The following is a 58,061-nucleotide window of genomic DNA, read 5'->3' on the forward strand; positions in this document are numbered from 1 at the left end:
AATTGTTGACTTCTTTTATTCTCAGATGCCGTGGTTCGTGATGACACAAAGCGTTATTCATGACAAAAGTCGTGAATTTTGTTCTTTTTTTGCTATTTTGTAGTTTCATAAAGAGACGAACAGGCTGGCAGAGTGCTCAACGGAATTTCGTCCTGTCAATTTTAAGCGAAAAACCTTGTTTAAACGTGTATTGAAAACTTTTATTCTGACCGTTATGTAGTTTAAACCGACAGCAAGGTAGTTTTCTATTTGTCGAAAACAAACAAACAAACAACAAATATCTTTCTGAAGGGTCACAAATCACTTTATTTCTGTTTACTGGGCACAGGAAACGAACTTGAAACTTTCTTGAAATTTTCCTCAATCTCTTTGAGTGCATTATTCAGACTCTTTCAGTTCCTCTCTCAGATCATTACTATGTCCTGAAGACATTTATTTTGCACTTTTCCTGTGACCACCTTAATTCAAATAAAGACATCTTTGAAAACAGGTTGTGTAATGTTCAAAAGAAATACGTGTATATGACAAATGTTCGTTGTTTACAACAGTGCTCTGTGTGAAAATCAAAAAGCGTCCTAGACAGGACATCTGTTTCCCCGAAAAAGCTTACAGGAATATTATATTCTCAGGAAAATTAAACGTTCCTGAAAACTATCAAAAGGCCCTTTGGGCAATCTCACACAACTACTATCTCTTCCCGTCATGCATTGGAGGTTACTGGTCCCTCTTTGTTAACCGTTAGGCTACTGTTCCTCACTCATCCCTGCAAAAACCCGGGAACGTCTGATCGTGGGTGAAGGAAGAACAGGCGCTGTAACCAAATGATTAGCGCGCTGGCCGGACTCTGAATCGAGCGGTCCAGTTTCGAACACTAACCGGTATCATTGTGTTGTGTTCTTAAGCAAGACACAGGACAGGAGTATAAATGGGCACCGGCCACTTGTTGGGATAACCTAACAAAATACTGACCGGTAGCCAGCGATGGATTTGCATCCCATCTGGGGGGAGTAGCAATATTCCTAGCCGCTTCATGCTACAGAAAACGGAGTTTGAGCCGGTTGGGCTTAACACGGTGGCCCCAAGTCGCGACAACCTCGTCGTGGTTGTATTCGTTTTCACCTTGCTTAAAAGCCTTGACTTCAAAACAATGAATCGGAGCCATAATACGCGGAGTTTGAAGAGCTGTCGGTAATCGTAATTCGGATCTATATTTCGGTTTCTTTTCTCCTCTTCACCTTCACCTTCACCAAAAAGTTAAAGAAGTGTTTCGTGATCGACCTCGCAAAAACTTCAGAATCTGACTCGAATGACTGAAAGCACACCCCGGAGGATCGTACATCAACTCGCTTCCCGGTGGTTAGCGGGAGAAGCGGTGACCAGATGATTAATGCGCTGGACTCCAAATGAAGCAGTCCAGGTTTGAGCCCTGGACGGGATCGTAGACCGATTCGGCTAAAGTGTTTACATCCACCCAACTCAGACCATGTGACCATTCATTACGGAGATTACAAATGTGCAATTTGACTCATAAAACTGATTGCTTGGAAGTATTTACAAACCGAACAATTGTAACCTCCCAAGTCAATCAACTGATTCAATCAACTGATTCCGTCTATTGTGTTGTGTTCTTGAACATGACACGTTTTGCTCTATTTGTGCTAAACTCCACCCATGCAGGCGTACAAATGGATATCGGCGAATTTAATTGGGATCTGAAACCTTCGATGAACTAACACCCCATGAAAGGAAGATCAGGAATACTCCAGTCGCGTAATGCTACAGAAACTAGTATCAGCTCGGGTAATACTTGTCGCTTCTTTTTTTTAGGTCGCCTTTTATTGGCGTCAGAAAAAGTGGTAAGGCTTTTTAAAACCATGAATGCTGACCATGAATGTTGAGCAAGAAGAAGAATTTAAAAATTCTTCTTCTTGCTCAACATTCATGATACCGGATGCAGGACAAACACAAGTATTACTTTCCTTGGGTGTTTCAACCAGCTGTGCCTGACGTGTTTGAGAACGCGTAATACTCTTTTTAGAGGCCTTAGGTTTAGGTGGCATAAATTGCAGCAACCACTATTCCTATCAATCCCAATCAAATGTCGGGGCAAGCTTTTAACTTGAAGAAAACAAAATTATATCATCACAACGAGCATTGGCACAACTGCGTAGGTGCAAAAATATCATTTAGAATTAACATAGGTTGCGAGAAAGTTACAAAAAAGGAATAACGAGTACGCAGCCTCAATAAGTCTTAGACTCCCTCTTGCGGTTTGATTTGCTGGCTTGTCTTGGCTTTTCTTAGCTTGCCGTGTTTCTTCTAGTTCTGGAAGTAACTCCGAGTCCGTAAAAGAAAGACACGCACGCGTCGGCTTCCACTTCTTGGGACTTAACCCTGAATGTTCGAATTCAGTTCTGTTTATTTTTTTTTAGTTCCGTTTTCGACAGCGACTGCAAACGCTGCTCTCGGCGTCTAATCCACCGTCTGTATATGACAATGGTGTCGGCTACAACATCCACAGCCGAGCATTTGATAACCGGAGTGGTCCGGTTAAAACATAGCCACGTCTAGTCATCCACTGATTGGATTTTCAAAACAAAATCCGGTCCGTCGGGCACCGAAACCGGAACTCCACCAACTTGTTAAAGCGATCTTTTGGGAAACCAGCAGATCACTCCAACACTCTCTTGTTTGGTTACTTCACTTTTAATTTCCAATGATCTCTCTAGTACAGTTGTCACAATGTTCTTCTACAAACGTTTTGGATTGCTACAATAACTACTTCAACAATTAGGAGTTCACTGGTCACGTTCCTTTAAAGGGGCAACCATATGATCCATCAAATCGCAGTCAAACTTTCAATCAGACTAACGTAATGTCATGCGCAGTTCGCATAAGGTTTTACTGCGACTGCGCTCAAAGCTACTTAGCATATTTTCCTTCGAGGTTATCGAGGTAGACTAAAACATTTTCTACCTTGATTTTAACCGCCTATTCCTAGGTGGCTGACCAAAATAAGGTAATATGAGTAATATAAAACTTACAATCTTGGTTTTTATTGATTAAAAGTTGAGGATAATACTAAGTTTAGATGTAAAGGTTGTTGTCGTAAATCTCCCGCGACATAAGTTTTTCAAACAAAACAATTGCTCAATCCCAAGTTCGTGGGTTGGCCTTTCTCAAATTCTGAACCCGCCTAGTCCATATCATTCTCTGTACGTACTCTTGAGTTTAAACATTTTCAAATGAATCACCACCATGTTATCAGCTGCAAGGACACGTTACTTTTCATCTTGTGGGAAGCGTGTTAAGTGTTAGTAAATCTTAATTAAACGACTGTATTTCAATGTCCAAAAAGGACGATTAAACGAAAAACGTTTGGCTGAAAAAATCACACAACAAAAATCCTGATAAGTTATAGAATCCCAGATGTCTGTTTCCTGGAAGAGCGCTTAAAAAAAATAGAGATCAATTTATTTCATTATCTCGATTGATGCCAAAAAGAAACTAACCATAGCAACGGTAAACACTGCTGGAAAATACCTAAAAGACGATGTCAAATGGAATATGAATAAAGTCAAGTTTTCGTTCTAAAGCGAAAACTACAAAATAACATAGCATAAGGGGAAAATATAATTTGATCAGTAATGAAATGGAAAATCAAGTAACCTTTTTTAATGCTCCGAAAAATCCCACGATTATATTACCCTGCACCAAAAACAAGTTTTCCCTTAACAATTTAATAACGAATAAGTAACTTTATAGAATACATTCTGGCTTGCATTTTTATTCTCTAACAAGTATTTACAAACAGAACAACTGTAACCTCCCAAGTCAATCACCACACGACCTGAACTGGGTGGCTATAACGATGCACACACGTTAACTGATTCCGTCTATTGTGTCGTGTCCTTGAGCATGAGTCGTTTTACTCTAATAGTGCTAACCTCCACCCATACAGGTGTAAAAATGAGAATCGGCGAATTTAAATGAGATCTGAAACCTTCGATGAACTAGCACCCCAAGAAAGGATGACCAGGAATACTCTAGTCGCTTAATGCCACAGAAACTAGTATCAGCTTGCTCGAATAATATTGGCTACCTGACCTGTTGTAGAATTTACTTTTCCTCTATGGCTTGGGATGTGGTGATACTCTGTCTCTTGTTAGGTCAGTCGTTTATAATGCAAAAGAAACTTGTATTGTAAATGTAAAGGGTATTTATTCTTCCCAGAAAGATTCTGAGTACGAGACATTTATAGTTGCTTAAAAGCCCCTAAAGTGGAGTGCAGTTGTTTTGGTTTACGCAATCGACAGTCTAACTAAATAATGTCATGTCAATCGCTAGCTAAGAATTATGGAGCTATAAGCCTTACTTGCGTTATGTTTATTTCCTAATCATAATGTAACGAAAAACGCAAAGATTTAAAAACAACTACTAAAAAGAAATGAAAATAACAATAAACTCGTACATAAGCAGCATGCTGTGAAAATGCTGTTTTGGTTCATCCCGCGAAAGCAAACAGGTACACGAGTATGGTCAGCAAGATCACATAGCCTGGGCAGACCCTATTACCCATAGCAACGACTACTTCGCAGACATCTTCGGGCTTGTAGGGCGTGGTAATTACTGGTTTGGGAGTTAGTTCACCGTCGACACCCTGAAAAACGATAACAATAAGAATCATTTATGATTTATAAGCTAAGTTCGCGTTTGAAGGGGAGTTTGTGGGTGGCACCATGGCCCCATAGTTAGTGCGCTCGCCTCCGGATCGAGCTGTCGGGGATATTGTATTGTGTTCATAGTCAAGACACTTTACTCTCACAGTGCCTCTCTCCACCCATGTGTGTAAACTGGCACCAGCGAGTTTAATTCTGGGAGTAGCCCTGCTTTGGACAGTCATCCGGTCCAGGGGGGAGGGGAAATAATCCTAGTCAGTAACTCTTGCTTATTACCTCTATTGGTTTACGCGCACGCCCAGAGCAAATTGCCACCACTTGGTCGGCGTCTTGGTAAGCGTCCTTCAGCCCTGTGTTCACTGCATCAGTCCACCAGCTGGGTTTCAATGGATCGTTACCGATTCTATATCACGTACAGAGAAATCACAGACCAGCATGGGTTTTTTTAAGGATAAATTTCTCGCTTCGCTCTAGTGACATAAAGAGAAGTTAAATGCTATGAAGCACTGAACTGCTGAGATATTGCAACTCACCTTAGGCCCAGGGTAAACGTCGAATCTTAGTCGAATTCAATTCTTCGAACCTATTAATTTTGATATAGGCGCAAGAATGATGCGACGTTTGCTGCAATTAAATTCGACTCAAATTAATTGGTTCGATTCTAACATAGGTTCGACTTGCCAAGTCGAATAATGCGACATTGGTTCGGTGTTTCAGCAAACGGCGCTCTAAACACGCGCTGAACTCAATTCCTAAATCATGCAAATTACAAAATAATTGATTCAAATGTGATGGACTGGGCAAACGTCACAAAAATACAAACTCCTCCATCTGCCAAACGCTATTCCACCCTTCACCCCCCCCCCCCCCCCCCCTGATGAGCATGCGTTGTACAAAGACAATTTCGCGACCGGTAATGCATTCTCGCCCCTAGAGGCCGCGCTCCTTTTGGTGCTGACCAAAAGGAGCACGGCCTCTGAGGACGAGAATGCCGGAGGAGAATGCCGAAAGTCATTAGCGACAAAGCACAGCGTGATGGAAATGTGTTATTCCCGTGTTTTAATGAAGTGCAACTTGTGAAGTAGGATCGACGCAGGTTTGACGTTTGCTACCACGCTGGAATTAAGTCGATTCTTTGTCGCACCTATTATTAATTTACTCGACACGACCTGGATTCGACGTTTGCCCTAGGCCAGATCTCAATGCCTTTAACTTCTCTAAACAACTAAAATTTTATTTACTGTTTGAACAACATTTTGAAAACTTGTATTGATTTTCTCCATTCTATTGTACCAAGTACATATCGGCTTACCTTAAGCATCCCGTATATGTATTCTCTCAATATCTACAGAAACCCTACAATAACTGGACACTGGCTACAACATTTTCAGGTTACTTCAGTCTCCAGACTCAAATGTACATTATTTTTCTGTCCTTTTATTTATATATTTACTTTTTTTGGTAAACCTGTAAATGTATGAGTGAGTAAGGTTTGCTGTGTTGTTGCAAACCATTGATGGAAGAAGTATTTGGACGAAGGGGCGGCCGGGATAAACATGCGTTGTAGCCATTACTTGCATTTTCACTGAAGCAACACTGTAAAGAAACTTACTTGTAATATTTTTTAAACCAGGCATTATAGGCTGGTTTTTCTCTCGACATACAGTCTGTTACGTTGACTTTGGGATAATACAGGATGAATGACAGGCACATCTCATCAGTCGTTGCAAGAGCTCCCTTAATTGAAAACCAAGAAAAAAAAAGATAGTCTGCGATAGGCAGTTTATGGGTTTCTTCAAAACACAAAATACCAACCGGTTCTTCAAAGGTCTGTTAAAACATTTGTCCCTAGATGTGAGTGAAGCATGTGTGCTAAGCTGACCGCTAAAATTAAGTGAACGAAAATTGTTGCTTTACCTTATTTCGTCTCTCTCGCTGTTCTAGGAACATTTTTTGAGTTTCATTTTAACAATTTTTTTACTACCACAATTCCGTAAAACTGCCCAATCGTTTCAGTAAAAGATAGTAAGGAGGGAGTATAGGCTGCTAGTGGAAACGAAAGAGTTCGATTTCGGTGTCGTTGATTTTGTTGGACGATTATCTGCAACTGTTTGTTTAAATCGCGCTCAACTTTAGCTTGTGATTCTGTTGTGACTTACCACTCTCGTGGGGGGGGGGGGGGGGGAGAGGGAGGGGTACAGGGGGTAGTCCCCAAAGTTTTTTTGAGGGGAGGTTTGAGGCCCGAACCTTGAAAACTGTACCCTATTTCACACCAAAATCTGGAATTTTTCATGCCCTGTTTCAGACCTTAGAGACAAATCGATACCCCATTTCAGACCTTTAAAATTAGTAGTACAGAAACAGCTTGCATTTGCGATTTCATTTGAGAAGGGTTACAAGCTTTCCAATATTGATCAGAAAAACAAATAGTTCCTTTCAAACAAAATACCCAGTGTCAAGACAGAGTGAAAACCATATCCTATCCCAGACCAAAATTGTCAAAATCTATACTGTTTTCAGAAAACCCATACCCTTTGGGGCCGCGCATACTTATACAGCCCTTACAGAAGGGATTATCCCCCTCCGGGTGGGGAAGGGGATGCTTACCACTGTCGCTGTTTCTCGATCCTCCGTATTATAGATACAGACATTTATTATTGTATCACCCTGTGATCGAAAAAATAATATAATTAATACCCACGAAACAGAACAAATCCATTAGAGGGCAAATGTTTAATAAGTTAAGCGTTAAGATAACTCATCAAGAAAAATAAAACAAACGAAATAACAAGAGTAGTCAAGTTCGCTTTGCCTGAATTGTCTGCAGCTTGTCCCATTAGCTGCAGCGAAATAGTGTTGACAGGCTTAACCTTAAAGGAGTTACCCCACGGTTTGCGTATCTTGAAAATTTTAGTCATTTTTTTCCTTAAATTCGTTGTTTGTAATCTGTGTGAATCTTCCCAACCCTTAACAATCCTTTTCCCATTACGTTGTATTACTATCTCTTAGGTATTTTTCAATCTCAATAAACTACTATTTTCAGGGTTTTTTTTTTTTTTTTTTCAATTTTAATCGAAGGCCAAAATACCGTGACTGAGTTATTTTTAATCAGTGCTTTATTCAAAGTGGCTGAATGTACAAATACGTAGCAGTACTGGCAGAAATTTTGTAGAAGGGAAACTTAATTCTTACCGGCTTTACGTGAACCTCGTTCCTCAGTGAGTGATGTTGCTGAAAGTTGAAGTCATAATGGTCATCTCTGACTATTTCAGGAAGTTCCACACCATCTCTAACATGACGAAGCCAGGTTTTTCGGCCTTGGAAATGAGAAAAAGCAAATCAGATAGTTAGCTAAGTATAATGAGTGCAGTCGTATGCAGCAGGCAGGCTTGTGGGTAGCTATTGAATTTAACTGTTCAATTTTTTTTTCCAGTTTCGATGCAGTCCCGAAGTGTTTGTTGTGATCTTGGTCCTGGTAGTTCTCTGTACTTTACTCATCATATCCAGGAGTCCATATTTTTATTTTAAGTTTATTGTTTTAATTACCTGCCAGATGTGTATGCAAACCCGCAGCGAAGATATTGATCCCTCCGTTAGGAAGCTTCGTGTCTTTAAATCCCTTTGGAACAGAAAAAAAAAGTTAGTAAATGTTTCTGTAATTTTTACGTGCAAGAAAAACAAACGGAGATTTTCTCTTTAGCCTTACATGCAAATATTTTAAGCTTACTACAGAAAATATACTTCATGGCTGTACTTTTTTGGGTTCAATAATTTCCAGGATACATTTTGTTTTTTTCACTGCGCATTATTTCATTGCAGGCTTTTAGTTTTCAATACCATTTATTGTAATGTACACCACAGAATCAGTACACTCTTACTTCTTATATATATAAGCTACAATGCACTGCAAGAATTCCCTCCATTGAGATACCGTCTTTCTATACACCTCAAGTAAGATGACATCAGTTGCAGGATTAAATGGGGATCTAGGAAGTTGGCATGCAACAATTGATTTAGGTTTTATTATTGTCTGTTAATAAGCATCGTTGTTATACCTCCCAACTTAAACACGTTTTCCGATTGGAGGAGAACTTTTCACGTGTCGTGGGTCAAAACTCACTAACTCGCTGGGGCGAATAAAACTTGCAAGCTCCCTAGGGAAACAAGAACTTGTACGTCTTTCGACGCGCACGTGATCAGTTCGTACACCTCAAATCCGCGGCAAATTTGTTGTGCCTGCCGGCTCCAAGCAAATAATTTTTTCGCAATTTTTCCTATATTTGAGTTAGGAGGTATAACAAAAGACATAATGACTGGTCCCACTGCAAACAGTGAGTTTTGTTTCCCCTCTACCTCAATATTGACATTCAACAATGAGGGTCTCAGGGAAACAAAACTCACTCTCTCCCGTGGGGCCAGTCATTAAGTGCTTATTATTGTCGCGTAATTTGCGCTGTTGGGTAAGTATCGCACGAGGGAAGAAAAAGAAAGAAACTGTGGCCTTCCACAAGTTTATCTTCAAAACAAGTAGTCCAGGTCACCACGAACCTTTCTGACATTAGTTGGAAAGAAAACAAAATCCAATAAAGGATTTTTTGGGGCGCGAAATTCCATGAATAAGACGTTTTGGTATCAATTGTGAAGAACTGTCAATCTTCTTTGGCACGTTTGGGCAGTCGTTGCAAATCATCGACGACCTTTAGAAGTGCCCCAAAACAGAAAGAGGCATTTCACAGCACCTATTCTCATTAATCGAAATCCAGGCCCCTTACCTTCATTGAACAGTCCTTAGTACAGAAGCCATTGGTTTGCCAGTTTCTCTGTCTTGGCGGGATAAGCATGGTATAGTCAACACCTGCCCCGACTTGAAGAATTCCTGCGTCGTATTTCCTCAATTGTTTGGTGTAGTAAATTCTCATACCAGAACTGTCAATCAGTCCTAAATGACAAAGGTACACATGAATTCAAAGGTTTACATACATACAACTTTATTTGACAATGCAGGTTTACAGAAATTGGCAAGACCTAAGGCCTGATGTAGACCTGCCTAACTACAACTTGAACCTAGGAGTATCAGTAGTTCAGGTATTGTGATCGTCAGCAACAACAGTTCTTTTCAGCACCACCCTCACCTAGACGATCACAACAGAGAGGAGCTAAGGTACCCATTTTAGGCTGTAACGTGTAAAAGAAACTTGTCTTCAGAACCTTAGTCAGGGTAGTCTATCACTATCAGAACAACAAAATTATCTCATAAGTGAGAGGAACAAAGACATTCGGGAACCAAACAAAGTGTCCACGTAGCGAATGACAGAAATTCATTAAGGTCCAAATTTTAACAGAATCATTCCAAAAACAGGACCCTAGGCAGAAAATAAGATCATGACTGAGGCAGTTTCCATGTCCATAGTTAAAGAACGAAACGAAAAGAAATGACTGGGACAATTGCCCCAGTTTGTCTCTTTCTATGTACGGCCCTGTAAAGAAAAAAAAAATAACAACTAGCGCAATCTGTAACAGGGTACCTTCCTTCTCCTCAGGATTGTCGTAATGTATCTCCAATATCACAACCTTTGGACTGTCAGCCCTTCCGAGTGGAAATCCAGCTTTCTCGGGGAAATAGAATTCCTTGTAAAAGAAGAGAAACAATTTGCTACATTAGCAAGTGATATGCCGAAATAATACGAACTTAATTAAGATTCAAAGCAACAAATGTTCAGATGTTGTTCATAGTGGTCAGTGCACTTAGCTACAACTAGCTAGTTTACAGGCATGTCACTTAAACCGGAAGAAAGAAATATAAAAAGGCTTAGTGTTACTAGTTCGAAGTCCCTCACAGCTCTTGAGTTTTGTCAGTAAGTCTCATCCTGGGTGGGATACTTATGCATATTTTGTTACAATTACCACAGGGCAAGTGGTACCGTTCCCTTCTAGTTACTCATTGATGGTCAGGCCTCCCACCAATGCACCAGGGTTCGAATGCTGGGCCTGGAGTCACGTTTAATTGTCAACTGTTGGTTTTTCGTCCTTGCTCCGAGTTTCCTCCTTGCTTAAAACCGAATACTCCAAATGCAAATTCAATCTGGCACTTGTCGCCGATTAGTACGGCCTTGTTGTCTAGCCAGAAGCCTGACACATTGATTAATTTATCCTTATTTTATTTTATTTCTTTTGCTATTTCCACTTAATAAAAGAACCAAGCTTTGCTTACTTTTCCACCAATGGCCCAAGCGGCCATAGCTGATCCTCCTGTACACTCTGCGATCGCTGGAGGCATATTACGAGTATAACAGTGACCGGTATAGTTCAGGTGGTGATCTGGGAAAGTATCGCTACACTCGTACAGCAACATGTGATGGACCACGCCTTCATGACCTACTTGAATGACCGGCTCAACCTAAGTTCGAATCAGAAGCACAAGTTGGGTTTATTGCAACCTTTTATCGTCCACGAGGTGAATTATGCCCTGGTGGCTGAATTTTGAGAAATCGCTACTTCACAAATGTTGCTACAAAATCCAGAATGGTCTTGATACCCTCTAATGATTAACTCTCAGACGTACAAAGGTTTTTACCAAGCTTTTGAAAAGAAGACTTACTCTAACATGCTGAAACTTTCAGTGGCTGTTCATTAATCCTTTGCAAATATTTTGATATGTCAATTGTGTATCCACGGTTTGTGACGACGCCATGGCAACCGCAAACTTTAGGTAGGTTTGGTCAAAAAGCATTTTTTTGATATTATTCTCTATTATTTTTCCAGTTATCTCCATGAAATTGTAGACATTCTTGAATGTTTACATTTTATAAGCATTTTGGCTTGGTTTTCTATTAATTTCCGTTATTTCTTGACTTTTCAACAACATGGTAAAATTTAAGATGGCTGATCCAAGATGGCGGGTCAAATGACGTCATTTTACGTCATATGACGTCAGGGCTATCTACTCAATGTAAATTTATCCTACTGTACCTTAACTAGCTATACTCCTTAAAATGTCCTCTGAAATTGTTCAGGAGAGTTTCCACGTTTTCCTTAGACACACGTGATCCACTTCCGGCCTACTTACTTTGGACGAAAAAAATCACGTACCCCACCCTAATAACCTATCAACCGACCGACCTACCTACCTACCTATCTACCGTCGCCAACCGACCGACCGACCTACGTATCTATCTATCTACCTACGTACCTACATGTACCTACCGACCGACTGACCGACCGACCGACCGGCCGACAGACTGATCGACCGACCGACCCACCGACTGACTGACCTACCTAGCTACTCTCCTACCGACCGACCTACCGACCAACAATTACTTAACCTCATTTGTCACCAACCAATTGTTGGTGTTCTATTTTAAATATTCTGTGTTTTTTTAAGTAGTTTAAACGAAATATTCCTACCTTAATCATATGGTGGGTTTCATTAAATCTTGGCATCTCAAATACGGCACACATGTAGTTGGTTCGTCCCTTTGGAAGGGCCATCTGGAAAATAAACATAAAAAGAAGGGCTCTTTAAGTAGAGCTAACTAGTTATATACATAAGAATATTCAAATGGAGTAGTTTTATTATTATCTGCACTTTTGGAAGTGTTAAGGGCCTAACTTTAATCCTACTCAGACCGGGCGGAGTGAAGTTTGAAGCCCTCACAAACTATGGAGGCCTTTTATTTCAAAAGTCCCCAGGGTAAAGAATGAATCTGGAAATAACTTGAGTAATAAGTTAATCATTAATCAGGGATCTTAATGTATTTGTTTTCCAATTTCCAATTTTCTTGGGTTTTTTTAACAGAGAATATTTTAACTTTCGCATTTTTATTTCTTAGTTGGATGTTAGCTTTATCGGTTTTGACAGAAGGTGATATGCTTCTGGTTTTGACAATTTTGATTTTTTTTTAAAAGTTCTTTAAAGATCATATGATCCAAATTGGTCGAGCCAAGATAGTGGCTGTTCAGAAATGATGGCGTCGTTTCAACATCATACGATGTCATCATTCCATGTTATTAGTAAATATTCCAAGTTTTATTGTGAAAACTTAAATGATGTAAGAGATAGAGGTCGAGGGCCTCAAAAGCTCACAACCCCGTTCCCCTCCCCACAACGCTCCCCTCTCACACCTTCAAAAACTGTGCGGTCTGAATGGGTGATATGTCAATCTAGTAAACTTTAAGGAAGTTTCTCTATTGTCCGTAGCGTTAGTCGTGCCTTCCTTAAAATTGGCCCTGCTTGTATCAAGTATGCGAGTCTCGACGTGCCATTGGTAGACGAGTCAAAACAAACAAAACGCCAAAGCTTTTTTTTCTCTTGAAAAAAAGTAGACATAGTATTTGGTTGCTTAGCTTTGAAATTCTTCTATCTTACCTGTCATGAACGTTTATGGGAAGTTTTCCAAGATATTGAAAGATAATGATGCTGCAAGCTGTTTCTACTTAGATTTCAAATTCACTGCAATAAGTGGGAGGTGCCAAAAGTCTTGAACCACCTCTCCTTCGAGGGAATTAAAACGAAAAGCAAAAGGTATGCACGATAACACGAATTATTTTACCATTCTTACCTTGTCGTGCAGTATGTCGAATGTTTTAGTGTCAGATGGCAAGGTTGGTATTTTTTCAAGACTGTTCAGTAGTAAGAGACTTCTCGATCCCATGTTTTTGAGATTGTGGCCTGGAATGCTATTTTCTGAGGAAGGATCGTCTGGATGATAAGCATAAATAACTTTGGTCGTTCCTGCCTGGAAAAATAAAGGAAGTGTAAACATAATGTGAAGACAATGAATGATCATCGCAGTTATGTACGTCACGCTTTGCTCATCTTGAAAAGCTTAGCCTATTTATTTTTTTCAAGTTTTTCGTTTGTAATCCGTGTCAATCTTCTTCATCCTTAAGTATCCTTGTTACTTTATGGTTAACTATTATCCCTTGGGTGTATTTCCATGTTGATCAGTGTACTGCTATTTTAGGGGTTTGTTCAACTCAAGGTAATTCTACATGCGCACGCGACAAAAATAACCTGAAATGCCGTGACTGGGCTCCTTTAAGCAGCTGTGAAAATGAGGCGATCTGCCTTTTCTTCACACCAAAGCGTGGTCACAGTTACGCATGAGCTCAATATTATTTACAGCAAAAACACAGTTAGACGACATTACCCATGATAAGACCGCTATAGGGGAATCCTTGTTTACAATATTTGTCTCACTAGCATAAGCAATTCAGTTTCTGGTGGAGCTAGAAATTTATCACTTCTAAATATTGAAAGGCCTTAGTATGATTAACTCTTCCTTATGTATTGAATACTTTTTGTGCAAAAGGGTTTAAAAACTCAAAATTTTACAAAGAATACATGTATGAGCTCATTAGCGCTTTTGCCACTCAGAAATTTTGCAGTTTTTGAAAGACAATATCTCCTTGAATATTACATCCAAAGAGCTAAAAATTTCACCATGTATTGAGCTTTACTAGCCGCCTGGAGTCAATTCACAAATAACATACTTCCTTCTGTACGCAGAGCCCTATGCAAATGAGCAAAAACGTAAACAATGACGTCAGCATGAATCTCCCCTATTGTATTTGTAGGCAGTTCAGTAAGTTTGCAGGTCACGTGGTGGGTTCTCGGGCGATAAAAAGGCAGAAAAAGAATACATCGAAGAATAATTTGAATTGTCGCACGTAAAATATAATTCACAGTTGTATATAAAAACATACCGGCCAAGAAAACATGCTCTGGATAAAACATAAAAAAATAAAGATAAAAAATAATAATAAGAAGAATTATAACACTAAATAAGAAAAAACGCTACCGGAAATAAGTTTAGGGATAAGGAGTCACTTGGACTGGAAAACAGTTGTCTTGTAAGGAGCAATAAAGCTAGAATCGTGCACAAAACTCCTTAAGACACTCATGTAATTTAACGAATTATCTTTCTTTTACCTCTGAAGTTTGAAAAAAGCACTGCTTTCCTTTTAAAAACGCGTTACTGTTCCCTCTCCCCAAACAATATCGGGTAGTAGTTTTCAACATTGCATGGTTGGAGGGCGAGGTTAGGCAGGTGAAGTTGTATTGGCGTCTGGCTTGTACCCAAAAGCGCCAAAAGTCCCGCGAGTTTGTCCCACAGTTTCGTCCATGATTGTAGTTAGAATTAACATGCAACGTGGCGGCGATGACGTCATTTGCAAACGATCTAATAGCAGGTGACTTATTTACCTCAATTTTGTTGTCTTCTGAATCGCAAGTGTCAAACTTTCTTGAAAACTTCATTGTGGTTTTCCCGCTCTTCTCCGTCAGGGAAATCAACTGATAGTTTTGCTGGGAATCAACCGCTGGCATCACGTAACCATCGGCATGTCGATCCTACAGTACAGAAAGGTAAATTAGAAATATGTATTTAACAAAAGAGCCAACATTTTTTTGAAAATAATTTTACAAAGCTAAAAGGATATATTTAAAAGAATAAAAAATGTAAGAAATCAAGCGTTTTCGACGTTATGTGACTTCATGCCCTGAAGATGACATAAAAAACATTGTGGGTTGAGTGGGTCTTTTTGGCTTGCAAAAGTTACTTGTGATGCTATGAATATTACATCACTTCTTAAACTATTATCTATATTGATAACGTCTGCGGTTAAGTGCTCTAAAGCCTGATTGACAGTTGGATACAAGCCTGGAGAGGGAGAGGGGGGCTGGGGGCGGAGGCGGGGGAGGGGACGGAAGTACACTCTACACGAAGTTATTCGCGTCGGGAACCTCAAAAACCTCGGCACATACATATATAGCCAGTGTATCAGAGTACCTCCTCGGGGCTAAAAAATCGTAAATTATTCTCTCGAATACCCTACCGACAGCGATGAATAATCGAGATTAATGGTCTTTGTCTTTTAGCGGACGTAATTGTAAGGGAGAGAGGGAATGGAACGCATGTTATGTGTAATATCCGTGAAATAATTGTGATATGTCCATCCAGCCTTATTGCACTGACAAATTCTCACAGTTACGGACAATGAAGTACTCTCGGGGAAGACTTGAGTCACTGGAGCAGCCCATCAAGATATATCAGCAAGTGCTACCTAGGGGCTAGCCCACTTCTCCTTGGTTAGTATTAAAAAAAATGTATACATGTATTGGTCGTTTTTCAAGCGAATATCGGCCTCTTACATCCGTCGCTATAGTAAAATTGATCGAGTATCGGTTAGGGGATCATGATGTTGATCAATTCTCGTTATTTCACACATTTAGTGAGCTTCTTAATTAATTTAATTAGCAAAAAACATTTTATGCGTGACTGCGCTGGTGTTATGACGATTATAGCCGATAGTGGACCTAGAATTTTGCGTCTTTTCCACGTAAACAAAATGGTTAACTTAGTTCGTAGATCAAATTACATCTGCGCAACTCAAGTTTCATAGGGATCCCTTGCATACTCATGAAAATACGAAAACCTAAATTTACCAAATTTTTGCAACGAAATGTTTTAGCCAGCATGCACTCTCTGAGGGGTTATCGGTGGAAATTTGCATTCAGTTGTTCAGTTTTTTAAGGTCAGCCATTACTGTGGACATTTTAAGCATATAGCACGCCATCGGACTTATTATGGAGAGATAATTATAGACATAAGCTTACCTGGTTAAACAATGGGTCTTCTTACCGCTTGATTTATCATGCCGAGTGAGTAAATATGAATAGAGTTTCATAAAACTCCCTTAAACTTGCAATATTCTTATAGCCCTTGGCCTGGCATACTTTGCTTTTCAAGTGTTCTTGTTTTGATGTCGATTACGCAATTTAGTGTAAAACGCAAACTGTGGACTGCTCACTGGAAAATGCAGACTGAGAGTAAAATGAAGACTGCAAACTTCAAATTTTAACCATATACGTGTTACCATTTTCATCCTGGAGATCTAAGCCGGTAAACAGGCTAAACGGGTAAACAGGCTAACCGCAGCGCTGTTCATTCTAACTGAAGTGCATATTTTTACTGCAATTACCCTGAATAACCTATACTGACCGTTAGCACTTAATAATAACACGATTCGTACTTGAAAAGTTTATAGTCTGCAGTCCACATTTTACCCTCAGTCTGCACTTTACTCCGGTCTGCAGTTTGCATTTTACCCTCAGTCTGCATTTTACTCCGGTTTGCAGTCTACATTTCGGTCTGCATCTTCAGCATCTTACCCTCAGTCTGCAGTCTACAGTTGACTGCTTACGTAATAGTTTCCCATGATAATGTCAGCTGTAAGATGTTGTTCGAAGCCGGTCCAAGTTTAATACCGGAGACTATGCAACATTGGAGTGTGAAAAGCATTTTCACAAAATTAACATATTGAATTGAACGGGTAATGTTTCCAATCGATCGAGCGGTCGAACTTTCGTTTGTCGCCAGGCTCGGCGGCATGAAGAGGTATCCTTAGGGGGCCGGTGACAATCATAATGCTTGTGGGCGACAAACGTTATCGTCAGATAGTCCACAAAGAGGTACTCTACGTGCCGATATCTACTCAGCACCTCGCGATGGTTAGCAAATTAAGTCCGCAACAAAAAGGAAATATTTGCTACTTTTGCCTGGGGGTAGTCCCTTAATGGGCTATATAGGTATGTCTGAGCCTAAAGAGTATGGTTAGCTGTACATGTGGTCGCAAATTAGAGCCGTATACTAATTTTAGACACCCGAAACCAAAATGGGTGCTCGATTTTTCGTTCAGATTTGAAAAAGGGTGTGAAAAATCACAGATTTTAGTCCGAAATAGGATACAGAGTTCAAGGTTCGGGCCATACGCTCCCAACAAAAACCTTGGAGGAGTACCTCCCCGGAAAGTTTTGACACTGCGTGATGCCTGAAATCTGACAATGTAGAATGCGTCAATTAATCATTACGAAACAAATTTGGAGCAAGGCGGACTTATCCTATGCTTTTAATGTGCTCTAACAGACATTCTATAGGCTGATAAGAACCTTAACCTTTAATACCTTTGTCCAACAACTTGAAGCTTTCCAAATGAAACGGCTTGGCGTTGTTGTTCGTGAGAATCATTTACTAACCTTGAAGTAAGCTTTTCCATCTTTCACCCAGCCGATCACAATATCAGCTCCTTTCATCTTGCCTTGCCCGCTGGAGATTCCAAACCCGATCCATCCAGTCGTTTTGGCTTCCACAGTGAAGTTAATTTCTTTGCTTTCAGTGCTAACATTCCAATACAGCTTCACATTTTGATCTTCATCCAGAGCAGCGAAAAAGGAATGCTCTATAGCGAGGTCAGCTGAGGCTTGCAGCGCAGCGGAATGCAGCAGGAAGAGGCACAGAGGAACAATCATAGTGTTCTGTCAACAAATTGTAGCGAAATTATAGCTTGCCTGTTATGAGCGGAATCTATGATGACACTGCACAAAGAGGAAATTATCATATCGTTATATTACATTTTAATTATCATGATAATTATAGTATGACGCACGTTCAGCTACATAACTACAAGGGGTTGGGGCTCCCGAATGCTTTTGGTTGGGCTGTGCGGCAAGAACCTTGGAATCTGTACGTACCCTACTTTAGACCAAAATCAGTGATTTTCCATACCTTATTCTAGACTTGAGCTAAAAGTCGATACCCCATTTCAAACCTTTCCAGCGATGGATTTGCATCCCATCTGGGGGGAGTAGCAATATTCCTAGCCGCTTCATGCTACAGAAAACGGAGTTTGAGCCGGTTGGGCTTAACACGGTGGCCCCAAGTCGCGACAACCTCGTCGTGGTTGTATTCGTTTTCACCTTGCTTAAAAGCCTTGACTTCAAAACAATGAATCGGAGCCATAATACGCGGAGTTTGAAGAGCTGTCAGTAATCGTAATTCGGATCTATATTTCGGTTTCTTTTCCCCTCTTCACCTTCACCTTCACCAAAAAGTTAAAGAAGTGTTTCGTGATCGACCTCGCAAAAAACTTCAGAATCTGACTCGAATGACTGAAAGCACACCCCGGAGGATCGTACATCAACTCGCTTCCCGGTGGTTAGCGGGAGAAGCGGTGACCAGATGATTAATGCGCTGGATTCGGCTAAAGTGTTTACACCACCCAACTCAGACCACGTGAACATTCATTACGGAGATTACAAATGTGCAATTTGACTCATAAAACTGATTGCTTGGAAGTATTTACAAACCGAACAATTGTAACCTCCCAAGTCAATCAACTGATTCCGTCTATTGTGTTGTGTTCTTGAATGTGACACGTTTTGCTCTATTTGTGCTAAACTCCACCCATGCAGGCGTACAAATGGATATTGGCGAATTTAATTGGGATCTGAAACCTTCGATGAACTAACACCCCATGAAAGGAAGATCAGGAATACTCCAGTCGCGTAATGCTACAGAAACTAGTATCAGCTCGGGTAATACTTGTCGCTTCTTTTTTTTTAGATCGCCTTTTATTGGCGTCAGAAAAAGTGGTAAGGCTTTTTAAAACCATGAATGCTGACCATGAATGTTGAGCAAGAAGAAGAATTTAAAAATTCTTCTTCTTGCTCAACATTCATGATACCGGATGCAGGACAAACACAAGTATTACTTTCCTTGGGTGTTTCAACCAGCTGTGCCTGACGTGTTTGAGAACGCGTAATACTCTTTTCAGAGGCCTTAGGTTTAGGTGGCATAAATTGCAGCAACCACTATTCCTATCAATCTCAATCAAATGTCGGGGCAAGCTTTTAACTTGAAGAAAACAAAATTATATCATCACAACGAGCATTGGCACGACTGCGTAGGTGCAAAAATATTATTTAGAATTAACATAGGTTGCGAGAAAGTTACAAAAAAGGAATAACGAGTACGCAGCCTCAATAAGTCTTAGACTCCCTCTTGCGGTTTGATTTGCTGGCTTGTCTTGGCTTTTCTTAGCTTGCCGTGTTTCTTCTAGTTCTGGAAGTAACTCCGAGTCCGTAAAAGAAAGACACGCACGCGTCGGCTTCCACTTCTTGGGACTTAACCCTGAATGTTCGAATTCAGTTCTGTTTATTTTTTTTAGTTCCGTTTTCGACAGCGACTGCAAACGCTGCTCTCGGCGTCTAATCCACCGTCTGTATATGACAATGATGTCGGCTACAACATCCACAGCCGAGCATTTGATAACCGGAGTGGTCCGGTTAAAACATAGCCACGTCTAGTCATCCACTGATTGGATTTTCAAAACAAAATCCGGTCCGTCGGGCACCGAAACCGGAACTCCACCAGCTTGTTAAAGCGATCTTTTGGGAAACTAGCAGATCACTCCAACACTCTCTTGTTTGGTTACTTCACTCTTAATTTCCAATGATCTCTCTAGTACAGTTGTCACAATGTTCTTCTACAAACGTTTTGGATTGCTACAATAACTACTTCAACAACTAGGAGTTCACTGGTCACGTTCCTTTAAAGGGGCAACCATATGATCCATCAAATCGCAGTCAAACTTTCAATCAAGCTAACGTAATGTCATGCGCAGTTCGCATAAGGTTTTACTGCGACTGCGCACAAAGCTACTTAGCATATTTTCCTTCGAGGTTATCGAGGTAGACTAAAACATTTTCTACCTTGATTTTAACCGACTATTCCTAGGTGGCTGACCAAAATAAGGTAATATGAGTAATATAAAACTTACAATCTTGGTTTTTATTGATTAAAAGTTGAGGATAATACTAAGTTTAGATGTAAAGGTTGTTGTCGTAAATCTCCCGCGACATAAGTTTTACAAACAAAACAATTGCTCAATCCCAAGTTCGTGGGTTGGCCTTTCTCAAATTCTGAACCCGCCTAGTCCATATCATTCTCTGTACGTACTCTTGAGTTTAAACATTTTCAAATGAATCACCACCATGTTATCAGCTGCAAGGACACGTTACTTTTCATCTTGTGGGAAGCGTGTTAAGTGTTAGTAAATCTTAATTAAACGACTGTATTTCAATGTCCAAAAAGGACGATTAAACGAAAAACGTTTGGCTGAAAAAATCACACAACAAAATCCTGATAAGTTATAGAATCCCAGATATCTGTTTCCTGGAAGAGCGCTTAAAAAAATAGAGATCAATTTATTTCATTATCTCGATTGACGCCAAAAAGAAACTAGCCATAGCAACGGTAAACACTGCTGGAAAATACCTAAACGACGGTGTCAAATGGAATATGAATAAAGTCAAGTTTTCGTTCTAAAGCGAAAACTACAAAATAACATAGCATAAGGGGAAAATATAATTTGATCAGTAATGAAATGGAAAATCAAGTAACCTTTTTTAATGCTCCGAAAAATCCCACGATTATATTACCCTGCACCAAAAACAAGTTTTCCCTTAACAATTTAATAACGAATAAGTAACTTTATAGAATACATTCTGGCTTGCATTTTTATTCTCTAACAAGTATTTACAAACAGAACAACTGTAACCTCCCAAGTCAATCACCACACGACCTGAACTGGGTGGCTATAACGATGTACACACGTTAACTGATTCCGTCTATTGTGTCGTGTCCTTGAGCATGAGTCGTTTTACTCTAATAGTGCTAACCTCCACCCATACAGGTGTCAAAATGAGAATCGACGAATTTAAATGAGATCTGAAACCTTCGATGAACTAGCACCCCAAGAAAGGATGACCAGGAATACTCTAGTCGCTTAATGCCACAGAAACTAGTATCAGCTTGCTCGAATAATATTGGCTACCTGACCTGTTGTAGAATTTACTTTTCCTCTATGGCTTGGGATGTGATGATACTCTGTCTCTTGTTAGGTCAGTCGTTTATAATGCAAAAGAAACTTGTATTGTAAATGTAAAGGGTATTTATTCTTCCCAAAAAAGATTCTGAGGACGAGACATTTATAGTTGCTTAAAAGCCCCTAAAGTGGAGTGCAGTTGTTTTGGTTTACGCAATCGACAGTCTAACTAGATAATGTCATGTCAATCGCTAGCTAAGAATTATGGAGCTATAAGCCTTACTTGCGTTATGTTTATTTCCTAATCATAATGTAACGAAAAACGCAAAGATTTAAAAACAACTACTAAAAAGAAATGAAAATAACAATAAACTCGTACATAAGCAGCATGCTGTGAAAATGCTGTTTTGGTTCATCCCGCGAAAGCAAACAGGTACACGAGTATGGTCAGCAAGATCACATAGCCTGGGCAGACCCTATTACCCATAGCAACGACTACTTCGCAGACATCTTCGGGCTTGTAGGGCGTGGTAATTACTGGTTTGGGAGTTAGTTCACCGTCGACACCCTGAAAAACGATAACAATAAGAATCATTTATGATTTATAAGCTAAGTTCGCGTTTGAAGGGGAGTTTGTGGGTGGCACGATGGCCCCATGGTTAGTGCGCTCGCCTCCGGATCGAGCTGTCGGGGATATTGTATTGTGTTCATAGTCAAGACACTTTACTCTCACAGTGCCTCTCTCCACCCATGTGTGTAAACTGGCACCAGCGAGTTTAATTCTGGGGGTAGCCCTGCTTTGGACAGTCATCCGGTCCAGGGGGGAGGGGAAATAATCCTAGTCAGTAACTCTTGCTTATTACCTCTATTGGTTTATGCGCACGCCCAGAGCAAATTGCCACCACTTGGTCGGCGTCTTGGTAAGCGTCCTTCAGCCCTGTGTTCACTGCATCAGTCCACCAGCTGGGTTTCAATGGATCGTTACCGATTCTATATCACGTACAGAGAAATCACAGACCAGCATGGGTTTTTTTAAGGATAAATTTCTCGCTTCGCACTAGTGACATAAAGAGAAGTTAAATGATATGAAGCACTGAACTGCTGAGATATTGCAACTCACCTTAGGCCCAGGGTAAACGTCGAATCTTAGTCGAATTCAATTCTTCGAACCTATTAATTTTGAAATAGGCGCAAGAATGATGCGACGTTTGCTGCAATTAAATTCGACTCAAATTAATTGGTTCGATTCTAACATAGGTTCGACTTGCCAAGTCGAATAATGCGACAGTGGTTCGGTGTTTCAGCAAACGGCGCTCTAAACACGCGCTGAACTCAATTCCTAAATCATGCAAATTACAAAATAATTGATTCAAATGTGATGGACTGGGCAAACGTCACAAAAATACAAACTCCTCCATCTGCCAAACGCTATTCCACCCTTCACCTCCGCCGCCCCCTGATGAGCATGCGTTGTACAAAGACAATTTCGCGACCGGTAATGCATTCTCGCCCCTAGAGGCCGCGCTCCTTTTGGTGCTGACCAAAAGGAGCACGGCCTCTGAGGACGAGAATGCCGGAGGAGAATGCCGAAAGTCATTAGCGACAAAGCACAGCGTGATGGAAATGTGTTGTTCCTGTTTCATTAACACTAAATATAAATGCTTGAGATGCGAATTGCCTACTTGCAATAAATGCTCATTGTTTGAAGAAAACAAGGACGTTGAGGGGTAGACAGCCGGTAAAGGCGTTGCATACTAGGAGGCTTGTGACAGAGACCTAAAGAGAGCCGCGCCGGGTCTACCGTTGTCTGAAGAGACGAGTATCGACATATTCGCTAGCAAGTCCTAACAGTATAACTAGTCGCGCATCGAGTGAATAGCACGGGGACACGTGCTTATTCCCGTGTTTTAATGAAGTGCAACTTGTGAAGTAGGATCGACGCAGGTTTGACGTTTGCTACCACGCTGGAGTTAAGTCGACTCTTTGTCGCACCTATTATTAATTTACTCGACACGACCTGGATTCGACGTTTGCCCTAGGCCTTAAAGATCTCAATGCCTTTAACTTCTCTAAACAACTAAAATTTTCTTTACTGTTTGAACAACATTTTGAAAACTTGTATTGATTTTCTCCATTCTATTGTACCAAGTACATATCGGCTTACCTTAAGCATTCCGTATATGTATTCTCTCAATATCTACAGAAACCCTACAATAACTGGAGACTGGCTACAAAATTTTCAGGTTACTTCAGTCTCCAGACTCAAATGTACATTATTTTTCTGTCCTTTTATTTATATATTTACTTGTTTTTGGTAAACCTATAAATGTATGAGTGAGTAAGGTTTGCTGTGTTGTTGCAAACCATTGATGGAAGAAATATTTGGACGAAGGGGCGGCCGGGATAAACATGCGTTGTAGCCATTACTTGCATTTTCACTGAAGCAACACTGTAAAGAAACTTACTTGTAATATTTTTTAAACCAGGCATTATAGGCTGGTTTTTCTCTCGACCTACAGTCTGTTACGTTGACTTTGGGATAATACAGGATGAATGACAGGCACATCTCATCAGTCGTTGCAAGAGCTCCCTTAATTGAAAACCAAGAAAAGAAAAGATAGTCTGTGATAGGCAGTTTATGGGTTTCTTCAAAACACAAAATACCAACCGGTTCTTCAAAGGTCTGTTAAAACATTTGTCCCTAGATGTGAGTGAAGCATGTGTGGTAAGCTGACCGCTAAAATTAAGTGAACGAAAATTGTTGCTTTACCTTATTTCGTCTCTCTCGCTGTTCTAGGAACATTTTTTGAGTTTCATTTTAACAATTTTTTTACTACCACAATTCCGTAAAACTGCCCAATCGTTTCAGTAAAAGATAGTAAGGAGGGAGTATAGGCTGCTAGTGGCAACGAAAGAGTTCGATTTCGGTGTCGTTGATTTTGTTGGACGATTATCTGCAACTGTTTGTTTAAATCGCGCTCAACTTTAGCTTGTGATTCTGTTGTGACTTACCACTCTCGTGGGGGAGAGAGAGGGAGGGTACAGGGGGTAGTCCCCAAAGTTTTTTTGAGGGGAGGTTTGAGGCCCAAACCTTGAAAACTGTACCCTATTTCACACCAAAATCTGGAATTTTTCATGCCCTGTTTCAGACCTTAGAGACAAATCGATACCCCATTTCAGACCTTTAAAATTAGTAGTACAGAAACAGCTTGCATTTGCGTTTTCATTTGAGAAGGGTTACAAGCTTTCCAATATTGATCAGAAAAACAAATAGTTCCTTTCAAACAAAATACCCAGTGTCAAGACAGAGTGAAAACCATATCCTATCCCAGACCAAAATTGTCAAAATCTTTGCTGTTTTCAGAAAACCCATACCCTTTGGGGCCGCGCATACTTATATAGCCCTTACAGAAGGGATTATCCCCCTCCGGGTGGGAAAGGGGATGCTTACCACTGTCGCTGTTTCTCGATCCTCCGTATTATAGATACAGACATTTATTATTGTATCACCCTGTGATCGAAAAAATAATATAATTAATACCCACGAAACAGAACAAATCCATTAGAGGACAAATGTTAAATAAGTTAAGCGTTAAGATAACTCATCAAGAAAAATAAAACAAACGAAATAACAAGAGTAGTCAAGTTCGCTTTGCCTGAATTGTCTGCAGCTTGTCCCATTAGCTGCAGCGAAATAGTGTTGAAAGGCTTAACCTTAAAGGAGTTACCCCACGGTTTGCGTATCTTGACAATTTTAGTCATTTTTTTGTTTTTTTTTTAAATTCGTTGAATCTTCTCAACCCTTAACAATCCTTTTCCCATTACGTTGCATTACTATCTCTTTGGTATTTTTCAATCTCAATAAACTACTATTTTCAGGGTTTTTTTTTTTTTTTTTTTTCAATTTTAATCGAAGGCCAAAATACCGTGACTGAGTTATTTTTAATCAGTGCTTTATTCAAAGTGGCTGAATGTACAAATACGTAGCAGTACTGGCAGAAATTTTGTAGAAGGGAAACTTAATTCTTACCGGCTTTACGTGAACCTCGTTCCTCAGTAAGTGATATTCCTGAAAGTTGAAGTCATAATGGTCATCTCTGACTATTTCAGGAAGTTCCACACCATCTCTAACGTGACGAAGCCAGGTTTTTCGGCCTTGGAAATGAGAAAAAGCAAATCAGATAGTTAGCTATGTATAATGAGTGCAGTCGTATGCACCAGGCAGGCTTGTAGATAGGTAATGTATTTAACTGTTCAAATGATTTTTTTTTAAGTTTCGATGCAGTACTTAAGTGTTTGTTGTGATCTTGGCCCTGGAAGTTCTCTGTACTTTGCCAGTCATCCAGTAGTCCATATTTTTATTGTAAGTTTATTGTTTTAATTACCTGCCAGATGCGTATGCAAAACCGCAGCGAAGATATTGATCCCTCCGTTAGGTAGCTTCGTGTCTTTAAAAGCCTTTGGATCAGAAAAAAAGTTAGTAAATTTTTCTATTGCTTTTACACGCAAGAAAAACCAACACTTACTTTTTATATCAAGAAATCCTCCGTATCTTACAGAGGTACAATTCTGTGGAATTTTTTACCGATTGGATGTCGAATGGCGAACAGTGTAAACAGCTTCTCTAAGATGATCAATAATCTTACTTTGGTCAGGGACATTAGCTTTGCGAATATATACTGCAGAAGATGACTCGACTGCCCATTGGTATACGTTTATTAGTCACATAATGTTAATAATTAGGTAAATTATTATTAGCTGCAAAGTTTTATTTAAACTAGATTAGATCTTACATTGTAAATTTTTTCAATTCTTATTATGTAATTATTCTCTGTTGTTAATTTACACACGACCCCACAAACTGCAAGCTTAATTGCTTATCGTGTTTAAATAAAGGTTACTTACTTACTTATATTACTTACTTACTTACTTACTTACTTACTTACTTACTTACTTACTTACTTACATATCTGAGCGATTTCGCAAAAACATGCCCGCTAGGTTTTCGCCTGGTGCGCCCGAATCCAGGCTAAGCTGGCGACCTTAAACCCAGGGTGGACTCCGTTTAAGCCAGCCCGGGCGCATGGCCCAGGCACTGACCTATCTGCTGGTAATTTGCTGACGGCCAGCTGTCAAAAGTAGTGAGGGGGGGGGGGGGGGGGTTGTCTTGTACTGACACCCTCAGGTAGCCAGACTTTGAGTTTTCAGTGTGAAATAATCTTGATATTGACGGTGTTTCTGGGTATTTTACTCAGTTGTTTAACCTTGTTTGAGGCTTCTGTGTTGACATGGCACCCTGCTAAAGTGGCCCACGCCAAGTGCATGCGTGAGAGGCCAATCTCCTGGCCAGGGGGGTGATCAGAAGACTTCTGGCCCGTGGGACTGTCTTTGAGTCATTGCGGGCATGTTTTTGTGAATTCGGTCAGATATATATATAAACTAAAATGCACTGCAAGAATTCCCTCCACCGAGAGATATCGTCTCTCTATACACCTCAGGTAAGATGACATCAGTTGCAGGATTAAATGGGGATCTAGGAAGTTGGCATGCAACCGTTGATTTTGGTTTTGTTATTGTCTGTTAATAAGCATCGTTGTTATACCTCCCAACTTAAACACGTTTTCCGATTGGAGGAGAACTTGTCACGTGTCGGGGGTCAAAACTCGCTAACTCACTGGGGCGAACAAAGCTCACTAACTCCCTAGGGAAACAACAACTTGCACGTCTTTCGCTTTGCACGTGATCAGTTCGTACACCTTAAAACTGCGGCAAATTTGTTGTGCCTGCCGGCTTCAAGCAAATAATTTTTTTGCAGTTCTTCCTATATTTGAGTTAGGAGGCATAACAAAACACTTAATTACTGGTCCCATGGCAAACAGTAAGTGTTTTTTCCCTCTACCTTAATGTTGACATTCAACAATGAGGGCCACGGGGAAACAAAACTCACTCTCTCAGCTTCTCTCCCTTGGGGCCAGTCATTAGTGCTTATTAGTGTCACGTAATTCGTGCTGTTAGATGAGTATTGCGCGCGGGCAGAAAAAAGAAAGAAACTGTGGTCTTGCACAAGTTTATCTTCCAAACAAGTAGACCAGGTCACCACGAGCTTTTCCAACATTAGTTGGAAAGAAAAAAAAAAATCTAATAAAGTATTCTTTGGGCCCGAAATTCCACGAGTGAAACGTATTGGCGTGAAGTGTGAAGAACTCTCAATCTTCTTTGCCACGTTTGGGCAATCGTTGCAAATCATCAACGACCTTTAGAAGTGTCTTAAAACAAAAAGAGGAATTTCACAACACCTATCTCCTCTGTTATTCACATGCCCCGTACCTTCATTGAACAGTCCTTGGTACAGAAGCCATTGGTTTGCCAGTCTCTCTGTCTTGGCGGGATAAGCATAGTATAGTCAACACCTGCTCCGACCAGAAGAACTCCTGCGTCGTATTTCCTCAATTGCTTGGTGTGGTAAATTCTCATACCAGAACTGTCAATCAGTCCTAAATGACAAAGGTACACATGCTATGAAAGGTTTACATACATACACACACACACACACACACACATACATACACAAACATACATACAACTTTATTTGACAGTGCAGGTCAGTTTACAGCAATAGGCAAGACCTAAGACGTGATGTAGACCTGCTTGACTACAACTTGAACCAAGGAGTATCAGTAGTTCACGTAGTGTGATCTCAGCAACAACAGTTCTTTTTAGAACCGACCTTCATGTAGACGATCACAACAGAGAGGAACTAAGGTACCCATTTGAGGTAGTAACATGTACAAGAGACTTGTCTTCAGAGCCTTATTCAGGGTAGCATATCCCTATCAGAATAACAAAACTATCTAATAAGTAAGAGGAACAAAGACATTCGAGAACCAAACAAAGTGTCAATGGACGTAGCGAATGACAGAAATTCACTAAGGTCAACATTTTAATAAAATCATTCTAAAAACAGCACCCTGGGCAGAAAACAAAATCATGACTGAGGCAAAGTCCATGTCCATAGTTAAATTCCCTTCCTATGTACTTAGGGTTTTTAGAAAACATTGCGGCTGCTCACCTGATTATCCAAACAATGTAAAGTCGTGTAGCAAGAGCATGGGAAAACGAGTCGGCAATGTCCTTCGGGCGGTCAGCGGCTACGGATCATTCGTAATGCTCCGTAACGCTACGCCTCTGCTAGCAAATTCGCATTTTTTTTTTCACTCCAATAGTGATATAAAGTTAAACGGAACCAATTTTAAACAGTAATAGTAGTTATTTTTATTAAAACTCGCGTTTTAAAGGTGAAAATCGATCAAAAGAACTTGAGCAAATCTCGTGGTATTTTCGGAGTCGCTTCGTGAGATCCGAAAAGTCACGGACTATCTTACTTACTTACTAACGCACACGATGACATATTGGTGACTGGTTAGAAGCCAGTAACCACAAAAAATAATAATAATTAGCGCAATCTGTAACAGAGTACCTTCCTTCTCCTCAGGATTGTCGTAATGTATCTCCAATATCACAATTTTTGGACTGTCAGCCCTCCCGAGTGGAAATCCGACGTTTTCGGGATAATAGAATTCCTTGTAAAAGAAAAGAAACAATTTCCTGCAGTAGCAAGGGATATGCAGAAATAATACGAACTTAAGATTCGACGTCTACCGAATACAACTACGTTCAAAACAACAAATGTTCAGATTTTGTTGCTCATAGTGGTCAGTGCACTTAGCTACAACTAGCTAGTTTACAGGCATGAAACTTAAACCGAAAGAAAGAAATATAAAAAAGGCTTAGTGCTACTAGTTCGAAGGCCCTCACAGCTCTTGAGTGTTGTCAGTAACTCTCATTTTGTGTAGGATACTTATGCATATTTTGTTATAATTACCACCGGGCAAGTGATACAGTTTCCTTCTAATTACTCATTGATGGTCACGCCTCCCACCAATGTACGAGGGTTCGAATGCTGGGCCTGGAATCACGTTTAATTGTCAACTGTTGGTTGAGTTTCCTCCTTCCTAAAAACCGAATACTCCAAATGCAAATTCAATCTGGCACTTGCCGCCGATTAGTACGGCCTTGTTGTCTAGCCAGAAGCCTGACACATTGATTAATTTATCTTTATTTTATTTTACTTCTTTTGTTATTTCCACTTAAAAAAAAGAACCAAGCTTTGCTTACTTTTCCACCAATGGCCCAAGCGGCCATAGCTGATCCTCCTGTACACTCTGCGATCGCTGGAGGCATATTACGAGTATAACAGTGACCGGTATAATTCAGATGGTGATCTGGGAAAGTATCGTTGCACTCGTACAACAACATGTGATGGACCACGCCTTCATGACCTACTTGAATGACCGGCTCAACCTAAGTTCGAAAGAGAAGCACAAGTTGGGTTTATTGCAACTTTTTATCGTCCACGAGGTGAATTATGCCGCTGGTGGCTGAATTCTGAGAAATCGCTACTTCACAAATGTTGCTACAAAATCCAGAATGGTCTTGATACCCTCTAATGATTAACTCTCGGACGTACAAGGGAGAGGAGGGGGGAGGTGGATGCAACCCCATAAGGTTTTTACCAAGCTTTTGAAAAGAAGACTTACTCTAACATGCTGAAACTTTCGGTGGCTGTTCATTAATCCTTTGCAAATATTTTGATATGTCAATTGTGTATCCACGGTTTGTGACGACGCCACGGCAACCGCAAACTTTAGGTAGGTTTGGTCAAAAAGCATTTTTTTGATATTATTCTCTATTATTTTTCCATTTATCTTCATGAAATTGCAGACATTCTTGAATGTTTACATTTTATAAGCATTTTGGCTTGGTTTTCTATTAATTTCCGTTATTTCTTGACTTTTTAACAACGGTAAAATTTAAGATGGCTGATCCAAGATGGCGGGTCAAATGACGTCATTTTACGCCATATGACGTCAGGGCTATCTACTCGATGTAAATTTATCCTACTGTACCTTAACTAGCTATACTCCTTAAAATGTCCTCTGAAATTGTTCAGGAGAGTTTCCACGTTTTTCTTAGACACACGTGATCCACTTCCGGCCTACTTACTTTGGACGAAAAAAATCACTTAACCCACCCTAATAACATACCAACCGACCGACTTACCTACCTCCCTATCTACCGACGCCAACTGACCGACCGACCTACGTATCTATCTAGCTACGTACCTACATGTACCTACCGACCGACCGACCGACCTACCGACCTATCGAACGACCGACAGACTGACCGACCGACCCACCGACTGACTAACTTACCTAACTACTTACCTACCGACCGACTTACCGTCCAACAATTACTCAACCTCGCTTGTCACCAACCAATGTTGGTGTTCTATTTTAAATAATCCGTGTTTTTTTTTGTTTTGTTTTTTGTTTTGTTTTTTCAAGTAGTTGAAACGAAATATTCCTACCTTAATCATATGGTGGGTTTCGTTAAATTTTGGCATCTCAAATACGGCACACAGGTAGTTGGTTCGTCCCTTTGGAATGGCCATCTGGAAAATAAACATAAAAAGAAGGCCTCTTTAAGTAGAGCTAACTAGTTATATACGTAAGAATATTCAAATGGAGTAGTTTTATTATTATCTGCACTTTTGGAAGTGTTAAGGGCTTAACCTTAATCCTACTCAGACCGGGTGGGGTAAAGTCTGAAGCCCCCACAAACTATGGAGGCCTTTTACTTTAAAAGTCTCCAGGGTAAAGAATGAAACTGGAAATAACTGAATTAATAAGTTAATCATTAATCAGGAATCGTAATGTATTTGTTTTCCAATTTCCAATTTTCTCGTTTTTTTAACAGAGAATATTTTAACTCTCGTATTTTTATTTCTTAGTTGGATTTTAGTTTTATCGGTTTCGACAATTTTGATTTTTATAAAAGTTTTTTAAAGATCATATGATCCAAGTTAGTTGAGTCAAGACGGTGGCTGTTCAGAAATGATGGCGTCGTTTCAACATCATATGATGTCATCATTCCATGTTATTAGAAAATATTCCAAGTTTCATTGCCACAACTTAAATGATGTAAGAGATAGAAGTTGAGGGCCTCAAAAGCTCATCACCCACTCACCCCACCCCACAACGCTCCCCTCTCCCATCTTCAAAAACCGTGCGGTCTGAATAGGTGATATGTCAATCTAGTCAACTTTAAGGGCCTTTCTCTGTCGTCGGTGGAGTTTCCGCGATAGCAGGATTATCTTTTCACCGGAACCGTGTTTTAATGACCGTTAGTCTTGCCTTCCCTAAAACTGGCCCTGCTTGTTTCGAGCAAGCGAGTCTCGACTTGTCGTAGGAAGGCGAGTCAAACAAAACAGCAACAACAACAACAACAACAACAAAACTAAAAAAACAGTGTTTTTTTTTTTTTTTTTGGTTTTTGGTTTTTGTTTTTGTCTTTTGACAAAATATATACGTAGTAGTTGGTTGCATAGCCTTGAGATGATTTTATTTTCAACTGCCATGAGCCTTTATGGGACCTTCTCAAAGATATTGAAAGATAATGATGCTGCAAGCTGTTTCTACCTAGATTTCGAATTCACTTCAATAAGTGGAAGGTGCCAAAAGTTTCGAACCACTTCTCCTTCGGAGGAAACAAAACGAAAAGCAAAAGGTATGCACGATAACACGAATTATTTTACTATTCTTACCTTGTCGTGCAGTATTTCGAATGTTTCAGTGTCAGATGGTAAGGTTGGCATTTTTTCAAGACTGTTCAGTAGTAAGAGGCTTCTCGATCCCATGTTTTTGAGATTGTGACCTGGAATGCTATTTTCCGAGGAAGGATCGTCTGGATTATAAGCATAAATAACTTTGGTTGTTCCTGCCTGGAAAAATAAAGGAAGCGTTTATTTTACTTATTACTGTTATAAGAAACATTGTGTAGGTTTTAACTAATTTATTTTTTCTTATATATAGTAATGTAGGCGCATCGAGTTTTCTAAATGCACCCAAAAAACTTGTCATTGTCATTGTCATTGTCATTATTATTATTATTATTATTATTATTATTATTATTATTATTATCAAACATAATGTGAAGACATGAATGATCATCACAGTTATGTACGTCACGTTTTGCTCATCTTGAAAAGCTTAGCCTGTTTTTGTTTTTGTTTTTGTTTTTTTTTTAAGTTCGTCGTTTGCAATCCGTTGCAATCTGCTCCATCCTTAATCATCCTTGTTACTTTATGGTTAACTATCATCTCTTGGGTGTATTTCCATGTTGATGTACTACTATTCTAGGGGTTTGTTCAATTCAAGGTAATTCTGCACGCGGCAAATATAACTTGAAATGCCGGGACTGTGCTCCCGTAAGTAGCTATGAAAATGAGACGATCTGCCTTTTCGTCCCACCAAAGCGTGGTCACTGTTACGCATGAGCTGAATATATTTACAGCACAAACACATTTAGACGGCATTACTCATGATAAGACCACTATTTGTACTAGGCAGTTCAGTTTGCTGATCACGTGGTGGGCTCTCGGGCAATGAAAAAGAAGAAAACGAATACATCAAATAAAAAATAATTTGAATTGTCGCATGTACAGTATAATTCACAGTTGCATACAATAACAGACCGGCCAAAAAAATAAAAAATAAAAGATAAAAAGACAAATAATAAGAATAATAATTTTAATACTAAATAAAAAAAAAGACAGCTACCGGAAATAAGCTCAGGGATAATGAGTCACTTGGACTGGAAAACAGTTGTCTTGTAAGGAACCATAAAGCTAGCTGGAATTATTTTGTTGATGGTCATGTAACATGGCGACGATAACGCCATTTGCAATCGATCTAATAGCAGGTGACTTATTTACCTCAATTTTGTTGTCTTCTGAATCGCAAGTGTCAAACTTTCTTGAAAACTTCATTGCGGTTTTGCCGCTGTCTTCCGTCAGGGAAATCAAGTGATAGTTTTGCTGGGAATCAACCGCTGGCATCACGTAACCATCGGCATGTCGATCCTACATTACAGAACGGTAAATTAGAAATATGTATTTAACACAAGACCCAATAATTTTTTGAAAAGATTTTTTACAACGCTTAAAGGATACATTTAAAAGAATAATAGTAATAAAAAAATAAGAAATCAAACGTTTTCGACGTTATGTCATTTCTTGCCCTGAAGATGACATAACGTCTAAAAATTGGTGAGTGGGTGTTTTTGGTTTGTAAAAATTAATTGTAATTCTATGAATATTACATCACTTCTGAAACTGTTATCTATATTCATAAATCTGCTGTTAAGCGTTCTAAAACCTGATTGACAGCTGGCTAAAAGCCCGGGGAGGGAGAGGGTTGGGGCGGAAGTACTCGCTACACGAAGTTAATGGAGTTAAAGAAAAGCACAAATTTTCTCCAAAACTTTCTTTTTCGCCATAGATCTGGTCCAATTGACCATTCTTAGTCTCTATCGAGCAAAATTTGGCTCGGTGAAGGATTTCATACATTTTTGGTTAACAATGAGAAATTCAATGGATTCAGTTACGACATTTTAGTATGTCGTCATATTGTGTCCAGCTGACGAAAATATCTGACAGCTACGCTTTCGATCAGGGACTAGCATTTCGCTTACTTAAAGTACTTTTCCCAATAAAAATGACACCCTGTTCAAGGGAATAACAAAAACTAAGAATGGGTGATTGGGTCAGCTTTATTTCGTGTCTGTGACATTGGGCATAAAATTTCATTTCCGTTAGCCGGGCGTTTACGCACTGGAATATTATTAGATACAATTTAGGTACCCTATCTAAGGATCACACCGGGGAACACAATGCCAACAGGGGGCAAAATTAAATGATACCCTATTTAAGGATCGGGAACCTCAAAAACCGCGGCACATACATATATAGCCAGTATGTAGGAGTACCCGAGAGGAGTACCTCCCCCGGGGCTGAAAGATCGCAAATTATTCTTTCGAACACCCTATCGACAGCCATGAATAATCGAGATTAAGGGTCTTTGTCTTTTAGCGGACGTAATGGTGAGGGAATGGAACTAATCTTATGTGTACTATCCGTGAAATAATTTTGATACGACCTTGCAGCCTTATCGCACTGACAAGGTCCGACGATTACAGACAATCAAGTACCCTTGGGAAGACTTGGGTCACTGAAGCAGTTCATTGGTTAATGTTAAAAAAAATATACACATATTGGTCGTCTTTCCAGCGAATATCGGCCTCGTGCATCCGTCGCAATAGTTATATTGACCGCGTATCGGTCAGGGGTTCATGGTGTCGTCAATTGTCATTATTTCACACATTTAGTGTTCTTCTTCATTGTTCTTTTAAAACAAAAACATTTTATGCGTGACTGTGCTAGTGTTATGCAGATTATAGCTGATAATGGTCACGTTTCACTCTCTGGCCCGATGATCGCCTGTTCTGCAGGCTATTAGATCTGCACAAATCAACTTAGTCAACTCAAGTTTCATAAGGATCCCTTGCATACTCATGAAAATACGACTAACACGCATTCCCAAGCAACACGCACCCACAAAGGCGACCAAAGGGGTTATCAGTAGAAATTTGCATTCAGTTGTTCAGTTTTTTAAGGTCAACTATTAATGTGGACATTTTTAGCACATGGCGTGGTAATTAACTTATTGAGGAGGGCACTGGGATTTTCGGTTTTGCAGTTTTGGCTATTTTTTAGATCGTTTTTTTCGGTTTTTGTGCCAAAAGATTTCGGTTTTTCGGTTTTGGTGTTTATTGCGGTTTGCGGATTTTTCGTTTCTTAGCATCTGGTTTTCGGTTTTCGTAAAAAATACTAGCAGTTTTACGGTTTTGGTATCCGATGTGGTTTTTGGTTTTTCCTATTTTGTCTTATTTCGGTCCCGGTTTCTCTTCGATTTAAGCGGCAATTTATATCATATTATATGATTGACCTCGAATAGCCGAGAAACGCCAAAGCAAACTAAATGTCACGGTAGGTGATCACGCGTCTCGAATGACGCCCGAGACTTTGACCTCCCAGACCAAGGCGATCATTCGGTCAGTTTCCAACGTGCCTCCTGCGCCTGCAACGGAAAAAGCCATTGTGGATTGTGTTGCGTTTTTTTATGAGGAGGCGAAAGGCGGATTTTTTTGCGGTTTCAGATGACTTTTTTTCTTCGGTTTCGCGGTTTCTATTATACCCCAATACCTCCCTCCTTTAGTCCTTATTGTAGAGAGATAATTATAGACATAAACTTACCGTAAAACAATGGGTCTTACCTGGGTCTTCTTACCGCTTGATTTATCACGTCGAGTTTACTAAATATGCGTATAGTTTCATAAAACTCCCTGTCAAACTCTTGAAAATACGGGACGCGAAACTTGCAATATTTTTATGGCCCTCGGCTTGGCATACCTTGCTTTTCAAGGGTTCTTGTTTTGTTCTCGTAAAATTACGTAATTTAGTGTAAAACGCAAACTGTGGACTGCTCACTGCAGACCGGGAGCAAAATGCAGACTGAGAGTAAATGAAGACTGCAAACTGCAAATTTTTAACCGTTTCGTGCTTTACCATTTTCATCCTTGAGATCTAAACCGGTAGACAGGCTAAAGGGTAAACAGGCTAACCGGAGTGCTGTTCATTCTAACTGAAGTGCACATTTTTACTGCAATTACCCTGAATAACCTCTATTTACAGTTAGCACTCAATAATAACACGATATGTACTTGAAGTATTTGAAGTCTGTAATCTGCAGTCTACATTTTACCCTCAGCCTGCAGTCTGCAGTTGACTGCTTACGTAATAGTTTCTCATGATAATGTCAGCTGTAAGATTGTTGTTAGAAGCCGGTCCAAGTTTAATACCGGAGACTATGCAACATTGGAGTGAGAAAAGCATTTTACACCAAATTAACATATTGAATTGAACGGGCAATGTTTCTAATCGATGGAGCCGTCGAGTTTTCGTTTGTCGCCAGGCTCGGCGGCATGAAGAAAGTATCCTTAGGGGGCCGGTGACAATCATAATGCTTGTGGGCGACAAACGTTATCGTCAGATAGTCCTCAGAGGTACTCTAGGTGCAGATATCTACTCAGCACCATGAAATAAGAAATATTGATGCCTAGCGATGGTTAGCAAATCAAGTCAACGAAGAGGAATATTCGCAAGTTTTGCCCGGGGAGGGGGTAGTCCATTATATGGGCTTTAAATAGGTATGTGCAACCCTAAAGAGTATGGTTAGCTCTGCATGACCCAAAACCGAAATGGGTAATCGATTTTTCGTTGAGATCTGAAAAAAGGTGTGGGAAATCACAGATTTTGGTTCGAAATAGGATACAGATTTCAAGGTTCGGGTCATACCCTCCCAACAAAAAGCTTCGAGGAGTAACCCCCCGGTCCCGGCCCCAGAAAGTTTTGACACTGCGTGATGCCTGATATCTGACACTGCAGAATGCGTCAATTACTCATTACGAAACAAATTCGGAGGAAAGCGGGCTTATCCTATGCAATTAATGCGCTGTAATAAACAGACATTCTAAAGGCTGATAATCGTAATCTTTTATGCCTTGATCAAACAACTTGAAGCTTTGCGAATGAAACAGCTTCACCTTGTTCTACGTGAGAATCATTTACTAACCTTGAAGTAAGCTTTTCCATCTTTCACCCAGCCGATCACAATATCAGCTTCTTTCATCTTGCCTTGCCCGCTGGAGATTCCAAACCCGATCCATCCAGTCGTTTTGGCTTCCACAGTGAAGTTAATTTCTTTGCTTTCAGTGCTAACATTCCAATACAGCTTCACATTTTGATCTTCATCCAGAGCAGCGAAAAAGGAATGCTCTATAGCGAGGTCAGCTGAGGCTTGCAGCGCAGCGGAATGCAGCAGGAAGAGGCACAGAGGAACAATCATAGTGTTTTGTCAACAAATTGTAGCGAAATTATAGCTTGCCTGTTATGAGCGGAATCTATCATGACACTGCACAAAGAGGAAATTATCATATCGTTATATTGCATTTTAATTATCATGATCATTATAGTATGACGCACGTTCAGCTACATAACTACAAGGGGTTGGGGCTCCCGAATGCTTTTGGTTGGGCTGTGCGGCAAGGACCTTGGAATCTGTACGTACCCTACTTTAGACCAAAATCAGTGATTTTCCATACCTTAATCTAGACTTGAGCTAAAAGTCGATACCCCATTTCAAACCTTTCAAATTAGTACACGATTCTATTATATGAAATCAGCAAACCAGAAATGCCTCCCATTTACGTAAACTTTGAGAAGGGCTACAAATGTGCCAATTTATGATGCGGAAAAATACTCCCTTGTAAACAAAATACCCGATGCCAAGCCATAGTAATAACATGCCCTATTTCAGACGAAATTGTTCAATAACTATACCCTTTTTTAGACTCAAAATCATACCCCTTGGGTCCGCATATAGCTATTTAGCCGGCCGCTACAGAAATTTGCCTATTTCTGCGTACTAGTAAATAATGGAAAATCCTTCGTCAAGATCTTGAAAAGAGGTTCAGTGTAGTATCACTTAAATGAATACATTTCTACTTCGCTATTATTTTGAATGAAATGTCCATTTTACGTTCGCTAATAACCTCGGAGTTCTTGACTTATCAGTTTGCGTTTCGGTTGACTGACAAGCGCATTCTTTTCTCAGCACAATCTCCGTCGGCAGCTATAAAGTCGAATCTTAATCGTTTGCTTCACTTTCTTCATATATTTGTGAATGCTTAAGCCATTGTACGTTTGTAGTTCAGATATATTTCGTTCCTCAAAGACGAAGCTCAAAGAACAAAACAATTCTCTATTCGGAACGGCCATTATTAAGAAACACGTCCGGATTACGACCTCTGGCGTGCGTCTGTTTTTATTAAAATCTACAAATACATAGCTAGTTCACCAGTTCGAAGCCTCATCAATGTTAATCGCCTTGTTGTAGGATATAGGTTTCGTTTACTATTCGTTTAGAAAAGTTTCGAGTACAAAAATCGAGATGCGTTCAATTTACCGTGCAATTTCCTCCCCTCTCAGAGGAACGTTTGCGCTCGGAATAGTCAGATGGCTTCTAGCTTATCCCAAATGTGTATCTTATGCAGTTCCCTGACAATGTCAAGCTTTCCACTAGAGATAGGCAAGAATATACAGGCCATGAAATTCTCTAGGTTTTACAGCAGCGGCGAACCCAAGATCGAAGAAATCTTAGATGGCTCCTCACTTCCCACTTCGTTGGTCTTTTTCTCGTTTCTGGTCGAATTTCATTGAGACAGAAGTATTGAAAGAGAAGGAGTACTCTCTCCTACGCATCCTGTATTGCTACAGCCTCCAAAAACACATATTACATTCTGAACGCTTTTGACACACACTATCGCATCTTCGCATACATTCTTCTCGGAAACAAAATATTGTTATTCCCGAAATGACGTCAGGAGCTAACTCGTTCCATTCACCACTATTCCTCGGTCGTGAACATGGAAAAGGGCAATTTTGCAGACTTTAAAAATTCATGTAAAATTAAGGAAAATAGCTTCAACTATAATTTTTTCGCAGTGGTTATTAGGCGAAAAAGGAAATTTTCATTCGCGAAGAAAAAAAAATATGGGGTTAATGGCACTTTAAAGCTAACCAAAAACTATATACCTGAATGTAAAGGTTCTAGCATAACCTATCTGATTAAAATTTTCGCTGCAATTTATCTATTTGGGAGAAAACAGCGGCCTAGAAACCCAACACGACCAACGTTGCTCCCAGCGAATTTCTCGAGCATCGAATTCGGCTGTAGAAACAAAACTACTGCATTGTATCAATCATAAGGGGTTATTCTACAAAACTGTGTCAGGCTTTATCAATATTCCTAATGGTTGCCTTAAAATTGCTCTGTCAAATGTGGTTATCAAAAATCTTCAGAAACGCATTACGTCAAAAGTCATTGCGAAGATCTTTTGAGAAAAAGAAATCAGACTGTTTTTGTGCAAGATGTCTTGGCAATCTTCGGATCGGACCATCGATTTATGTAAGCTACTCAGATTTCGCCTGTTTGTTTGTTTATTTATTACCATGGTAATCATGACTAAGTACTGACAACTATAGGCAAAGGACCCCCAAAGGTCATCATATCCAGCGAGTAGAAATTTTTCCAAGATAAGTCGCAAAATAGGACTTACTAAGGAAAGATCGAATTGACTCTACTCGAAGGGTAAGATCATTGAAACCAGACCAAGGATGTACAGGCTCGAAAATGATCCCGGGACCAGACATGATCTCGTGACCGGACATAATCCCGGCGCGGGACCAGACATGATCCCGGGATCGGATATGATCCCGGGACCGGATATGATCTCGGAACCGGAAATGATCCCTGCACCGGCAATGATGGCCTCGCCAAAAAGGATGGAAATGTGTGGAGTCAGGAATTTGGCCAATAGATTTAAAATTAACATAATCTTTTTTATTATTATTATTTCTCTCTCTCTTCTCTCTCTTTTAATAATTCAACAGTTAATTTTAATACAAGGTTACTATAGGCATAAGGCTAGCAAGATGTACAGTATGAGCAGAAATAAGGGGATAAACGTATTGCTTTTTATACAGAGTACATTTTAATCCTATTTTATGACTGAGATGACGAGTGAGAATGGAAGAATACATTTAATTTAAATTAATTTAAAAGGCAGAAATAATACCGACCAGTCCCTGAAGAATCATATCCAAAAAAAAAAAAAACCTCTAAGCTCTACCTAGGCGCAAAAAAGTGTACATAATCTGGTGGTAACTAAAAATTATATTCCTAAACACCCTAAAGTAAGGAATAATGAGCCGGGTGACATGGGTTTCTAAACGGCTAATGCAAATCTTTGAATGCTTGATTCAGTCCAGCATTGGAGTGGACGCGTTTCAAAATACTGTGTATTTTGAAGTCACCTAATTAAGACGGAATCCACCAGAAGTTCCAGTAACAAGTGGACAAAACTTTTTACCAAGATTATTTACATCGTATTGCAAACTTCTGTACGACTGGTTTAAATATCCTCTCTAAAAAAAAATCATTTCTAGCGAGACCAAACGTCGAAAAGAGATGTTGAAAATCGTATGAAATACATGAAAGTACTGGTGAAATGAAACTTATGATGAAATTTTACCTGTGTTTGCACAATTTTTCTGAACTTTCAAATTCATTTTCTCTCGTTCCCACGGAAGATTGTTTTCGGTGTTATTTCAGACAACTATTTATATCTTTAACTTTAAGAAAATGTAAAAAGAAGTGTAAAATACTTTAAGTGATTCTGGTACCAGATTTTTAACCACTAAAAACTGAAATTGCTCGATTTTCTATCAGATTTCGTATTAAAAAGTTTTTAGTTCCTAAGGATATCTAGCTATACCATCGTTTTGTAACTAAGCATTATTGTTTTACTATCGTGAAACAAAATAAATATTTTTCCAATCATTAAAAGTAATTGTATTTAAAATTTAAATACATTTTTAATAGACGCTGTCCTCGGCGTCGCCATGGTGGTTACTTAAACTCCCTATGTTACTTGGTCAGCGGGTGACAACAGCCAGGCAAAAGAGTGAGCTCAGCAAGATGAGGTAGCCTGGGGCGATCCTATTGCCCATGGATTCTTCATCAACCCCTTGAGAGGTTTGGCAGGTAGACTCAGGTTTCTTGGGCACGGTAATTACTGGCTTGGGTTTTCGCTTACGAAAAAGACCCTGCAAGAGGACGACAAGGAATGTTAAGAACACTCTACTTTCTGTGAATTGCTCACCGGCATAATTTAGTTAATTTATTCACGGCTTGAAAACTAAACCGTAAAGTGCGTATTTTTCTTCAACTGACGTAACGAAACTCGGGGTGCACGGAAAGTTTTAACCAAAACAAAATCACTAAAAATCATTTCAAAGGAAGGACAGAAAAGCCAACGTCACGAGAAAACGTTGATGGTTCATTATTCTGCCAGGTATTGTTATGCAACCGTGACATTTTCAGAGTTCATTTTCACTCGATTTATTATTTATTTTTTTTTCTTTCTGTTTTCGGAAAGAGCGATCCCACAAAAAAACTACCTTGGTTCCTTTGGCAAAGTATGCGAAAGTCTTGCTAAACAAATCAAATCGCAAAGTCTGTTCTTCAGTCTACATACAGAAAGCATCAATTGTGGCACTTAGAGATAAAGAACGTAATTACCGGCAATTGCGCATTTCCGATACCATTACAAAAGACGTCTACTTGTTTGGAATCTCGGTATGCTTCTTTCAGCCCTGTGTTCACCTTGTCAGCCCAAAAACTGGCTTTCGACATATCGTCGCCTTCTCTGTACAAGGAAAAAGATTGTAATTATCTTAATGGTGAAATTACCAGTTTAACAGGTATATAGACAATAGGCAAATGGCTTGATTTATTTTTTGGGTTTACGTTTCTAAGAGACCGTTGGACTGCGTCTACGGTAGGCTCGATTACCAGCGAACGGCTGTTAGGGAAATGAGTTCGCTCTCCTCTCCCGAAGGGACGGAATGAAAAGTGCAGTGGAAGTCAAGCCTCCGCCGTCGGCAGTGAAATACTCCGCAACTTATAAAATTGTAGTTGATTAAGGCAAAGGAAGACAGTGTCAATTGGACCTTAAGACTAGCTGATTCCACTCTATCAATTGCAAACACGAGGGTCGGGCGTGGAAGACTTACTTAATGTATCTCCCACGCCATGAAAAGAACCCCGTGGTGTCAGTGGACCGACAGGCTGTTAGGTTGACTTTAGGATAGTACATGACATATGATAGACACATCTCCTCGGTAGTTCCAAGTCCTGCCTGAAATAAGATAATAGACAATTATTAGAAGTAGCATGACCGAATGGTTAGTGCGCCGGACTTGAAATATGGGTGGCACGGGTTCAACGACCTCTCTGACCACTAAACTGGAGTTGCTTCTCGTTGACCCTGGTTCCACTCCGAGATCATGTTTGTAAATAACCAGTTGGTCTCCCTACCACCAGTTGGGATTTTTAGCCTCCTGGGTTTGTTTGAAACATTTGTTATTTTTTCCGACTTTAAGAGGCATGCTTGAGAACTAGGTAGGTTTAGCTGAGCCGATTGACATTTAGTTTCACTCAAAATCAAACACTACTCTTTGCAGAGGTCTGGGTTTGAGTTTGGACATTTTTTTTTTTCTTAAGCTTATTCTACCTTCGTAACGTCCCCGAAAATGTTAAGCATGAATATTAAGCATGGCGGCGAACAAGTCGTTAAGATTAACAAGGGAGATTAAACTGAACAGCAAGTTCTCGCCCCATTTTACGGTTTAAGTACCTGTGAATATTCCATGTCATTGGGAAATCTGTAAAGCCGCTTTTAAAAGTTATCCATTTGTTTTTTGAAACGGACGGCTTTCATTGAATCTAGACAATGCACTGAGCTACAAAATTGTTTTTGAAAAACTTGTTTTATTAAAATTGAAACATTCTCATTTTCAGGCTCAACGCATGTTTTGTTGCTAGTGTGAACTGATAAGAGTGTAATGTAGGACAGTGTAGAGGGAAAAGAAAAATCCACCATTGCCAGACTATTATCTTTCAAAACTTACATGTAGACCAAGTTACAGTAAGTTTCCAGAATTCTTCTCCTTACATGACTTCAATCGTGAAGTCATCGATCTCTTAGTACTGATTTCCGAGCCAGTCATTGATAACCTGTATTGTCAAGACCCACATGCAGGGCTGACATTTTCCTAGAAGGGCTCTTTGACTGAAGATATAGAATTCTCTTTGATCGGTATCGATAACCCGAAGATCCAGAACTTTCTATTTGCTTGTTACTTACTTACCTTTGTAACTGTCGTCCGATCCTCTGTGTTATAAATACAAACGTTTTCCAGGGAGTCACCCTGCCAACAAAAATATCCCCATCATGATTAGATATAAGATTGCCCGCACAAAACAGCAGTGAAGATGGAGTTGAAGGAACCGCACATCCGCATTTAATGGAATTCTCAAGTTTGTCGCTCATCATCAGTTTTATCAAGGGCACGACTTCGAAATAGAAACCCCAAAGACATATAAACATTGGTGGAAACCTAACAATATTGGTCGAGCTTTCTTAAAAGTTAATTACTAACTGAGTGCACCAAACCCAGAAATTGGCCGGGTGCTATTATGTTACACAAGCAGTGCTGATGTTGTGATGCTAACTTGAAAACGTCTGGCAGACTTTCAAATACGTTGTCATGTCTTGAAAACCTAGCTGCGATTTGTACTCCCCTCAGCAGTTTACATAAAATAGAATATTTGAAGTTATGTTCTACACCAGAAGAAAAAAAGAAAAGAAAATTAATATCGAGACATTGCTGCTTTAAAGAGGACTGGAACGTCTATTCTATATTCGATACTTTTACAAGCTAATTTCGAAATACATGGTTGTAACATCAAATATATTTTTAGCTAGCTAGTTAAGGTTATAGAAGATGCTACCACTCACCGAAGCAACGTGGACCTCCTTTTGCAGCAGTTGATATTCCTATTTCCAAGAATCGAAAATAAAGGAACATTTACCAATGCATTACTTGTACAAGTGCGATTAAATCCAGGTATAGAAATCGATAGTATAGAATTTATAAAGGATAATGATAAGATGAACAGAAAGGGAGCTGTTTCTAAGGTTTCCTATGTCAAAACATTTTTAGATCACTCTTAGCCTCAGAAATCACTGAAGGGTCTCGAAAGGCGGGTGAATCCTGCATCTGCCGCAAATTTTAGTCATCGCTCGCAAACCCCACCCACCCCTGCGCACTTCGCGCTCGCTTTTTCTTTCGCGTGCGTAAATACAGAGGCTGTGAACAATCTTTACTCATCTAGAAAAGCCAGTCAGCTTTACGCGCATTTTCATATTCCACGCAACGCGCGTTGTACTATTATCTAAGAGAGAACCGAAGATCACATCTAAAAATAACTTGAGATGGAATTCACTTTAATTTCTCTCTTGAGAATTTACTCTCTTAAATGGCTTTGTTATACATCAGTTACAAAAAAAGATTCGCTGTTGTCTTTCTTAACCCTCGGACGTCAAAGGGGGGTAGATGCCACCTCCATACCCAGAAGGTTTTTTCAAAATTTTGAAAAGACGATTTACTCTAACGGGCTGAAACTTTCAGTAGGTGTTCCTTCATTATCTGCGGAAACTTTGATATGTCATTTGCGTGTCCATCATATTTGACGTTACCATGGCAACCATCAAATTTTATGTAGGTCTAGCCAAAAATCACTTTTTGAGATATTTCTGTAGGTTTTCCAGTTTTCTTAGTCAAATTGAGGAAACTCGTGAATTCGTACATTTTATAAGCATTGTAGCTTGATTTTGTGTTAATTTCCGTTATTTCTTGACTTTTAAGAAAATAGAAAAATCCAAGATGGAGGGTTCAATGACGTCATTTGATGTCATAAGCAACAGAAATAGTACCGTCTTGTAGGGCAAGCTCAGGGCTATCTAATCAATGTAAATTTATTTCGCTCTGCCTTAACAGAACAAAAACTAAGAGGGGAGGGAGGTTCCATCCACTTCTCCCTTCTTGTACCATGGTGGAGGTATGAGTTAGCTTGTACGTCCGAGGGTTAAAACAACAACAACAAAAAAATTAGAACCTGAAAACAGAAAATGGTTAAATACTCACCTGAAAATTAAAATCGTAATGCTCATCTCTGACTATATCAGGCAGCTCTCTACCATTTCTCAGGTGACGAAGCCAGGTTCTGCGGCCTTGGGAAAAAAAAAAAAGTGTGGTTAGAAGGTTAAGAAAGTAGAATCAGTACAAAGACAGTCAGGGTAGGCAGCTAGGTAGGTACAGTGTGGCAGGTAGGTAAGTAGATCGTTAGGTAAGTAGGTACACTGAAGGTAGGCAGGCCGGCAGGTAGTTAAGTAGGCGCGCGGGCCTTAGTAGGTAGGTAGACAGGCAGCCAGACCAGCAGGTAGGTAGGTAGGTAGGTAGGTATGTAGGTGGGTAGATAGGTACCAAGACCCTCTAGGATATGGAATTTGAGAAGGTTGCAAAGCACAACAAAGGTTAGCCCGAAAAAAATTATTTTCGTTTTAAGTGTAATTAAAACAACTTTTGGATCCTGTTTGAAAAGAAAATCCTTATGGACACAATTGCTTGTATTTTAACATGCCCCGAGCGAAATCTTTATACCATTCGATTGTTATTAATTATTAGCTAAACTATACGTCCAGTAAAATAGTGCCATACAATACTAACAGTTATCAAAAGCACTTTTCTATTGAAATATGACATCTACCTGCTAGATGAGTGTGCAACAAGGTAGCAAAGATATTTATTCCTCCTGTAGGAAGCGTGGAGTCTTTAAATCCCTTCAGTTCAGAGAAAAGAAAAAGGGAAACAAACCATGATTAAGGGAATCGAAATTTACAGCTAGGTTTTAAGCTTCTGGTTTCCCGTGTTATTGAAAGGCGCAGTGAACACATAACATCAATCCAAATATTTTGAAGCTAACAGAAGAAGATAAGCAGGTCTAAGAAAGCATTGTTTTGAGTGATATTTCCTGCCATAAAGTAACAAACAAACCAACAACAACAACAACAAAAAACTATTCAGGCCAAGGAAGGGGGACGCTTGTAATTTACTTTTCCTAACCCTATTAAAATTGTAGCTGAAACCAGTTGGTTATGGCGTTTCATAGCCCTTGTATTTACTGTTGGCGTCAGAACTGGAAGAGGTCTATTTGTACAGGTAATCAAATGATTTCGAGTGCAACTTGGAATAATAAGCCCAAGTAAAATTTTCAAAGACCGAAACAAAAAAAAAACAAAACAAAACAAAAACAAAACAAAACAAAAAAGCAAGCCAGTAGAACAAGTTTAATTTGCAGCCTTTAAAAAAATTTACGAGTACTTAATTAATCCAAATTCCAGGAGAAAAATCGCTTGATTACTTGTTAATAACATAAATGCAATTTAATTTCAACTCTCTGCACTCACTTTAACTTTTTGCTATCAATGTCAACTTTCTGCACTATTTGGGATTAATTGACGTGCTCTCGGCCCATCAACTTGCTGAAATTTTTGCATGTATATTATGTCTGTAATCAGACTCGCACTTGGCAGTCTGTAACGTAAAGGTTACACACCTCCAAACCTAATACTACCAATATTGATCACATTTTAAACAGGTAGAGGGGTGGGGATGGCACAGTGGTGAGAGTCGCCTCCCATCAATGTGGCCCGGATTCGATTCCCGCCCAGTGCAATATGTGGGTTGCGTTTGTTATTGGTTCTTGCTTTGCTCTGAGTTTTTTCATCCGGTTCTCCGGTTTTCTTCCCTCCACAAAAACCAACATCTCCAAATTTCAATTCCACCAGGATAGAGGACCCAGCTGAAAACCAGCTAAAGCTGATGTGGCTTCCTCTCAAATATTATAATTTATTTTTTTATATATTTTTACCTCTTGTGTACATTCCTTTGAGCAGACACCCGTGGTTTCCCAACTTTTCTGTCTTGGTGGAATTATCATGAAATCTACGACCATTGCTCCTACCGTCATCACCCCAGCATCATACTTCCTTAATTGTTTGGTGTGGTAGAACCTCAGGCCTGAACTGTCTGTTATCCCTAAACAACAACAGCACTGTGTTATGCTTTGTCAAGTAGATTTGATCGCTGTAAGGCTATTTGAAAGAGATCTTAAAAGGCTCTATCTGTTTTCATAAAATCAACATTGATACACATCTCATTTTCATCAGAACGCTATTAAAGAATTCAATACAATTTTTTTAAATAGATTACCTGGTTTGTTTTCAGGATTATCGTAATGCATCTCCAGTATAAGCACCTTTGGGCTATCAGCTTTTCCGATTGGAAAACCAGCATCCTCAGGGTAATAAAACTCCTTGAAAACAAGATCAAAAGCTTGTTTTTACTTTAAGAAAGAGAACCAACGAATAATCTCAAGGCCAGCGGTTTGGATGTACCGCCGGGCACTTCTCAATGCAGTCATTCTCCTTGAATTGTGCAATTTACACTGACTGACGTCCCCCACTCTACCGAGTGGGCGGATTTAATATTCAGGCGGGATGCTAAATCCCTGTTTGTAACACAAGGGTGAAGTATGGATCCTCCGATAATTTTACAGCGTACCACTCGTGCAGTGTACCGCTTGTATACTAGCCTTCGTAACACCAGGGGAAAAGTATAGACCCTCCTATTTTACAGTGTACAAGTCGTGCAGTATACGGCTCGGATACTAGACTTTGTAACCACAGGGGGAAAGTGTAGGAACCCTCCTATTTTACAGAGTACTATTCGTGCAGTATACCACTCGTCTGCTAGACTTTGTAACACCAGGGGGAAAGCAAAGACCCTTCTTTTTTACATTGTACCATTCGTGCAGTGTACCGCTCGTATACTAGACTTTGTAACACCAGGGGGAAAGTATGGTCCCTCCTATTTTGCAGTGCATCGCTAGTGCATTTAAATATCCATAGTATTCTAGACTGCTTACTTTTCCACCAATAGCCCAAGCCGCAATGGCTGCAGATCCAGCACACTGAGTGATCGCCGGAGGCATGTTAGGACCGTAACATTCACCAGAGTAGTTCAAGTACTCTCTTTTGAAATCATCTCGACACTCGTACAACAACATGTGATGAACCATTCCCTCGTGACCTGCCTGGATGACAGGTTCGACCTGATTTGGAAACGGAGGCAGAAATATTATTAAGTCGAATTATTCTGGCATTTTATTTGGTTCTTACTTTTAATTTTTTGGTTTCAATATTATATAAAACAGGTATATTCAATGCTGATGCGGTATATTCGGTTCTAGATTACAGAGGACGTCAAAATGTGGTAAGGACGTAAGTCTAATGGCTCGTGTGCCACTTCTTGTTCTTGCCACATTTTGATTTTAAGCTCGTTTATAAAAATTTTTATCGAGTGTGTCACTCATTGTCATGAGCATGTAACTAAAATAAAATACCTACCATGAACTTTATAAAATCATTGATAACACGTTATATAGAAAACACAGCCAATTAGAATACAGCTGGATAGACGTTGCCCACCAGCATGGTATACCATTGACTTAAAAGTGTTGTTTAACAAGTATAGATTGCTTAGCACGACAAAAATCTTCTATATAAGGTCACTAATAACTTTGGTCCTTATTAAAATATAAACTAATTTTCTTTGTTCAGAGCTAAAAAAACTGGTTTAAAAGTAGAATATTAAGTTCTTATCAACCGAATTTCATCATCCAAAAAGGTGTGAATGCTAAGAAGAGTTATATCACGTTCATTAGGGTCTCTAGCGGGGGTAGAATGATGTCATAGATTTTTGATTAATTGGAAGCCGTTCTCTCTGTTCAAAGAAGACTTTTGTAACCCGGGATCTCAATTGCCTCGTTTGTGCGACGTTTGAACGTGTTTCTTTCCGTCGCAAGAACTTTTGTTTTTCTGGAATTCATTGAATCTCACGTGAGCTAGCAATGTTCATGAAAAGCCGAGGAATTCCTCGAAACATGTTTCTCTACCCGTTTCTAATAAACATTCACATTTACATGTTAAAATTGCGGCTGATGAAGTTCGGTTCTACTTTTAAGGAAATTATAATATCGTTACTCCAGAGCAGGAAACAACATTCTTGGTTGAACTTTGTTCGTTGTTGTCGAATACTTGCTTGTTGCTAACCTAAGCATTTTCTTACACCTGGTATTATATTAGACACACCTTTACGATGTGGCGTACTTCATTGAATTTAGGCATCTCGAATACTCGGCACTTGTAGGTGGTGCGGCTGGTTGACACGGCGGTCTGAAAAATTTAGTCACGAAAATAACAGTCACTTTTATATAATAGAGCAGCCAGTTCGTTACACTAACTCTCTTAGTTCTCCTCAGGGCCGCCCGTATGATTGTGAAAGGGGTGCAGATAGTTATGTCTTATTTTTTTCTGGTTAGGAATGGTAATTAACTTAATGAAAACAATTTCCAGCACTTTCTGAAGGGTCATTTTTATTACTCTTTATTAGCTGATGGTACAATCATGGTATCAAAAAGCTGTCCAATCAATGGTGAATACGTTGTTATCATTTTCGTGACATAACAGAACCACATTAAATTTTGGAAAATTTAAGGTGGCTCTGAACCCCACCTACAGATTTCTTTTAAATTTTGCCAATAGCTGCGTCTTATCCTGATTTTCAAAATTCACTTATGAAAAAAAGGTTTCACCGTGCAGGATTTGAAATTAAAATTAAAGGGTGTTTTTAGCAGGCCATACTGTTTGTATGGTAACATTTGGTGTCACAAAAATGATAGTAACGTCTTTAGCTATGTAAAGGCAGTTTTCCGTACCATGATTGTGGCATCAACAGATTAAGAGTGATAAGAATGACCCATCAAAATCTACGTCTTGGAAAGTGCTAGAAGCTGTTTACAGCCACCTTAGAAACTCAGTCAAGGAGTTATTGTGGCTATGTACAAAATTACTTTCAAATTGAAGGCGACATAATAATAGCAGTTAGCTGAGACAGAAAAACACCAAAGACAATAATAAACTATAAAGGGACAGGGATGGTTAAGGATAGAGACGATTAACACGTATTACAAACGACGGACTTGAAAAACTTAGGGCAAACTTTCCAGGATGCGCAAGTCGTGACATAGTTCCTCTGACCAATAGAGGTAGCAGTTTTGTAAAGCCGGGGTTCCTTTTTTGAATTATTTTGTTAATCACAACCTTGAATTTGCAACAAGGGCCAGCGTAGACGTTATCCTTTTGCACTCCATTATTATCAGTGGCGATCCAAACCTTGAGCTAAGGGAAGACGGGGGGTGGGGAGGGGTGCGGTTTTGTTTTGCTTGGCCTACTGGTTTTTCTTCGTTCTGTGATTTTTTCTTTTTGTAACCAAAATAAGCCGGGGGTGGGGGAAGAGGAAGTTCCCCTAGACCCGCTACTGCGTTTCCGACAGAAAAGGTAGCCCTTTCATATATCATCCCCTTTCTCCGTCCCTTTTCTATAACCTTGATCCGACGCTCGCTTGGTAACCACTCCCAACCCATTTACGTCCGAGGGTTAAAGGAACAGGGTAACTTTGTCCCTTAAGCTCTTTTCTTAGAACAATTGTATTAGAGAGAAAAAAAAAAAAAAAAAAAAACTGATCTCAAATTGTACAGGATCAAAGACTTACCCTGTTGTGTCTCAATAGGAAAGTTTCAGTGTCCGATGGTAAAGTTGGCACTTTTTCAAGACTGTTGAGCAGCATCAGGCTTCTAACTCCCCTGTTTTGAGGGCTGTGCATTGGAATTTCATCCTCTGAAGTAGGATCATCTGGGTGATAGGCATAAATAACTTTGGTCGTTCCAGCCTGGAAAAAACATATTTAAAACAATAGTACTAAACCAGATGATTTATCTGACTCATGTGGTGGAACACCTGTTACAAAAGCGAGTTAAAGTTATTCAAAAGTGGTGTAACCCCGAAAGCGAGTTAAAGGCCAGTTACGTTTCAAACAATGATTTTTTTGTTCTCTTAACTCAAAAACATTTGAGTTCTTGGTTAGTAGTACACGACGCATATGCCCAAGGCATTTGTTTGGTTATGGCACGCTGAACAATGTAAGTTTTAAAATCAATATTGTCTAGTGTCCATTGCTCTATCCCAGAAGAAAGACGTCGAATGATGGGGAAGCCTGAGGCAGATTTCAAGCGATCTTTGGATGCAAGCAGTCAACGTTTCCCGTTTATATTTCACTCTTTAACTAGACGTATAGCGAGATAAATGTACGAATAAGCCAGGAACACTGCTCCAGCATCCCCTTTCCACTCACTTGTGGGGATAAGTAGATTTACTTGTCACGTAACATTCGAAGCCGTAGAAAATGCAGTCAAACAGAATACAGCAAAGTCGCTGTTGACTCACACCCGACCTTCCCATCGTGTTCTGCACTCATTGTAATGGCCATTGCCTTTCTTGTGGCAAGGTTTCAAATAGTCATGTAAAATATTCGAGAGTATGCTTTGAAACTTGCCACTGGAATTTCCTTGCGTTGCAGCATACAGTGTACATAAGACTTTAATTTACACACGATAATAACATCAAAGCTTCCAGGTGCAAGACCTGATTTTCTTGGCCAAGAATTAGAGAAATGGAAAAAAAAAAAAAAAAAAATTAAAACTCAACCAACTTACCTCAATTTTGTTGTCCTCTGAATCACAAGTGTCAAACTTTCTTTTTATCTTCATAATGGTTTTTCCGTCCTCCTCCTTCAGTGAAATCAACTCATAGTCCTGCTGTGAATCGACCTCTGGCATCACTCGACCATCCGCATGTCTATCCTACAACACAGCCACGATTACACATAAAGTTAATGATTCACCCGGGACTACTACTGTTAGTGACACTGATCAAAATCTGGCCTGGGGGGAGGAAGAAGCACTTAACCCCCTCCCACTATATTATTTTTGCGCTCGCCGCAAATTTCCCATAATGTGACCTAATGCGAAAATTTGACGCATGCTGCGCACGTGACGTATGTACACAACATTCGCTGTACTCTTTCATGTAAGTGTCAAACAAATAAAACGCAGCCTTGAATAATTTACGTGTCATTTGCATTACAACATCCCTCCTCCGCTTGATCTTCAACGTTACGCTTAAGTTCTTGCGCGAAATAATTTGAGTCGAGCCGGCTTTTCATCAGAGGGTCGTGATGATCCTGGTTGAATCGAGTCCATACTGACACATTTCTACCCTGCTCCGCTTCTTCAATTAATGCTATGCTGGAATTTTCTACGTTTCTCCTGAAACGACTTCCTGTGAGTCTGAACCGTGACGGGTCGAGTCGATCCGACAACATTTACAGCTCCCGGCTATAAAGCCAAGAGACTAGTCTATTGATAAGGCCTAGAACGTTACGTCTCTCGCCAAATGACTTTCTGAGTCTCGGCTCGTTCGCCACCTTAGCTCTTAGATCATCAAACTCAGTTCGGGAGCATTCAACAACCCTCCTTGTCATACACGCCACGCAAGTAAATACTGACACCTGAAATTAAATCTTCGCGTTATATTAAGGAGTAAGGCAAGCTTCGTGTTTGTTATTGTATCAATCAGTACGTGAAAATATTGTTAACCGGCGTTGAACCATGCATAGAAGTTTGGGCGAACCGTTCGAAAGTTTTCAAAGAAGTCGCAGTAGTATTTTGTAATGGCCAATTTTCCGTTTTTGTTTTTCCTCATACCAGCATACATTTACTCACCTTAAAGTAAGTTTTGCCATCTTTCACCCAGCCTATTACAATATCAGCTCCTTCCATCTTGCCTTGTCCACTGGAGATTCCAAACCCGATCCATCCAGTCGTTTTAGCTTCTATCGTGAAATATATCTCTTTTTCTTCAGTGCTAACATTCCAGTAGAGATTCACATTTTGATCTTCATCCAGAGCAGCAAAAAAGGAATGCTCTATAGCGAGGTCAGCAGAGGCTTGCAGCGCAACTAAATGTAGAAAGAACAGATACAGAGGAACAGTCATCTTGCCCTCAGTTGCTGGTTGTCAATAACTTGAATCTAGCCGTTGAGTTACCTGGCACTTATATGGGAAGTTGTTGAAGCGCACAAGGAACTAGACTCAAGTCCGGGAAGTTGCGTCACGTCGATCGGTTTCCTTATTTAACTCAATATGACATGAGTCATACAATTAACTTTAGCTTTCTCTAGTGTCGTATTTATCGTTTCCGTTTAATAACCCTCGTGAGTGTGAAATGTGCTTACGCGAGGTCACGAGTGGCTTGCTGTGCAAATAAACACAGAAAAGAAATTACTTCCTGTGGTGTAACTCTGAAAAATTATCCTTTACCTTTGCAGTATTGAAGCTTCTCAGTGCTAGAAGTCTATATACAGTTTGCGTCCCACTCGAAAAAAAAAAAAAACCTCTTTCTACCTTACTGATAATTCACTGAATAACATTTAAGACCAAATTCCCACAAAAAATCAAACAAAATCAAATTTCTTCGGGAAGGCTAGAAAATTCAAATTTATTCGTCTTTTGCATATAGCTAACCCCTAGCAAGAGTGCAAACAGGCTGTAGTTTTTTCCCTTGAAATAGCTTTGTCTTTCCGAGAAAAACGACATTTTCGATTTAACCTTCAGACTCAATTTCATGCAATTTAGCGAGTCCCAACTAGGCTGAAAATCGGCTGAAAATCGACCATTTTCATTCGATTCGCATTTCACAACCATTGAGCGCAGAAAAGTTGTGATACAAACAGCTTATTGCAGAACTATTCCTTGTCTAAAACAGGACAGTTTCAAGAATATTGGATTAATCTAATTATTTGACGGTAAACAAAACCAGAGTGTTCTCCAAAATTGAGTTAGTCAGTCGGTGAAAATAATTGTCATTTTGACCATGTGCCATGTCTCGGAATTCCACAAGATTTTAGATTCTAACTATACTAGGATAGGTCTTTCAATATATGTAAAGTTTAGTTTGGGCAAATGATTAGGCACTCGTCAAAAAATTATTCAAATCACACACAAAAAAAATTAAAATAACGCCAGCAGTAGAATGCGTGACCAAAAGTGCTACTGTTGTTTTGGTCATTAAATCACTTCAATTCGAAATATCACAGGAATATCAGCACGACTCAAGCATAAAACAATATAAATATGTTTACCTTAGCTGGGTTATAATGTCTCGACTATCAAACAACATTCCCATCCTGCCATTTTAACGGTACCGTATGGGGCCCAGTTCTTGGCCACAAAAAACGTAAACTTGTATTTCTTACCTTGGAATAGCCGTAAGGACTTAAAATTTCACTGATAACTAGCTTCAGCATTCAGTTTACACATGTAGAGCTATCGACTGCTCAACGCTGTTTTCTCCCGAATAATAACGAAAATGGAGGCTTCGTTCGTGGGCCCAGTTATCGGCCAGCGGGCCCAGTTCTCGGCCACAAAAGAGTGCATGCGATTCCTCAGAATAAAGAACGCGTTATTACCATTTTTTGTTGTTAAATCACTTATAAGGCTTGTGTTTTGATATTTCGATCACATATTATCCTTAAAGAGTACTGTTAGAAAAGGAAGTTTTTTTGCACACCTAGTTTTTCTCTTAAGTGCAGTCAAGCGAGGCTAAAAAGAGTTGGGTATTTAAAACGGGGTTAAGTCAGAGCTCAAAGTTTTCAGCATGCCACCCCATTACAGCTTTATTTTTACTACTGACTTGACACGAATACTCCACACAAAACTATGAGCGCTTTTAGTGTTGAAGGCGAGCAGGGTGGCCGAGAATAGGCAAATACGCAGAAGTACTAAGGAAATATTGAGGAGTGAATTTAGGTCAAAGAATCAAACACGCCAGGAAAAGTTTATATTTAACAGATAGCTTTATCACTCTACGTTCTTTATGCCAAGAATTGGCTCATTTGGACTTTCTAGACGGACAAAATATAAACTTGAATTAAACCATGTAATTCGAGTAGCCGTAAACAAACACGTTTTCGGGGAAACCAAATTCACCTACCTTCGCGTCATCTCGACGTGCTCAAAGAAAAACTCGGCAGGACGAAACAAAACTTGGCAGAACGGAAAACAAGGAATCAAGCTACCTTTGGAAACAATTGCTTTTTATTCAGATTCACTTGTGGCGCGAAAAATAAACGCTGAACAAAAAGTGGCCGAGAACTGGGCCCCACACTGTATTCTATTAGCTTTCCATAACCTGTAAGCATTCGTTAGGTGAATTTGAATCCCCCAAATCACTCAGTATTGCCAAGTTCCTATGTAAATATTCCAACGTTTTCCGTTTTGTTGTTCGGTACAATCATTCAACCTGCTTTCAGGCAGAAATCCCTAGTGATTAGCAATAACAAATACGCCGCCATCGTCGATCGCTCCGCATCTCTTATTTGCATATTGTTCAGCAAAAGTCTTTGCACGCAGGGTAGGGGTAGAGTGGGGATTGTTTCCGAAAGAAAAAGCGTTAGAATTTTTCCAATACCTCGATGTTGGTTCTAATTCAGGGCCTCCTTTCTTAGGTAAAGCGATAAAATACTACACACTAACAAGGTCTTTGTGGCTTAAAATTCAAACAAAGAAAGGTAACTCTGTTTAAAGCTCTGAAATCCCGACCCTCACCCTCATGTAAAATAAGTTGTAACGCAGCGGTCTGGGATAAACATCATCAGTCAAAATGGAGGCCTTTCAAACGTCTTCAAAATGGAAACCCGAAAGTCACATGTGGAATTACTCTTTAGCAGTTACTACTGGCTTAATCAAACGACACAAATAACACAGATAGAATGATACATCCAATAATACACTTCTTCAACTATTATCTATATTGATAACGTCTGCGGTTAAGTGATCTAAAGCCTGATTGACAGTTGGCTAAAAGCCCGGAGAGGGAGAGGGGGGCGGGGGGCGGGGGCGGGGGGCGGGGGCGGGGGCGGAAGTTCACTCTACACGAAGTTAATCGGGAACCTCAAAAACCTCCGCACATACATATATAGCCAGTATATCAGAGTACCTCCCCCGGGGCTAAAAAATGGTAAGTCATTCCTTCGAATACCCTACCGACAGCGATGAATAATCGAGATTAATGGTCTTTGTCTTTTAGCGGACGAAATGGTAAGGGAGAGAGGGAATGGAACGCATGTTATGTGTAATATCCGTGAAATAATTTTGATATGTCCATCCAGCCTTATTGCACTGACAAGGTCTCACAGTTACGGACAATGAAGTACCCTCGGGGAAGACTTGGGTCACTAAAGCAGCCCATCTAGATATATCAGCAAGTGCTACCTAGGAGCTAGCCCACTCCTCCTTAGTAAGTATTAAAAAGAAAAAAAAATGTATACATGTATTGGTCGTTTTTCAAGCGAATATCGGCCTCTTACATCCGTCGCTGTAGTTATATTGATCGAGTTCGGTTAGGGGATCATGATGTGGATCAATTCTCGTTATTTCACACATTTAGTGGGCTTCTTAGTTAATTTAATTAACAAAAACATTTTATGCATGACTACGCTGGTGTTATGACGATTATAGCCGATATTGGACCTAGAACTTTGCGTATTTTCCACGTAAACCAAATGGTTAACTTAGTTCGTAGATCAAATTACATCTGCGCAACTCAAGTTTCATAAGGATCCCTTACATACTCATGAAAATACGAAAACCTAAATTTGCCAAATTTTTGCAAGGAAATAATGTTTTAGGCAACATGCACTCTCAGAGGGGTTATCAATGGAAATTTGCATTCAGTTGTTCAATTTTTTAAGGTCAACCATTACTGTGGACATTTTAAGCATATAGCACGCCATTGGACTTATTGTGGAGAGATAATTATAGACATAAGCTTACCTGGTAAAACAATGGGTCTTCTTACCGCTTGATTTATCATGCCGAGTGAGTAAATATGAATAGAGCTTCATAAAACTCCCTTAAGCTTGCAATATTGTTATGGCCCTTGGCCTGGCATACTTTGCTTTTCAAGTGTTCTTGTTCTGATGTCGATTACGTAATTTAGTGTAAAACGCAAACTGTGGACTGCTCACTGCAAAATGCAGACTGAGAGTGAAATGAAGACTACAAACTGCACATTTTTATCCATATACGTGTCACCATTTTCATCCTTGAGATCTAACCGGTAAACAGGCTAAACGGGGTAAACAGGCTAACCGGAGCGCTGTTCGCTCTAACTGAAATGCATATTTTTACTGCAATTACCCTGAATACCCTATACTTACGGTTAGCACGTAATAATAACACGATACCTAATTGAAAAGTCTATAGTCTGCAGTCTACATTTTAGTCTCAGTCTGCACTTTACTCTGGTCTGCAGTTTGAATTTTACCCTCAGTCTGCATTTTACTCCGGTTTGCAGTCTACATTTCGGTCTGCATCTTCAGCATCTTACCCTCAGTCTGCATTCTACAGTTGACTGATTACGTAATAGTTTCTCATGATAATGTCAGCTGTAAGATGTTGTTCGAAGCCGGTCCAAGTTTAATGCCGGAGACTATGCAACATTGGAGTGAGAAAAGCGTTTTACGCAAAATTAACATATTGAATTCAACGGGTAATGTTTCCAATCGATCGAGCGGTCGAGCTTTCGTTTGGTGCCAGGCTCGGCGGCATGAAGAAAGTATCCTTAGGGGATGACAATGCTTGTGGGCGACAAACGTTATCGTCAGATAGTCCGCAAAGAGGCACTTTACGTAGTAGTAGTAGTAGTAGTAGTAGTAGTAGTAGTAGTAGTAGTAGTAGTAGTAGTAGTAGTAGTAGTAGTAGTATACTTTATTTACCCTCTGATTGTAGAGTAGCTTTAACAGGTGATGTCTCCGAGCATTTCAACAGCACAATGGGCAAAGACCAGACCACAACACCGGGAACTTCGAGCCCTGCTCTTTACGATTAGTGTGTGGGTTCTTTAACGTCCCCTGCTGACCATAACAGTGAAGATGCAGGAGACGGGGCCTACAGTTTATCGTCCTTATTCGAGAAGACTAGAATATCTAACCATTTGCAGATGTCATTGCAAAGGCAGCATATTCTCCTCAGTTATTTTAAGACCCTGAGTGTTGATCCGGTCTGGGGCTCGAACCCGAGACCTCCCGCACGGTAGTCCGACGCTCTACCAACTGAGCTAACCGGTCGGCGGTATAACAGTAGACGTGCAGATATCTACTCAGCACCTCGCGATGGTTAGCAAATTAAGTCAACAAAAAGGAAATATTTGCTA

General features: G+C 39.8%; 3 protein-coding genes across 4 annotated transcripts; all 3 read right to left on the reverse strand.

Moving 5' to 3' along the window:
- Positions 1-2,687: 2,687 nt before the first annotated feature.
- Positions 2,688-18,055, reverse strand: LOC110062752 (DBH-like monooxygenase protein 1). Its single transcript, XM_089281148.1, has 13 exons — positions 17,716-18,055; positions 14,884-15,030; positions 13,238-13,414; positions 12,084-12,167; positions 10,891-11,076; positions 10,205-10,307; positions 9,452-9,618; positions 8,226-8,298; positions 7,872-7,996; positions 7,287-7,346; positions 6,292-6,416; positions 4,956-5,082; positions 2,688-4,660 (listed from the first exon to the last, which is right to left on the reverse strand). Exons 1-13 carry the CDS (start codon positions 17,986-17,988, stop codon positions 4,505-4,507), a joined length of 1,803 nt encoding a protein of 600 aa, XP_089137274.1. The 5' UTR covers positions 17,989-18,055; the 3' UTR covers positions 2,688-4,504.
- Positions 18,056-21,009: 2,954 nt separating this feature from the next.
- Positions 21,010-37,290, reverse strand: LOC149096369 (DBH-like monooxygenase protein 1). Its single transcript, XM_089281058.1, has 13 exons — positions 36,935-37,290; positions 33,178-33,324; positions 32,008-32,184; positions 30,772-30,855; positions 29,520-29,705; positions 28,822-28,924; positions 27,672-27,838; positions 25,730-25,802; positions 25,375-25,499; positions 24,796-24,855; positions 23,810-23,934; positions 22,208-22,334; positions 21,010-21,912 (listed from the first exon to the last, which is right to left on the reverse strand). The coding sequence occupies exons 1-13, from the start codon at positions 37,205-37,207 to the stop codon at positions 21,757-21,759; spliced, it is 1,803 nt and encodes a 600-aa protein (XP_089137184.1). The 5' UTR covers positions 37,208-37,290; the 3' UTR covers positions 21,010-21,756.
- A 2,451-nt stretch (positions 37,291-39,741) lies between these two features.
- On the reverse strand, positions 39,742-53,255 carry LOC110053164 (DBH-like monooxygenase protein 1). Of its 2 annotated transcripts, XM_089280961.1 has the most exons (15): positions 52,895-53,254; positions 52,571-52,806; positions 51,503-51,649; positions 50,503-50,679; positions 49,041-49,124; positions 47,816-48,001; positions 47,101-47,203; positions 46,760-46,926; positions 45,596-45,668; positions 44,974-45,059; positions 43,785-43,823; positions 43,135-43,194; positions 41,998-42,122; positions 41,504-41,630; positions 39,742-41,028 (listed from the first exon to the last, which is right to left on the reverse strand). In XM_089280961.1, exons 2-15 carry the CDS (start codon positions 52,625-52,627, stop codon positions 40,858-40,860), a joined length of 1,602 nt encoding a protein of 533 aa, XP_089137087.1. In that variant the 5' UTR covers positions 52,628-52,806; positions 52,895-53,254; the 3' UTR covers positions 39,742-40,857. The 2 variants fall into 2 exon arrangements, with proteins under 2 accessions (XP_089137087.1, XP_089137086.1); XM_089280960.1 differs by having other exon boundaries at positions 52,571-53,255.
- Between the last annotated feature and the right edge of the window lie 4,806 nt (positions 53,256-58,061).

Source organism: Orbicella faveolata, unplaced genomic scaffold, assembly GCF_042242905.1.
Source record: "Orbicella faveolata isolate gen_17 unplaced genomic scaffold, um_ofav_v1 contig_48, whole genome shotgun sequence".
Lineage (NCBI taxonomy): Eukaryota > Metazoa > Cnidaria > Anthozoa > Scleractinia > Merulinidae > Orbicella > Orbicella faveolata.

Bases quoted from the DNA above. Each gene is read 5' to 3' on its own strand.
- LOC110062752 (XM_089281148.1), bottom strand. From the start codon at position 17,988: ATGATTGTTCCTCTGTGCCTCTTCCTGCTGCATTCCGCTGCGCTGCAA. The intron at 10,308-10,890 runs GTAAGCAAAGCT...TTCTTTTACAAG, and splicing joins CTTGGGCCATTGGTGGAAAA to GAATTCTATTTCCCCGAGAA. The intron at 4,661-4,955 runs GTAATAAGCAAG...ATCGTTTTTCAG, and splicing joins GTGCGCGTAAACCAATAGAG to GGTGTCGACGGTGAACTAAC.
- LOC149096369 (XM_089281058.1), bottom strand. From the start codon at position 37,207: ATGATTGTTCCTCTGTGCCTCTTCCTGCTGCATTCCGCTGCGCTGCAA. The intron at 27,839-28,821 runs GTACTCTGTTAC...TTTGTCATTTAG, and splicing joins CAATCCTGAGGAGAAGGAAG to GACTGATTGACAGTTCTGGT. The intron at 24,856-25,374 runs GTAAGAATTAAG...TTTCGATCACAG, and splicing joins ACGAGGTTCACGTAAAGCCG to GGTGATACAATAATAAATGT.
- LOC110053164 (XM_089280960.1), bottom strand. From the start codon at position 52,843: ATGACTGTTCCTCTGTATCTGTTCTTTCTACATTTAGTTGCGCTGCAA. The intron at 45,060-45,595 runs GTAGATGTCATA...TTTTTTCCCAAG, and splicing joins GTTGCACACTCATCTAGCAG to GCCGCAGAACCTGGCTTCGT. The intron at 41,029-41,503 runs GTAATTACGTTC...GTCCTCTTGCAG, and splicing joins TCGGAAATGCGCAATTGCCG to GGTCTTTTTCGTAAGCGAAA.